This window comes from Oncorhynchus nerka, unplaced genomic scaffold (genome assembly GCF_034236695.1).
Source record: "Oncorhynchus nerka isolate Pitt River unplaced genomic scaffold, Oner_Uvic_2.0 unplaced_scaffold_30___fragment_2___debris, whole genome shotgun sequence".
NCBI classification, from domain to species: Eukaryota; Metazoa; Chordata; class Actinopteri; order Salmoniformes; family Salmonidae; genus Oncorhynchus; species Oncorhynchus nerka.
This window is the reverse complement of record NW_027040333.1, coordinates 105,324-176,500: the sequence shown is the minus strand read 5'-3', so window position 1 is coordinate 176,500 and position 71,177 is coordinate 105,324. Positions and strand designations below refer to the sequence as shown.

The following is a 71,177-nucleotide window of genomic DNA, read 5'->3' as shown; positions in this document are numbered from 1 at the left end:
ACCTCTATACAGTTGAAGTAGGAAGATACATACCCCTTAGCCAAATGCATTTAAACTCAGTTTTTCACAATTCCTGACGTTTAATCCTAGGAAAAATGCCCAAATGTCAGTTAGGATCACCACTTTATTTTAAGAATGAAATTCAGAATAATAGTTGAGTGATTTATTTCAGCTTTGATTTCTTTCATATTCCCAGTGGGTCAGAAGGTTACATACACTAAATTAGTATTTGGTAGCATTGCCTTTAAATTGTTTAACTTGGGTCAAATGTTTCGGGTAGCCTTCCACAAGCTTCCCACAATAAGTTGGGTGAATTTTGGCCCATTCCTCCTGACAGAGCTGGTGAAACTGAGTCAGGTTTGTAGGCCTCCTTGCTCGCACAAGCTTTTTCAGTTCTGCCCACAAATGTTCTATAGGATTGAGGTCAGGGCTAAGTGATGGCCACTCCAATACCTTGACTTTGATGTCCTTAAGCCATTTTGCCACAACTTTGGAAGTATGCTTGGGGTCATTGTCCATTTGGAAGACCCATTTGCGACCAAGCTTTTAACTTCCTGACTGATGTCTTGAGATGGTGCTTCAATATATCCACAGAATTGTCTTTCCGCGTGATGACGTCTATTTTGTGAAGAACACCAGTCCCTCCTGCAGCAAAGCACCCCCACAACATTATGCTGCCACCCCTGTCCTTCACGGTTGGGATGGTGTTCTTCGGCTTGCAAGCATCCACCTTTTTCCTCCAAACATAATGATGGTCATTATGGCCAAACAGTTCTATTTTTGTTTCATCAGACCAGAGGACATTTCTCCAAAAAGTATGATCTTTGTCCTCATGTGCAGTTGCAAACCGTGGTCTGGCTTTTTTATGGCGGTTTTGGAGCACTTCCTTTCAGGTTATGTCAATATAGGACTCCTTTAACTGTGGATACTTTTGTACCTGTTTCCTCCATCATCTTCACAAGGTCCTTTGCTGTTGTTCTGGGATTGATTTGCGCTTTTGGCACCAAATTACGCTCATCTCTAGGAGACAGAACGCATCTCCTTCCTGAGCGGTATGACGCCTGCGTGGTCCCATGGTGTTTAACTTGCGTACTATTGTTTGTACAGATGAACGTGGTACCTTCAGGCGTTTGGAAATTATTCCCAAGGATGAACCAGACTTGTGGAGGTCTACAAATTGTCCAAGCTGTTTAAAGGCACAGTCAACTTAGTGTATGTAAACTTCTGACCCACTGAAATTGTGATACAGTTAATAAGTGAAATAATCTCTGTAAACAATTGTTGGAAAAATTACTTGTGTCATGCACAAAGTAGATGTCCTAACCGACTTGCCAAAACTATAGTTTGTTAACAAGAAATGTGTGGACTGGTTGAAAAACGAGTTTTAATGACCCCAACATAAGTGTATGTAAACTACTGACTTCAACTGCAGATCCAGTATCCATGCACATTGTAAATATGGTACTAGAATTTACCCTGTATATATTATGCTTACATACTTTATCGTGTTCTACCTTGTTATTTTTAGTATTACATTGTTACTGATTATTACATTGTTGGGGTTAGAGCTGGCAAGAAAGGCATGTCACTGCATTTTACATTAAAACTTGAAAACCACAAGCTTCATCTTACTGTGTTGCTTGCTGTAATTCCTTCTGTATGCAGAAGAGGACAGTATTCTCAGAGTCTGTGGCCAGGATTGGTCTCTCTCAAAGCAGATGTCAAGCACCTGACCTTACAGAAAATGCTTACAAGATACCTTGAGGAATTTTTTCCTTTGTGAGATTTTTCCTGTGGGTTTTCCTTTAGGATTTTTCCTACCTTTTTAGTAAGATATGTAAGGCGGTGTCAGAGGAAGTCCCTAAAAATTGTAAAAGCCCCCAGTCACCCAAGTCATAGAATGTTCTCTCTGCTATCGTATGTCAATTTGCATTGACCCCCTTTTTATTTGCACTGACTCTCTTGCACCGGCTCACTGGACTCTACCCACACACTCACATATACTACACTGGACTCTACCCACACACTCACATATACTACACTGGACTCTACCCACACACTCACATATACTACACTGGACTCTACCCACACACTCACATATACTACACTGGACTCTACACACACACTCACATATACTACACTGGACTCTACCCACACACTCACATATACTACACTGGACTCTACCCACACACTCACATATACTACACTGGACTCTACCTACACACTCACATATACTACACTGGACTCTACCCACACACTCACATATACTACACTGGACTCTACCCACACACTCACATATACTACACTGGACTCTACCCACACACTCACATATACTACACTGGCACTCCAACACACACACTCACATATACTACACTGGTACTCCAACACACACACTCACATATACTACACTGGTACTCCAACACACACACTCACATATACTACACTGGACTCTACCCACACACACACATATACTACACTGGACTCTACCCACACACTCACATATACTACACTGGACTCTACCCACACACTCACATATACTACACTGGACTCTACCCACACACTCACATATACTACACTGGCACTCCAACACACACACTCACATATATTACACTGGACTCTACCCACACACTCACATATACTACACTGGCACTCCAACACACACACTCACATATACTGCACTGGTACTCCAACACTCACATATACTACACTGGTACTCCAACACACACACTCACATATACTACACTGGTACTCCAACACACACACTCACATATACTACACTGGTACTCCAACACACACACTCACATATACTACATATACTACACTGGCACTCCAACACACACACTCACATATACTACACTGGACTCTACCTACACACTCACATATACTACACTGGACTCTACCCACACACTCACATATACTGGACTCTACCCACACACTCACATATACTACACTGGACTCTACCCACACACTCACATATACTACACTGGCACTCCAACACACACACTCACATATACTACACTGGTACTCCAACACACACACTCACATATACTGCACTGGTACTCCAACACTCACATATACTACACTGGTACTCCAACACACACACTCACATATACTACACTGGTACTCCAACACACACACTCACATATACTACACTGGACTCTACCCACACACTCACATATACTGGACTCTACCCACACACTCACATATACTACACTGGACTCTACCCACACACTCACATATACTACACTGGACTCTACCCACACACCCACATATACTACACTGGACTCTACCTACACACTCACATATACTACACTGGCACTCACATATACTACACAGGTACTCCAACACACACACTCACATATACTACACTGGCACTCCAACACACACACTCACATATACTACACTGGACTCTACCCACACACTCACATATACTACACTGGACTCTACCCACACACTCACATATACTACACTGGACTCTACCCACACACTCACATATACTACACTGGACTCTACCTACACACTCACATATACTACACTGGACTCTACCCACACACTCACATATACTACACTGGACTCTACCTACACACTCACATATACTACACTGGACTCTACCCACACACTCACATATACTACACTGGACTCTACCCACACACTCACATATACTACACTGGACTCTACCTACACACTCACATATACTACACTGGCACTCCAACACACACACACACACACTACATATGCTCAAACACACAAAACGCACACATGCACATAGACACAGTTTCACACTCTTTCACGTTCTTCACATATGCTGCTGCTACTCTGTTTATTATCTATCCTGATTGTCTAGTCACTTTTACCCTTACCTACATGTACATATTACCTCAACTACCTCATAACCCTGCACATTGACTCGGTACTGGTACTCCTTACACTCTCATTATTTTTATTGTGTAAATATTAGCTTTTTACATTTTCGTACTTTTTAACTATGCATTGTTGGGAAAGGGCTTATAAATAAGCATTTCATGGTAAAGTCTATTCCTGTTGTATTTGGCGCATGTGGCAAATCCAATTTGATTGATTTGATTTGTTTCTATAGACAAACCACAGAGCTGATTGGATGGATGTGGCTTTCACTAACGACCCGTGATGGATGGGGAAGTGCGTGTGTGTTTCTGTCTGTGTGTGTCGGATTTGTGGGTGGGAGACCCTGTATGGTGGCATGAGGCTGTGGGGGCGGGACCACAGAGGGGTCCTGTGGCCTGTGGTCAAATCAAAGGGGGCGATGGCACGGATATGCTAATTACTGAACACAAACAAACACATCATAGGTAGAATGGCTGTTCAAGTGCTTTCCTCAGCAAGAACTCTCTATGTCCCCTATCCTCCAGGCCGGCTCGGTCCTCCCCTCCCGCTCCGTGGCTCGACGACTCATTGCGAGCTCACAGAACAGGGCTCCGGGCAGCCGAGCGGAAATGGAGGAAAACTCGCCTCCCTGCGGACCTGGCATCCTTTCACTCCCTCCTCTCTACATTTTCCTCCTCTGTCTCTGCTGCTAAAGCCACTTTCTACCACTCTAAATTCCAAGCATCTGCCTCTAACCCTAGGAAGCTCTTTGCCACCTTCTCCACCCTCTTGAATCCTCCTCCCCCTCCCCCCCCTCCTCCCTCTCTGCAGATGACTTCGTCAACCATTTTGAAAAGAAGGTCGACGACATCCGATCCTCGTTTGCTAAGTCAAACGACACCGCTGGTTCTGCTCACACTGCCCTACCCTGTGCTCTGACCTCTTTCTCCCTCTCTCTCCAGATGACATCTCGCGTCTTGTGACGGCCGGCCGCCCAACAACCTGCCCGCTTGACCCTATCCCCTCCTCTCTTCTCCAGACCATCTCCGGTGACCTTCTCCCTTACCTCACCTCGCTCATCAACTCATCCCTGACCGCTGGCTACGTCCCTCCCGTCTTCAAGAGAGCGAGAGTTGCACCCCCTTCTGAAAAAACCTACACTCGATCCCTCCGATGTCAACAACTACAGACCAGTATCCCTTCTTTCTTTTCTCTCCAAAACTCTTGAACGTGCCGTCCTTGGCCAGCTCTCCCGCTATCTCTCTCAGAATGACCTTCTTGATCCAAATCAGTCAGGTTTCAAGACTAGTCATTCAACTGAGACTGCTCTTCTCTGTATCACGGAGGCACTCCGCACTGCTAAAGCTAACTCTCTCTCCTCTGCTCTCATCCTTCTAGACCTATCGGCTGCCTTCGATACTGTGAACCATCAGATCCTCCTCTCCACCCTCTCCGAGTTGGGCATCTCCGGCGCGGCCCACGCTTGGATTGCGTCCTACCTGACAGGTCGCTCCTACCAGGTGGCGTGGCGAGAATCCGTCTCCTCACCACGTGCTCTCACCACTGGTGTCCCCAGGGCTCTGTTCTAGGCCCTCTCCTATTCTCGCTATACACCAAGTCACTTGGCTCTGTCATAACCTCACATGGTCTCTCCTATCATTGCTATGCAGACGACACACAATTAATCTTCTCCTTTCCCCTTCTGATGACCAGGTGGCGAATCGCATCTCTGCATGTCTGGCAGACATATCAGTGTGGATGACGGATCATCACCTCAAGCTGAACCTCGGCAAGACGGAGCTGCTCTTCCTCCCGGGAAGGACTGCCCGTTCCATGATCTCGCCATCACGGTTGACAACTCCATTGTGTCCTCCTCCCAGAGCGCTAAGAACCTTGGCGTGATCCTGGACAACACCCTGTCGTTCTCAAATAACATCAAGGCGGTGGCCCGTTCCTGTAGGTTCATGCTCTACAACATCCGCAGAGTACGACCCTGCCTCACACAGGAAGCGGCGCAGGTCCTAATCCAGGCACTTGTCATCTCCGTCTGGATTACTGCAACTCGCTGTTGGCTGGGCTCCCTGCCTGTGCCATTAAACCCCTACAACTCATCCAGAACGCCGCAGCCCGTCTGGTGTTCAACCTTCCCAAGTTCTCTCACGTCACCCCGCTCCTCCGCTCTCTCCACTGGCTTCCAGTTGAAGCTCGCATCCGCTACAAGACCATGGTGCTTGCCTACGGAGCTGTGAGGGGAACGGCACCTCAGTACCTCCAGGCTCTGATCAGGCCCTACACCCAAACAAGGGCACTGCGTTCATCCACCTCTGGCCTGCTCGCCTCCCTACCACTGAGGAAGTACAGTTCCCGCTCAGCCCAGTCAAAACTGTTCGCTGCTCTGGCCCCCAATGGTGGAACAAACTCCCTCACGACGCCAGGACAGCGGAGTCAATCACCACCTTCCGGAGACACCTGAAACCCCACCTCTTTAAGGAATACCTAGGATAGGATAAAGTAATCCTTCTCCCCCCTCCCCCCCTTAAAAGACCTAGATGCACTATTGTAAAGTGGCTGTTCCACTGGATGTCATAAGGTGAAAGCACCAATTTGTAAGTCGCTCTGGATAAGAGCGTCTGCTAAATGACTTAAATGTAAATGTAAATGTAAGAACTCTCATTATATAACTGAGCTTCAATTCTTCCTATTTGTATTCTTCCTATCTTTTAGTAGAATTGAAAATGACATACCAAAACAACTAGCTATTTTTGGAGAGGCAGAGACACAAAGTCTATCTCTCTCTCTCTTCCTCTCTCTCTCTCTCTCTCTCTGTAGATCATGAATGTGTGCTGTGAAACTGTTATTTAGGTGAGATTCAAACTGTCACAAGTCAGTGAACTCCACAATAATAATAGAGTCTTGATACTGGGCTAGATTAAGTGTGTAAAATGCATGGTAATGCATTGTATTTACAGTGTATCCTTGAGTGTGGTGGAGAAGCTTTAATTCCGATGACATCACAGATGGTCCTGCTCTCTGTGTGTGTGTGTGTGTGTGTGTGTGTGTGTGTGTGTGTGTGTGTGTGTGTGTGTGCGTGCATGTATGTGCCCCTTCCCTCCCAACCAAGCAGTACTGAAGGTCAGCGACGCCATTCACAGAGGGATAGCTAGATAACCCCTGGTTGGTGTGCATTGTGTGTGTGTGTGTGTGTGTGTGTGTGTGTGTGTGTGTGTGTGTGTGTGAGAGAGAGAGAGGGTGTGCCTTTTGTGGTGTGGACTAGAATCCTTAGATTTGGGGTTAAAGGGCGGGACACGTTCCATTCCTAAACCCCTCAGGCCTCCTCCCTTCCTTCCTCAATACCTTGTCTGCTTGAACACTCTCCTGCAGCATGAGCTCATGGGAGGAAAACACACACACTTATGGTGCAGGCAGGCAAGCATGTGCAAGGTCTTGATTGATCTTTGGAAACAATTTTTTTGTGATTTATTTTATTTCTAAAGCATACTGATTTAACACGTTCAAACGGTATAGATGTAGTCTTGCCTCAGTCCTTCTCTCTGAGAGAGACCACAAGCTCGGGAATGTGGAGTTTACACAGCCAAGCAGTTTTATTTGGAGGACAGAGAATGTCCCTTCAGTCAGGCCAGAACCCACTTCCTTTATAAATACACTCTCCTCTCTGGAAGGTCCTGTGTTTAGTTGAGCTGGGTGCATGTTTTAGTTCATGCTAGGTGATACTGTGTGTATGCTAGTGAGAGTGAAGAAGTGGCGAAGCAGAGAGGCAGGCATGGTCATCATTCATGCTCATCCCTGCCTGGGGAGGGAATCCAGCATAACTGGAGAGGTGGTTATATGGACCCAGTCTTTCTCTCCCATCTACACACAGGTGTGATCACATGTTTCTACTGTTTTAACAAGGCTTGTTCCAGGATGTTCCTACAGGTTTCCAGAAATTTTGAATAATTTAAATGATGTTTTAGGATGTTATTTTCCTTATATTAGAACTGTTGTTTAAAGGGTTTGGTAGTCTCACCCATCCTTCTTCCATTCCATCTCCACTCTCCTCTCTTTGATTCTACCCCTGCTCTTTTCTCTCCATCTTCCTCTCTCTCTCAGCCTCTCTTGGCAGCCATTTTGGTTCCTCATGTCACCCTCTGTGGTCCGACATCGTCTTGGGTAACGCCTTATAAAACAGCTTCATATAAAGCCACATTCAACACACAGACACACACACACTCACATTTCGCTGCTCTACCAAGGTCAGCCTGACCATACAGGGCTGAACCAGAAGACTGAACTCACACACACACACAGCTCGGCTGGCCTGGTTAAAGTGTTTAATTAGCAGTAGTGGTCATGATTTGATGTCATCGTATGCTTGTTTGTGCATATGCTTGTGCGAAATATGTGTATGAGGAGTGTGTGTGTGTGTGTCTGGGTTACAGTGACAGCTGTGATCAGTGACATGGTAAAGGCTGAGATCACAGAGGCTGAAGTCACGGGTCTCACAGTCTACTGTGGTGTGAGAGGGCTGTTGTGCGCTGGTAAGGTTTGGGGCCGGGGAGAGGCCCGGGCTGAGGCTGGGGAGAGGGCTATGGCTGGGTGATAGGGCCGAGGCTGGGGAGAGGGCTATGGCTGGGTGATAGGGCTGAGGCTGAGGCTGGGGAGAGGCCCGGGCTGAGGAGAGGGCTATGGCTGGGTGATAGGGCCGAGGCTGGGGAGAGGGCTATGGCTGGGTGATAGGGCTGAGGCTGGGGAGAGGGCTATGGCTGGGTGATAGGGCTGAGGCTGGGGAGAGGGCTATGGCTGGGTGATAGGGCCGAGGCTGGGGAGAGGGCTATGGCTGGGTGATAGGGCTGAGGCTGGGGAGAGGGCTATGGCTGGGTGATAGGGCTGAGGCTGGGTGATAGGGCTGAGGCTGGGGCTGGGGAGAGGGCTATGGCTGGGTGATAGGGCTGAGGCTGGGGCTGGGGAGAGGGCTATGGCTGGGTGATAGGGCTGAGGCTGGGGCTGGGGAGAGGGCTATGGCTGGGTGATAGGGCTGAGGCTGGGGCTGGGGAGAGGGCTATGGCTGGGTGATAGGGCTGAGGCTGGGGAGAGGGCTGAGGCTGGGGCTGGGGAGAGGGCTATGGCTGGGTGATAGGGCTGAGGCTGGGGCTGGGGAGAGGGCTATGGCTGGGTGATAGGGCTGAGGCTGGGGCTGGGGAGAGGGCTATGGCTGGGTGATAGGGCTGAGGCTGGGGCTGGGGAGAGGGCTATGGCTGGGTGATGGGCTGAGGCTGGGGCTGGGGCGAGGCTGGCTGGGTGACAGGGCTGAGGCTGGGGAGAGGGCTGGCTGGTGATAGGGCTGAGGCTGGGGCTGGGGAGAGGGCTATGGCTGGGTGATAGGGCTGAGGCTGGGGAGAGGGCTATGGCTGGGTGATAGGGCTGAGGCTGGGGCTGGGGAGAGGGCTATGGCTGGGTGATGGGGCTGGGGCTGGGGAGAGGGCTATGGCTGGGTGATAGGGCTGAGGCTGGGGCTGGGGAGAGGGCTATGGCTGGGTGATAGGGCTGGGGCTGGGGAGAGGGCTATGACTGGGTGTTAGGGCTGAGGCTGGGGCTGAGGCTAGGGAGAGGGCTATGGCTGGGTGATAGGGCTGGGGCTGGGGAGAGGGCTATGACTGGGTGTTAGGGCTGGGGCTGGGGAGAGGGCTATGGCTGAGTGATAGGGCTGAGGCTGGGGAGAGGCCTGGGCTGAGGCTAGGGAGAGGGCTATGGCTGGGTGATAGGCTGAGGCTAGAGCTGGGGAGAGGCCCGGGCTGAGGCTAGGGCTGGGGAGAGGCCCCGGGCTGAGGCTGATGATGGGGCTGGGCAGAGGGCTATGGCTGAGTGATGAGGCTGGGGCTGGGGAGAGGACCTGGGCTGAGGCTGTTTGTGTGGTTTTGGCCTTTAGCTCAGAAGGGATCTGTGTGTTTCTGTATTTAGTTGTCCTCTCTTTTCCCCTGTTCTGTGGCTACAGCGGGTATCCTCTCTAACTGTCTGCTGTGTTCTAAACACACACATATCTTCTTATTTCCTCTCCTGTGTTCAGCTAGACTGGAGTGGACTGAGCCTGCAACAGCTGGTAACATCTGGTGTGTGTGCATGCATTTGTATGTGCATCAGTATGCTTGTGTCTGGGGCAGATCTATGGGCACCTTATAATGATAGTAGATGTGTGTTTGGGGCTCTGCAATTCTGAGGCATTCAGAACTGCATTCTCTAGAGGGTAAACACACACAGTGTTAGAGTTTCCTTAAAACGGCAATCAGCTGTTGAATCAATAAAGCTTACTCCCACCCCTGTTTCGGTAAAAAGTAAGCACTCTCATAAACAGAGCTGTGGATGCAAGGACTGACCATCAATGATATCAAATAATAATTTTAACCATGTTTTGAGGCTGTATAGCATTTGTTTACATTTACTTTGTTACAAACGTAGTAAAATGAGCTTATATTTTTGTTTCTGATGGGTTACGACAGTTGAGCTAAGAACATGAGGCATTTGAAGTTATATTCTTCAAGAATCAATAGGTACATAAGTGGATGCTGGTGGTAGGATTTATAGGGGGATGGTCTCATTACAATGAGCCGTTCTTCAATAGCTTCTCCCACCAGCTTCCTCTGGTACATATCATGAGTTAAAAGTTTTAAAAGTATGTAGCAACTGCTGATTGCCCCTTTAATGGTGTGTAAAGCTGATTGTCTGGGGCTGGAGACAGGGCTGGCTGGGTCGGAACGAGAAACAATTGTTTGCTTTATTCCATTCTTAGAAATAAACCACTGGTTTAGGACCTTCTGTCCCCCTCCTCTCCTCTCTCCTCATCTCCCCCTCCTCTGCTATACTCGCCAATGTGGCGTCAGCAGCAACCAGCTCCAGATGTGCCACCCCCCCCCCACCCCCCCACACACACAACCCCACACACACACACCCTCTGCACATGTGATGTGGTCTGGACGATATGCTCCCTGCCCACCCTGCCTATCCTCTACCCCGCCCTACACAGAAACGCACACACCCATATGGACACTTGCTTGTGTGCACACAGCCACCAGAGGAGAAGAGAAGCACTGGGTTTATGACGTGTTTTTTTTTTTTAGAAAAGTCAGTTTAAGACTCCCATAGGGCGGACCAGGCCGTGTGTGTGTGTGTGTGTGTGTGTGTGTGTGTGTGTGTGTGTGTGTGTGTGTGTGTTTTTTAATGTCAATATCAAATCATTTCTTGGTAACTGGGATAGTTTTAAATTAAAATGGTGTGTGTGTGTGTTATTGGCAGAGAGGTTTGGAACTCTCTTTCTTATCTTTCTATTAAAGGTGAAATATACAGAAATCACTTTGCCACTTCCTGGTTGCTAAAAGTCTAATAGTTCGCAGAATTTCAGTTTATGTGATAAAACAAGCAATGTGTAGTGTAGAGAATCATTGTACTATCTAAACCACTGTGAAATATATTTTCAATAACCAGAAATATTGTATTTTCAGCTGTTTATGCTGGTGTACAAAACTGAAATGAAAAAGAAGAATTAAACTTAAGAATGGGAAGCATAGAAATAGTGCACATAGAACAGATCTACCACTTCTAACACTTGCTTTCTAATGAGAACGACAGATCTATAACTCACATTTCTATATGAATTTGGTTGGGTTGCCCAAAATGTTACATATTGCATCTGAAGGTAATTTACTGCCTGGTGATGTCCCCAGGCAGGCCAAAACTCCCACCAAAACAGTCTGACATTTCTGGCGGTCTTTTCAAATAGCTCTTACACTAAGAGGGCACTAATCCTCATTTTCACAATTTCACAGTACTAAATATATTTTTAAAAACAGAGGCAAATCACGTTTTTGACTGCACTGACTGCACTTACTTGTTGACATTTTTTGTGCCTTATATGAAGCATTTTTATACAGCCCATATTCCTTTTGAGGCTGTAATGCAGCATTTAGCTAACCTGTCGTCAGTGGAGTTTGCACACCATCGAACAGACTGATAGACAGTCAGATATATGAGGTACCCAATAAATAAATGTTATTGGGTTATTTTCCAATTTGGGATCCCTAATGCATGCTGGGAAAGTAGTTGACCTTCGGCCATTATTGACTATACCAGGAAGTACAGCTTGTAACACCATTCCCAGTTAATCCATCACAGCCAATAGCATTACTGCTTCTTATAAAACAGCCATTCCTACTGTAGTCTAGCCAGCCCCCTGTATCCCATGCCAAGGTTTCCTGGACATGCAGACACATTTCACACAGCATCAGTCAATGGACGCAGACAGAACATACAAGTGTTTTTGTGTGTTTCTCTCTCTGCATCACCTACCTCTGATTTTTAATCAACTGTTTACTCAGACCAGGCCCAGTTACATCACTGCCCAACCAGTTAGCCGCACACACACACACACACACACACACACAAACACACACACAGCAGGGCTCTCCAAGATATGAAAGCCATTTCCCTCTGTCAGAATTTTAGTTAAAAGGGCAGTAGACACAAATGCTGAGTAGCCCAGTATTTAACGTCTTGTGAGAATGTTGCCAAAACACAAATAAACAGGTTGTCTATTTCCAAAATATGCTGTGTTAAGATCAGTCAAGCCAGTAGCCAACTTTTTTATTTATTTGTGACAGACCTACAAGTCTACAGTGTAGGCTAAATCATTTTGAGTTCCTGCAAGTGAGAGGGAGAGGGGAGTGAGAAGGGGGAGGAAAGGAGAAAAGGGGGAGGAAAGGGGGAGGAAAGGAGAGAAGGGGGAGGTGTCCTTCAGAATCTCTCCTTCAGAATCTCTCAACACACGGTGAGAAGTGGTTGGGGGAGTTCAGAGAGCTGGAATTCGCCGCTCGGAAATACATTCAATGACCTAACGTTATAATGTTGCCAGACAATTCGCATCGCAAATAGATTTATGCGGGTTGCAGTATTCTGCAAATGTTTTTCCCGACAGTTGCAAGACAATACAGAAGATGGTCGGAGTTTCCACATGTTTTCTCCAAGAATAGGAACGTATTGAGTAAAGTCAAATGCCTTGAGATATGCTGCTGTTAGAGACATCTTTACTGAAACCGGTCGAAAACTTTAGGCTACGTGTGAGGTATTTGTGCTGAACGTGTTTTTATACCTCTTCTCTCGGAAGATAGAGAGACCGCTCCATTGCTACTCCGAAATCAATGGCCATTAAGGTTACTCGAAGCTTCACCGCGCCACTGCTTTTGAACTCTGGAAAAATACCGCATTGTTTACGAGAGTTGTGACTTTAAGGTTTAAAAGACATCGATCGAATCGGAAATGTAATTACTTTCTTTTAGACGTCTAACTTACCTTCTCGAGGGGAGCTGCACAAGGATCAGAAATTCAGGTGAGACACTACCTTCAATGCGACCAATAGCCTAGATGTCCACACTGTCAAGGATACAATGTTGCAGCTTGCTTTGGCCTACGTGATCTGTAAACATTTGAGAAAACAATTATACTTAAAAAAAAGTAGGTATAGACCGATCTGGCCATTCATGATCATATTGAAATTATCCTACATAGGCTATAAGATTGTTATGCAATTTAGGGGGCCCTGCCAGTGTTAGCCCTAACAAAGTAAAAAAGAAAATCATCCTGATGTAGATGCCGTCGTAAACTATAACTATTTGTAACCATTTCATAAATTCCAACCTTTATAATGCCTTATTATGAAGGCTTCATTAATCATGTATAATGTATACACAAAGATGACCACATAATTACAAACCACAGTCCAGCTAGTAAGATTTGACCCATGTCTCTCTCTGACTGAGGAACACACCGTAAAGCAGTCAGTCGAGTCACATGCCACCGCAATGGGCAGACTGGGCACACCGACCGCCGTGGGTGTACATGTATCAGTTTAATCTGTTTACGGTAAATGAGGCTTGTGCGTGTGACATTTCAACTCTGATGAGATCCGGCTGTTCATTCAGCAGCACGCGCCATATCTGCTGTTCGTTGACTCATCACAGCGCTACTGCTTGACGGGTGAGTCACGCGCAGAACCAACTGTTGATTTTTTTATTTTACCTTTATTTAACTAGGCAGGTTAGTTATGAACAAAATCTTATTTCCAATGAAGGCATAGGAACAGTGGGCTAACTGCCCTGTTCAGGGGCAGAAAGACACAAGACATTTTTTTTTTACCTTGTCAGCTGGGGATTCGACCTTGCAACCTTTCGGTTACTAGTCCAACACTAACCACTAGGCTACCGAACTGTCACCTACTCCTTAGTAGAATGGGAATAACAGTAGTACTGTTGCCACATGATCCGTGGGCCATGCATGACATTGAAGTTATTGGGCTGGTTTCCTAGACCGAGATTAAACCTGGTGCTCAACTAAAAAAAAAAACTTTAAATCCAGATTCTCCTTTGAGTATGTTTTTTTAAAATCTGTCCAGAAATGGCGCATTATGATCAGAAGACCATTTTGGATGTTTATGTCAGCACATACACACAATGATGATAATAATGGTGTGATGTGAGAGTTCAGTTTCAAGTGTATTTGTGTAATGAATACATTGGAAATCTAAATCTTACTCGCCAGGGTAACAGTGAGAGAGAGATACTGAATGTGAGTGTGAGAACTGACTCACTCTGCCATTTGGGAATGGAGAGAATGTGTGATGGCTGCTAATCTGTATCAGATACCACATTATGGGAGGAGAAACAGATGAGTAGAGAGAGATAATAGAACCGATAGAGACTGAGAGAGTGATAAAGAGATGAGTGGGGAGGTAGATAGAGGTGTATGGTAAGGCACTGAGCTGTTATCCAGGCCTATAGAAGACTCCAGGGTCACTGACCAGGAGTGTGAGTGAGTTAGGAGGATTATAGTCCTACAGCAGACCTGTGTGCGTTCTGTTCTGTTCTAGCCTCTGTAAGTAACAGTACTACAGCTGGGTTGTATAGGTGCACAGTCAATGCCTTCATGGATGCTTCATGGTAGCATATCTCAGCCATGGCTCCCCTTGACACACAGGTACACACCATTAGCTGTTTTCCAGTTTACAGGAAAATGATGTGTTACCATGACAGCGTTACTATGACGGGTGGACCAGGCCAGGGCTGAGGCAGAATGTGGTGTGTAGGTAAAGGCTTTTGGAATGGAACACCTGGAGAGGTCACATCTGCCAGAAAGAGAGGGAGGGGGAAATTACAAATATAATTTTAGGAGAACTAGAAGTTGTTTGGCTGAAGGGATTAGATGGAGGGGGGTAATCTTAGGAGAACTAGAAGTTGTCTTATTGAAGGGATTAGATGGAGGGGGGTAATTTTAGAACTAGAAGTTGTCTGATTGAAGGGATTAGATGGAGGGGGTAATTTTAGGAGAACTAGAAGTTGTCTGATTGAAGGGATTAGATGGAGGGGGTAATCTTAGGAGAACTAGAAGTTGTCTGATTGAAGGGATTAGATGGAGGGGGTAATCTTAGGAGAACTAGAAGTTGTCTTATTGAAGGGATTAGATGGAGGGGGGTAATTTTAGGAGAACTAGAAGTTGTCTGATTGAAGGGATTAGATGGAGGGGGTAATCTTAGGAGAACTAGAAGTTGTCTGATTGAAGGGATTAGATGGAGGGGGGTAATCTTAGGAGAACTAGAAGTTGTCTTATTGAAGGGATTAGATGGAGGGGGTAATTTTAGGAGAACTAGAAGTTGTCTGATTGAAGGGATTAGATGGAGGGGGTAATCTTAGGAGAACTAGAAGTTGTCTTATTGAAGGGATTAGATGGAGGGGGTAATTTTAGGAGAACTAGAAGTTGTCTGATTGAAGGGATTAGATGGAGGGGGGTAATCTTAGGAGAACTAGAAGTTGTCTGATTGAAGGGATTAGATGGAGGGGGTAGTCTAAAATAACTAGATCTTAGGAGAACTAGAAGTTGTCTGACTGAAGGGATTAGATGGAGTGGGGGGTAATCTTAAAATAACTAGAAGTTGTCTGATTGAAGGGATTAGATGGAGGGAGGGGTAATCTTAAAATAACTAGAAGTTGTCTGATTGAAGGGATTAGATGGAGGGGGTAATCTTAAAATAACTAGAAGTTGTCTGATTGAAGGGATTAGATGGAGGGGGGTAATCTTAAAATAACTAGAAGTTGTCTGATTGAAGGGATTAGATGGAGGGGGGTAATTTTAGGAGAACTAGAAGTTGTCTGATTGAAGGGATTAGATGGAGGGGGTAATTTTAGGAGAACTAGAAGTTGTCTGATTGAAGGGATTAGATGGAGGGGGTAATCTTAAAATAACTAGAAGTTGTCTGATTGAAGGGATTAGATGGAGGGGGGTAATTTTAGGAGAACTAGAAGTTGTCTGATTGAAGGGATTAGATGGAGGGGGTAATCTTAGGAGAACTAGAAGTTGTCTGATTGAAGGGATTAGATGGGGGGTAATCTTAAAATAACTAGAAGTTGTCTGATTGAAGGGATTAGATGGAGGGGGATGGGGGTAGTCTTAAAATAACTAGAAGTTGTCTGACTGAAGGGATTAGATGGAGGGGGTAATCTTAAAAGAACTAGAAGTTGTCTGACTGAAGGGATTAGATGGAGGGGGTAATCTTAAAAGAACTAGAAGTTGTCTGACTGAAGGGATTAGATGGAGGGGGTAATCTTAAAAGAACTAGAAGTTGTCTGACTGAAGTGATTAGATGGAGGGGGTAATCTTAAAAGAACTAGAAGTTGTCTGATTGAAGGGATTAGATGGAGTGGGGGGTAATCTTAAAATAACTAGAAGTTGTTTGACTGAAGGGATTAGATGGAGGGGGTAATCTTAAAATAACTAGAAGTTGTCTGATTGAAGGGATTAGATGGAGGGGGGTAATCTTAAAATAACTAGAAGTTGTCTGATTGAAGGGATTAGATGGAGGGGGGTAATCTTAAAATAACTAGAAGTTGTCTGACTGAAGGGATTAGATGGAGGGGGGGGATAATCTTAAAAGAACTAGAAGTTGTCTGACTGAAGGGATTAGATGGGGGGGATAATTTTAGGAGAACTAGAAGTTGTCTGATTGAAGGGATTAGGGGGGTAATTTTAAGAGAACTAGAAGTTGTCTGATTGAAGGGTTTGGAGGGGGATAATCTTAGGAGAACTAGAAGTTGTCTGACTGAAGGGATTAGGGGGGGGGATGTATGGGGAGGAAGGCATGGGAGAAAGATGGAGTAGGGAGATGTTTCTGGTATGTTGAAGCCCTCTCCTCAATAGAGAGCTGGTGTGATGCTCTATTCTTGGCCTAGCGACTATATGCCACCCTCTGTGTGTGTGTGTGTGTGTGTGTGTGTGTGTGTGTGTAGTTACCATCAGTGTTTTATCATATCAACCTCCCTGAGTCATTCTAAGCTATACACAGAACCAGCAAGCTGACCGGGTGGCTTCTAGTTTAAACCAACAGCATCTGCAGAATAACAGCTCAGAAAACAACTAGCACTGGACTTGAAGCTATTTTGGAAGGTTTTACTTGCAATGATCATCATTTGTAGGGGTTTTCTACCCTGCTCTGGTTCAAAGCAACTCTCTTTGTATAAGACCGTCTGTTAAATAGCTGAAATAGATGTCAAAGTTACTGTTATCTGCTGTTTCCTCTCTCTGAAGTTCATTTTAGAAGTTAAAGAAGCCACACAGCAAGGCTAGAGCCGGGAGAAAGTGGTCTTATTTCTGTTCTAATTGTGTCTGTGGTGATTTGGGGGAGGGGGTAGAGCTGGAGCAAAAGCCTACATACTCTGTCTCTCTCTTACTCTCCCTCATTCTCTCTCTCACCTACAGTATGTAATAAGAAGACTGTCTGCCTAGCTGTTTCTGTGCTGGGCTCTGCTGTCAGCCAGCCAGCAGTACGATAGAGACTCTCCACCATAAAACTCATAAATCTGCAAACAAACTCATCAATTTAAGAGACTCTTTACGTTAGTGTGGGGTTGAGTTACGGGCGGTGTCAACGAGGGTAAATTCTCTGGGTGTGGTGTAAATCAAGGGCATTAATGACATCTTCATAAACCTGCCACTCTACTCTTTACTGTTACATATCTCCCACTCTGGGTCATCACCCTGACACGCATAACCACACGCACAACCACACGCACACTGGCTGCCAGTTCTGAAGGACAGAGTAACCCTCAGTAATGCCCACACCATCCCTAGCTGCCAGCTACAGTAGTGTCCAAGTTTCAGTAATGTTAATGTACCGTCAAGCTGTTCAACATGTTTCTGACTCTACAACAGTATATAATGAGAAGGGAGATTATGTATTATAGAATATGTTTACAGCTCTCCTGGGTGTTAGTCTCTCTACGTCAGTGTTTGTTTGTGGTCTGAAGCAATCGCATAACACCTAAACACCAGATCCATCTTCTCAATGAGACTTTAACACTGTGGCACTGGCAGGCGGACTGGGGGGCATATGGTGTTTGGGCTGGGGGTGCGGGTTAAGGTGTCCCCAATCTCCGCATGCTTCCCATCAAATAGTTTGTGCATATATTAATCATGACGTTCTTGTTCGTTTTGGTATTCGGTAAGGTTTTTGTGGCTGATCTTGTACACAAACATTTTTCTCGAGAAAAGCCGAAGTCGGTGGCCGAAGTCTACGCCCCTTTGTCAGTGATTGGTCAACAGTAGGGATTCTTGAATTAAGTGTTTGTCATTCAACCAGAGATTAATAATTTTCATGCTAATTTAGAAATACTTCTAAATGAATGACAGAATTCTTGAGTTACCTTTGATGAAGTCTGATTATTTTGAGGAAGTGTATACTGGCTGCGGCGTCTCAAGATGGACAAACAGTACTATTGCTGCTTAATGACTTTTAAGGGAGTATGCGAGCACACTCATTCAGCACTCGGCTAGGCGCCAGCCAAACCAAAGCATGCTGATGCCTTTAGGGGGAGGCATAACAAAACTGTGATAAAACACAGCTTTGCTTTGGAACGTTTGATGGGCATTAATATGTGACAGGTGAGCTTATTGGACAAGCAACGAAAGATGTTATAGTGTGAGGAGTGTTGGAAGCGGAGTTCTCATCTGAGATCTGTGAAAAGAGACACCAGAGCATGTGTCACAGTCTCTACCAATGTCCTCCTGCGAGCATGGGCTGACCCGTTAGAGCCTGACCCATATGTTTTTCGGACCGATTCCGATTTTGGGGGGGGACAAACTTACCGATACTGATATACATTTTCCACACTAAGTTCTCATAAATTGCCATCCAAAAGAGCAATTGTCCAATAATTGTGTTTCAAACATTGATTTCATACATTGTGACAATAATGACAAGGTGTTCATATAAGCATGATATTCCCTTTTTCCATCCTATTTATTAAATATTGGTTATCGGCTGATAGTATTGGTGACCTGATATATCGGACGGGCTCTAGACAGGGTAGCAGTGTCACATCCTTTTCTTGCCATTTATTTTCATGAAATGCCTTGTCTTGTCTTTAACATGTTCATGAATGTCCCTCTCTTTTTTCCTCTTACAGTTCCCCACCTGAAGAGTTGATGGTTGTAGGCTGATACATTTAAGCACCCTCTTCAGCCTGCCCTGTACCAGTAGCCCCTACCATTCCAGTACTGCACCAGTTAACCTGTGCCAGTATGTTGTTGTCCCGCTCATGTCTGCTGCTCCTTTGGTCACTGCTGGTTCTACTGATTTACTCTCCCCTGACCCAGTCCAGACCAGCTGCTGCCCACGTCAGCGACACAGGTAAGAGACATGGGCCACATAAAGATCTTAAATTCTCTTTCTTTCTTGCTTGTGCTCTCTCGGTTGTAGTTGACAGGCAGGGCTACGTCTCATTAGCTGTGTGTGTGTGTGTGTGTGTGTGTGTGTGTGTGTGTGTGTGTGTGTGTGTGTGTATACTCGCTGGTGAGCCTTCTTTTCCTCTTTGTTATTTAATCTCTTTTAATCCCTCAGGCTATTCTAGGTTCAGGCTAGGGTTCTAGGTTCAGGCTAGGGGTTCTAGGTTCAGGCTGAGTGTTCTGGGTTCAGGCTGAGGGTTCAGGCTGAGGGTTCTGTGTTCAGGCTGAGGGTTCTGTGTTCAGGCTGAGGGTTCTGTGTTCAGGCTGAGGGTTCTGTGTTCAGGCTGGGGGTTCTAGGTTCAGGCTAGGGGTTCTAGGTTCAGGCTGAGGGTTCAGGCTGAGGGTTCTGGGTTCAGGCTGAGGGTTCTGGGTTCAGGCTGAGGGTTCTGGTTTCAGGCTAGGGGATCTGGGTTCAGGCTAGGGGTTCTGGGTTCAGGCTGAGGGTTCTGGTTTCAGGCTAGGGGATCTGGGTTCAGGCTAGGGGTTTTAGGTTCAGGCTAGGGGTTCTAGGTTCAGGCTGAGGGTTCTGGGTTCAGGCTAGGGGTTCTGGGTTCAGGCTGAGTGTTCTGGGTTCAGGCTGAGGGTTCTGGGTTCAGGCTGAGGGTTCTGGGTTCAGGCTGAGGGTTCTGGGTTCAGGCTGAGGGTTCTGGGTTCAGGCTGAGGGTTCTGGGTTCAGGCTAGGGGTTCTAGGTTCAGGCTGAGGGTTCTGGGTTCAGGCTAGGGGTTCTAGGTTCAGGCTAGGGGTTCTGGGTTCAGGCTGAGGGTTCTGGGTTCAGGCTGAGGGTTCTGGGTTCAGGCTGAGGGTTCTGGGTTCAGGCTGAGGGTTCTGGGTTCAGGCTGAGGGTTCTGGGTTCAGGCTAGGGTTTCTAGGTTCAGGCCGAGTGTTCTGGGTTCAGGCTGAGGGTTCTGGGTTCAGGCTAGGGGTTCTGGGTTCAGGCTGAGGGTTCTAGGTTCAGGCTGAGGGTTCTGGGTTCAGGCTAGGGGTTCTAGGTTCAGGCTGAGGGTTCTGGGTTCAGGCTGCTACCATGGTGGTTCAATCGCACTGACTCTGTTCTGCTATCTGGAACTGTTCCGTTAGTAGTGGGTCTCTATTCTGAGCTCGAGAAAACAGAACATACACTTACATTTATGGATGTGTGTATGGGGTGGGGAGATTCTATATTGAGCTAGAAAGAAGCTCTTCAAGGTTTGTCCATTTAGTTTAAAGCTGAGGATGTTTACAGTGATTTTTCATGGTGCAATGGTTTACATATCCTGTCCACACACGCACGCATACATACATGAGCACACACACACAGCTGGTTGGAGGTGGAACAGAAATGCTGTTTTTGGTAGGAAAGGATGAATGCCGTCTGAAAGGAGATGGTTTTATTTGTATTGGCGAGTACTGTAATCACAACCATCCTGACCAACCCTAACACCCTGTGTTGTGTGCGTGTGTTTGTACGCGCATGCGTGTCTATGTGTGTGTTTCGCTTCCAGCCATCTGGTATCCAGCTGAGAGTGTGTGTGTGTGTGTGTGTAATACTGTTGTTTTGTAACCCATAAATTCTTGTTTTTCTCTCTTAGTCAAAAACACCTAAATGTAACTTTTGTGCCGCAAACTCTTTTTCCATAAACAAAGTCTGCTCCCAATTTCCCATATCCTTCTCTCCTTCTCTCCTTCTCTCCTTCTCTCCTTCTCTCCTTCTATCCTTCTCGTTGCTTCCTTCAAATAAAGGTTTATGTTTTTGGACTTCAACCAACTCCCCCTGCTTTTCTATCTTTTAGTGGATTCCTTTCTTTTTTTGTCATTTTTTTTCTCTTTTTGTCTTTATCCCCTCTCTCTGTCGCTCTCTTGCTTCCCCGCTCTCTCTTTCTCTCTCACGCTCTCTCTGTCTATTTTTGACAACCTCTCATTGAGAATGTTCCCCCTGCTATGAGCAGGCATTATTCAAGACCTCGCATAATGCAGTCTCTGTAGACCTCTCCCTCTAGATGACAGACATGCTGTATTCAAGACCTCCCATAATGCAGTTTCTGTAGACCTCTCCCTCTAGATGACAGACATGCTGTATTCAAGACCTCCCATAATGCAGTTTCTGTAGACCTCTCCCTGTAGATGACAGACATGCTGTATTCAAGACCTCCCATAATGCAGTCTCTGTAGACCTCTCCCTGTAGATTACATACATAATGTAGTGAGGTTGGGAGCTTGAATTCAGGGATGGTCTGTGTCAGTCTGTGGTGATGCTGATTATGGACCTAATATCTGTAGATTAGAGGAGAAATGCTGCTTTTCTGGTGTAGGTCCTGCTGAGAGGTTGGGAGGTATTGAATCTGTGGCAGAACATGTCCTGAGTTACCAATATATTGTATAGTAATCAGTAATCCTGATGAGAGGTGAAAAGGGATATGTGGTAGTAAATATCCCTGCTTATAGTAATCACTGATCTGATGTGGCCGGATCTGTGAATGCTGTGGAATGGAACCTGAGCCGACTGTGTCTAATGGTAGAAGGAAGTAGGCTTTTTCTCATTCAATGTATTCAAACAGGACCCATTAAAGATCTGAAACCTGCTGCTTTTCCCTCCTCTCTCCCAACTCACCCTCACATCCCTCCTCACCCTTTGTTCACAACCATTTGTCAGGATGAAGGTGGTGATTATTAGTGTGTTTGTTTATCTCTGAGCTGGGGGTTAGGGAGCAACAGGGGAACTGTGTGTGTGTGTGTGTGTGTGTGTGTGTGTGTGTGTGTGTGTGTGTGTGGCAGCTTAAAGGGGTAAAAATGTGAAAGGTTAATCTTTAAGCCGTTTCCCTTTTCACTCAGCAGGAGCATCCCAGACCCCCACAGAGTAACCCTGCCTCAGCTCTTCCTGTTTAAACACACACACACTGGTTTCTATTTTTGGTTTATGTTTTCTTCTCTCTCCATAGCTGACATGCTGGCATCTTCTGAGGACGAAGATGATGCTGATGAGTCTTCTTCAGAGGAAAATAAACTATCCAACAATCAGAAGCTCCAATGTAAGCTCCTTCTTCTGACCTCTTTCCCCTGCCACTTTCCTTTCTCTCCCCTTTTATTGGTCTGAAAAAGTAGTTACTAGCCAAACCAACTGAAGAAAGATTGATATTGAATCAAAAATGTGAAATATAAATACCCTCTCTCTAGTGATGGCTCCTCAGTGGGCGACTCCAGACAAGATGGAGAAGAGGCTCCATGCCGTTCCTGCCAGTAAGACTGTTAAATTTCGTTGCCAGGCGACTGGTAATCCCACACCAACTTTGCGGTGGTACAGGAATGGGAAAGAGTTCAGGAAAGACCAGCGCATTGGAGGCTTCAAGGTATGTGTTTTTATACAGCCCTCTGCTTCATACTGGGTTGTCTGAGTTGTGTATCATCTGTCAAAGACCCAGTACAGCCAGAAACGTGATTGTCCTGTGTTTTATACACGGAGTGTACAAAACATTACGGACATCTCCTCTTTCCATGACAAAGACTGACCAAGTGATTCCAGGTGAAAGCTATGATTGCTTATTGATGTCACTTGTTAAATCCACTTCAATCAATGTAGATGAGACAACAATTGCAACCCAATATTAGGAAGGTGTTCTTAATGTGTTATACACTGTGTATATACAGTTGAAGTCAGAAGTTTACAGACACCTTAGCCAAATACATTTAAACTCAGTTTTTCACAATTCCTGATATTTAATCCCAGTAGAAAATTCCCTGTCTTAGGTCAGTTAGGATCAGCACTTTATTTTAAGAATGTGAAATGTCAAAATAATAGTTGAGAGAATTATTTCTTTCAGCTTTTATTTCTTTCATCAGAAGTTTACATGCACTCAATTAGTTTTAGGTAGCATTGCCTTTAAATTGTTGAATTTGGGTAAAACGTTTCGGGTAGCCTTCCACAAGCTTCCGACAATAATTTGAGTGAATTTTGGCCCATTCCTCCTGACAGAGCTGGTGTAACTGAGTCAGGTTAGTAGGCCTCCCTGCTACGCTTTTTCAGTTCTGCCCACAAATGTTCTATGGGATTGAGGTCAGGGCTTTGCGATGGCCACTCCAATACCTTGACTTTGTTGTCCTTAAGCCATTTTGCAACAACTTTGGAAGTATGCTTGGGGTCAGTGTCCATTTGGAAGACCCATTGGCGACCAAGCTTTAACTTCCTGACTGATGTCTTGAGATGTTGCTTCAATACAGCCACATAATTTTCCATCCTCAGAATGCCATCTATTTTGTGAAGTGCACCAGTCCCTCCTGCAGCAAAGCACCCCCACGACATGATGCTGCCACCCCCGTGCTTCATGGTTGGGATGGTGTTCTTCGGCTTGCAAGCCTCCCCCTTTTCCCTCCTAACATAACGATGGTCATTCTGGCCAAACAGTTCTATTTTTGTTTCATCAGACCAGAGGACATTTCTCCAACAAGTACGATCTTTGTCCCCATGTGCAGTTGCAAACCATAGTCTGGCTTTTTTTTGGCAGTTTTGGAGCAGTGACTTCTTCCTTGCTGAGCAGCCTTTCAGGTTATGTTGATATAGGACTCGTTTTACTGTGGATGTAGATACTTTTGTACCGGTTTCCTCCAGCATCTTCACAAGGTCCTTTATTGTTGTTATGGGATTGATTTGCACATTTCGTACTAAAGTACAATCCCATGTGTTTATACTTGCATACTATTGTTTGTACAGATGAACGTGGTACCTTCAGGCGTTTGGAAATTGCTCCCAAGGATGAACCAGACTGTGAAGGTCTACATTTTTTTTTCTGAGGTCTTTGCTGATTTCTTTTGATTTTCCCATGATGTCAAGCAAAGAGGCACTGAGTTTGAAGGTAGGCCTTGAAATACATCCCCAGGTACACCTCCAATTGACTCAAATGATGTCAATTAGCCTATCAGAAGCCTCTAAAGCCATGACGTAATTTTCTGGAATTTTCCAACCTGTTTAAAGGTACAGTGAACATAGTGTATGTAAACTTCTGACCCACGGGAATTGTGATACAGTGAAATAATCTGTCTGTGAACAATTGTTGGAAAAATTACTTGTGTCATGCACAAAGTAATGTCCTAACCGACTTGCCAAAACTATAGTTTGTTAAACAAGAAATTTGTGGACTGGTTGAAAAACTAGTTTTAATGATGCCATCCTAAGTGTATGTAAACTTCTGACCTCAACTGTATTTCCACACTATGAGGTTGGAATAATATTGTGAAAATTATATGAATGCCCTTTTAGTGTAAGAACTTTGTGAAAAGACCGCCTGAAATTTCAGCCTGTTTTGGTGGGATGGAGTTGTGTCCTGCCTGGTGACATCACCAGGTGATAAATTAGTTAGTTCCAAACCTCTCTGCCAATAACAGCTAGTTTTCAGTGTTCCCCTCCCCACTCAAACCAATCCTAGACAGTCTTAGCAAAATTCTTGCTTCAGAAATGGCTCTTGTTATAAAAAAACTTTAAAAAACAATCACAGTAAGGTGCGTTACACAATATTTCTTTATTTGATATTGAGATAAAAATGGATGCATTGAGCCTGTAAGTCAGAGAGTAAATAGCATACCTTAAAAACTAATATTACAGTACCAAGGGATACCGTGTAAAAAGACAACAGCAGGGGTCCAAGCACTGAACCTTGGAGAACACATGTTATTTCTACTTTGCCAAAATGTAATTACTAACACAACACAAAATGTGTATTTTTCATGGCTCTTCTCACGTTTTCACTCCTTTGCCTCTTTCTCTCGCGCTCTTCCTCTCTCGCTGTCTCCCTCTTTCAGCTCCGGGACCACATGTGGACAATAATAATGGAGTCAGTGGTTCCGTCTGATAAAGGCAACTACACCTGTCTGGTGGAGAACAAGCACGGCAGCCTCACACACACCTACCAGCTGGACGTAGTGGGTCAGTCAGTATGTGTGCATATAAATACAGTACCAGTCAAAAGTTTGGACACACCTAGTCATTCCAGGGTTTTTCTTTATTTTGACTATTTTCTACATTGTAGAATAATAGTTAAGACATCAAAATTATGAAATAGTACACATGGAATCATGTAGTAACCATAAGTGTTAAACCTATCAAAATATATTTGCGTTTCTTCAAAGTAGCCACCCCTTGCCTTGATTTGCACACTCTTTGCATTCTCTCAACCAGCTTCATGAAGTAGTCACCTGGAATGCATTTCAATTAACAGGTGTGCCTTGTTAAAAGATCATTTGTGAAATGTCTTTCCTTCTTAATGCGTGACAAGGTAGGGTTGGTATACAGAAGATGGCCCTGTTTGGTAAAGACCAAGTCCGTATTATAGAGTTCAAGTAACAGACACATCTCAACATCAACTGTTCAGAGGAGACTGCATGAGTCAGGCCATGGTCAAATTGCTGCAAAGAACCACAGCTAAAGGACACCAATAATAATAAGAGACTTGCTTGGGCCAAGAAACACGAGCAATGGACGTTAGACCGGTGGAAATCTGTCTTTTGGTTTGATGAGTCCAAATTAGAGATTTTTGGTTCCAACCTCCATGTCTTTGTGAGACGCAGAGTAGGTGATCTCCGCATGTGTAGTTCCCACCGTGAAGCATGGAGTAGGAGGTGTGATGGTGTAGGTGGTGCTTTGCTGGTTAAACTGTCTGTGATTGATTTCTTTGGAATTCAAGGCACACTTAACCAGCATGGCTACCACAGCATTCTGCAGTGGTGGTGTGTCCAAACTTTTGACTGGTACTGTATATATATTGTGTGTGTTTACTTTTGTTATGTGTGCTTTGAGTGGTGGGAGTGTGTATGTTAGTGTTTTTGTATCACTCACATTGCATTGATGTTTTCTGTGTATTCTAGAACGTTCCCCTCACAGGCCCATCCTCCAGGCAGGCCTGCCAGCTAATCGTACGGCCATGGTTGGTAGCGACGTGGAGTTTGTCTGTCGAGTGTTCAGCGACCCTCAGCCCCACATCCAGTGGCTCAAACGCATCACCATTAATGGCAGCAGAGTGGGACCAGACGGACTGCCTTACGTACGCGTACTGAAGGTACACACATATATATGTACGCGTTCTGAAGGTTAACGCACACTGTATTGACGAGGGTTATGTCACAAAATCTCTCTTTCTCTCTCAGACTGCAGGGTTTAACACCACAGACAGGGAGATGGAGGTGTTTACTCTGAGGAACGTGTCTGTGGAGGATGAAGGAGAGTACACCTGTCTGGCAGGAAACTCTATAGGACTCTCTCACCACTCTGCCTGGCTCAGTGTGATCAAAGGTACACTTGTGTACAAACCTTTGCAGCCCAATGTGCTTTGTATATTTGCACTTAAAATGGAAGAAGGAAAAAAACAATGTAAAAAATGTTATGAATTTATCCCACTTCACTCCCTCTCCTCCAGATATGCCCCCCTCCCCTGTACCATCTCAGGCCTACCTGGAGATCTTCATCTACTGTGTCGGCTTCTTCATCATCATGTTCATGGTCGCCGTAGTGACCGCCTGCCGACTACGCTGCTCCCCGAAGAAGAGCGACTTCAGCAGCCAGCTGGCCGTTCACAAACTGGCCAAGAGCATTCCCCTACACAGACAGGTAACACACACACTCACTAGTGCCCCATGATCGTGTGATGGGTAACCTTTGCCTGAGATGTGAATACTTTTTTTCCTGAGCTAATCCATAGGCTTTAGTTCAGCGGGCTAACTCTTATTACAGTATATCCTCTCTCACTACCTCCCCTTTCTCAAGGTGTCAGTAGACTCCTCCTCCTCTCTACAGTCGGGGGTGTGTCTGGTCAGGCCGTACCGCCTTTCCAGTGGAGCCACGCCCACCCTGGTTGGCGTGTCAGTGTATGAGCTGCCCGCAGACCCACTCTGGGAGCTGTCACGAGACCGGTACTAGAGGACTTATATCCCTGCATAGAGAATACCCAATCTATAATATCGGCATACATAACCCTACATATTGCTTACATCATCTGCACACGGTACTCATAACGTAACCAAGGAGATTCATAACCTCCATGCACAGGACATTCATAGCCTTGCGTGTCTGTGTTCTAGGCTGTCTCTGGGGAAGCCACTGGGTGAAGGTTGTTTTGGTCAGGTTGTGCTAGCAGAGGCTGCAGGTCTGGACAGAGAAAAACCCTCTCGTCTCACCAAGGTTGCCGTCAAGATGCTCAAAGGTACATAAAACTACTTCCTGAAATATAGAATTCAAAATAAACTGAAAAACAGTGTTTGTATTGGTTGATATTGATTTGATGTCACATCCTGTTTCCTGTGTAGCGGACGCCACAGAGAAGGACCTGAGTGATCTGATCGCTGAAATGGAGATGATGAAGATGATCGGGAAACACAAAAACATCATCAACCTGCTGGGAGCCTGCACACAGGATGGTAATACTGGTGCTGTGTGTGCTTGTGTATGTGTGCTTGTGTGTGTGCGCGTGCGTGTGAGCGAAATAGCATTTTATTTGCACAGATGAGTACAATGGCCACAGTACCAAGGGGTGAAAATAACAGCAGGGGTCCAAGCGCTGAACCTTGGGGAACACCACATTGTTTATTATAACCCTTCCCTCTCTCTCCAGGCCCTCTCTACGTGGTGGTAGAGTATGCATCTCAGGGCAACCTGAGGGAGTACCTGCGTTGTCGGAGGCCTGTGGATCTGGAGTACTGGTCTGGGCCAACCCAGGCCCCCCTGGACAGCGTAGAGGTCAGGGAGCTGGTGTCTGCTGCCTACCAGGTGGCCAGGGGCATGGCATACCTCGCCTTACAGAAGGTCAGAGAAGAGACCAGTGTTATTGTCTGTCTTTTTGTCTGTCTTTTTCTGTCTTTTTGTCTGTCTGTCTGTCTCTCTCGCGCTCTTCTTTTCATCTTTCGGTGTTTCATTCTCTTCGTCTGAATCTATTATTTTATCTTACTCTACCTCTCCTTTACTGGACATTAGTGTAAATCAGTCAACCAATAAATTAATCAATCACATTTTTTTCTGTAGTGTATCCACAGAGACCTAGCAGCCAGGAACGTGTTGGTGACAGAGGACAATGTGATGAAGATAGCAGACTTTGGTTTGGCCAGAGACATCCACCACATAGACTACTACAAGAAGACCACCAATGTAAGTAACATGATCACAGTGGAGCGAGTAGACGACTGAAATTCAGACACAGACGGACATATAGATGTTTTAACCCAGGGGTGGCAAACTCATTCCACGGAGGGAATGAGTTTTTCAATTAAAACCTAGACAAAAGCATTAGACAACCAGGTGAGGGGAGTTTCTTACTAATTAGTCAGCTTAATTAATCAATCAAGTACAAGGGTGGAGCGAAAACCTGCAGACATTTAGCCCTCTGTGGAATGAGTTTAACACGTGGTTTAACCCCTTGTTTTCCTCCCAGGGTCGTCTGCCAGTGAAGTGGATGGCTCCAGAGGCTCTGTTCGACCGCATCTACACACACCAGAGTGACGTGTAAGTCACACTCCTAACTCCTAATATACATTCTGTGGTGTTGTGCTATCCATCCTGTTGTTATGTGCCTGTAGGTTTACTTTCAAGCCCAGCAATAACTGTCCCTGAGAAAGTGATGTTGATTGTATTGAATTCTGTTGTAGGTGGTCGTTTGGGGTGTTGCTGTGGGAGATCTTTACTCTAGGAGGATCTCCCTACCCAGGGGTCCCTGTAGAGGAGCTGTTCAAACTGCTGAAGGAGGGACATCGTATGGACAGGCCAGCCGCCTGCACAGAGGAGCTGTGAGTACACACGCACACAAAAAAAACACAAGTATACTGTAAGAATGTCCTCGCAAGGAGAGTAATACAAACACACGCTCTGTTGTAACACTGTGGTGTGTGCTCTCAGGTATATCATGATGAGAGACTGCTGGCACGCTGTTCCATCTCGCAGACCAACCTTCCAACAGCTGGTAGAGGATCTGGACCGCACACTCTCACTCATGACCAACCAGGTAAACAAACACATTCACGTGCGCACACACACAAACAGTGTCATTTTCGTTTCATTTGAATTATTCCCCTGAATGTGTCCTCCCTCCCTCCCTCAACTCTCTCTAGGAATATTTGAATCTGTCCATCCCTGTGGTCCAGTATTCTCCATTGGGTCCAGACACCAGCAGCTCCTCTGACTCTGTCTTCTCCAGGGAGACGACTCACGGAGCAGAGTACTCTCCCCTGAGCCCATCCTGGACCTCCACCCAGCACACCCCCTCTCATACCTCCACCCTGGCCTACGCACACCACAAACCTTCCAGAACCCTGTCTTGAACCTCCATCCTAGCCTACGATCACCACAGCATCTACCCTGACGTACACCCGCGGACACAGCCTACGCTGAGCTAAAGACACTGCCCTGCCCGTACACCTTAACCTACCACCTCCCTCTTTATCCACAGATAAAGACAATGGAAAAGACAGACACATGGAGGGTTATAACAGAGTCATAAGACATGAAATAGAGTTTGCACAAATATGGACTCTTCTCTCCTCCTCCCCAGGACTATACTGAACTATTAAAGGGATAGTTCACCCAAATGACACATTGGGAAAGGGGGATACCTAGGCAGTTGTCCAACTGAATGCCTTCAACTGAAATGTGTCTTCCGCATTTAACCCAACCCCTCTGAATCAGAGAGGTGCGGGGGATGACTTAATCGACATCCACGGCAGCCAGAGAACAGGAACCAACTGCCTTGCTCAGGGGCAGAACAACAGATTTGTACCTTGTCAGCTCGGGGATTCAATCTAGCAACCTTCTGGTTACTGGCCCAACGCTCTAACCACTAGGCTACCTGGAGGTTTTCTTAAACTGTAAGCAAGGTATGAGACAATGTATGAGAGCAATCCATGCTTTGGTTTATTTTCCCTGGCACTATTTTCACATGCTAACATTTTAGTATTTGTGACACATATCCCATTCAAGTCATGGGACTGATATTAGCATTTGTCACCCATGGACAAAACATCTAAGTGACTTTGTTGAGCTTCACAATCAATTTAAAATACTTTTTGATAATTTGGACATAATGTGCAAAAAAGTATAATATCGGTTCCATGACTTGAATTGGATCTGTGCCACAAATGCTAAAACAGTGCAAGGGAAACTAAACCAATGCATGGATTGCTGTCATACATTGTCCATAGACTGCTTACAGGGTCATAGACTGCATACAGGGTCATAGACTGCATACAGGGTCATAGACTGCATACAGGGTCATAGACTGCATACAGGGTCATAGACTGCATACAGGGTCACAGACTGCATACAGGGTCACAGACTGCTTACAGGGTCATAGACTGCTTACAGGGTCATAGACTGCTTACAGGGTCATAGACTGCTTACAGGGTCATAGACTGCTTACAGGGTCATAGACTGCATACAGGGTCATAGACTGCATACAGGGTCATAGACTGCTTACAGGGTCATAGACTGCTTACAGGGTCATAGACTGGTCATAGACTGCTTACAGGGTCACAGACTGCTTACAGGGCAAGGAAACCAATGTGTATTTTTTTATTTGGGTGAACTATCCCTTTAATGTAGGGAGACTCTCCCGGGAGCAAGAGGAGGAGGAAGAGAAGGCTGCTACACATTATTGGTCTTCATCGCCATATTATGAAACAAGCTGCTGCTTTGCTGAGCAAACCATACAGGATATAAAAAGGAAATTGATACCAAGGAAAAATAATGTTGTTCTTTTGTAAATACAGTATATTACGAATTGTTAATATGAATACATATTTCCAGTATTTTTATTTTGTACATGGTAGCTTGTTTTTATCCCTGTCATTGAAATGACATCTAAGAAAGGTGTGGATATGATGCAATGTGTTAGCATCATAGCCACTTCTTTCCTCTGATTCTATGTGTTTTAATAAGCTAATATAGCAGCAGTGTTAGTCAGTCAGGGCTTGCCTTCAGTATCACTCTCTTGTCTGGACTCTATGGACACTACAGTGTTATGTTGAGGTTAATGATAATGTAAATGTAAATGATAATGCCATGGTTTTAAAACAGTGGCAAATTCACTTATCTCCAATGGAAGTCTACCTGCCTTTACAGAGAATGCCTTTATGAAAGGTATTGTAATAAAGAAAATGGCATTACAAAACTTCAATGGCGTGTTTTTGAATGAGAAAGAAAAGAGGGAGAGAGAAGAGAGCACATGCTGAACTGATCAGCCAGGACTTCAGGGCTGAATGAAGGAGAGGTGAAAGACTGTGTGATGGGAGAGAAACAGAGCGAGGATAGGTTCAGCTGTTGACTGCAGAGGAAGCATTCACTCCACCAGATGTGTATGTGTGTCTGTATGATTAATGGTGGGAAGAGAGGATTGGTCAGTACGGTCGCTCTATCAATCACAGCAGCAGAGAGCAGCTTCCTCCCTGGCACAGACACCCACATACACATGGCTTAGGTCCAGAGTCTAGAGAGCATGTCTGTCCCTTGGAGAGGAAACATGTTACACTTCTGGCTGCATTCTCTCCAGTGAGATTTTAGATGGTTCTGTGTCCTGTATTCTATTCCACAGCTCATGACTATGTGTTATAACAAAACCACTTCATACAGATCTTGTCCTTATTACAGTTTCAGATCATAAAATTCTCAGGATCCCTCCAATTCTCTGTCTTGATTTGTTGATATACCTGCTTTCCCTGAAAGGGTTAAGCTTCCATGAACTCTACCTGAGTGACTGTGTAAATCTAGGCTTGTGTAAACGTGTTTTCTCAAGGCTCCTCGTATTCCTGTTAACCCAGCCATCTGCCCTATTTCCCAGCTGATGACCACTGTAACACACACACACACACTGAAAAGGCAATAAATGCACACACACACACATGCGTGTGTGAGAGAGACAGACAGACACAGAAAAAAAGAGTTACAGTTGTACTCAGGTCAGCAGCATGTAGCCTACCTCATACCAGTGTTTCCTAAACTGTTTTACACTGTGACCCATCTAAAGCCTTCCAGAATTCTCTGCTGCGACCACAATAACAATCCAGAAGGAATGGATCTGCTGTGATCCAAACCACCATTTTAGAAACATAACTTTTTACTACAGCCATTTGTTTCTGAGGCAGTTGAGACAGGTATGTTTTACCACATGTATTCCTGACATGTTGAAAGGAGAGAATTTTATTTAACTAGGCAAGTCGGTTAAGAACAAATTCTTATTTACAATGACGGCCTACCCTATCAAACCCAGATGACACTGGGCCAATTGTGCACCACCCTGTGGGACTCCCAATCACAGCCGGATGTGATTCAGCATGGATTTGAACCAGAGACTGCAGTGACACCTCTTGCACTAAGATGCAGTGCCATAGAACGCTGCACCACTCGGGAGTAGGAGAGAGAGAAAAATCATGTTTTCTATGTCATTACTGAACACTTAGGGACTCATTACCCCCCCCATCATAACTGATCAGACTGATTGATAAAGGACCCATTATCATTAGTTATATTGTCAGTGGTATTATCTCCACACTTGATCACAATAAACAGGACATTTTGAACCACTGCTGTACACTGGTTTCCTGGACACAGACTTGTTTGGAAAACTGGCCCTAAGTACTTGAACAGATGAGTATGTGAAAGCATAGAAACTGACTGAGAAAGTGGTGAGAAGACAGGTTTTACAGGCCTGTAATTTAGACTGCTGGCTATATGTACAGAAGTCTGGTAAAGACATAGGCCTGGGGAGTTTGGTTGGGACTGGAGAGACATACCACAACTAGTCTTGCTGTACCAACGCCTGGGCTGTACCAAGGTAGCACTGCCCCTGACCAGGGATTAGCCAACGTAGCGATGCCCCTGACCAGGGATTAGCCAACGTAGCAACGCCCCTGACCAAAGATCAGCCAACGTAGCGATGCCCCTGACCAGGGATCAGTCAACGTAGCACTGCCCCTGACCAGGGATCAGCCAACGTAGCGATGCCCCTGACCAGGGATCAGCTAACGTAGCTCTGCCCCTGACCAGTGATCAGCCAACATAGCACTGCCCCTGATCAGGGATCAGCCAACGTAGCACTGCCCCTGATCAGGGATCAGCCAACATAGCACTGCCCCTGATCAGGGATCAGCCAACGTAGCACTGCCCCTGATCAGGGATCAGCCAACATAGCACTGCCCCTGATCAGGGATCAGCCAACGTAGCACTGCCCCTGATCAGGGATCAGCCAACGTAGCACTGCCCCTGATCAGGGATCAGCCAACATAGCACTGCCCCTGATCAGGGATCAGCCAACGTAGCATTGCCCCTGACCAGGCATCAAACACAGGACTATATTGCCACCCATTGGATTGAAATGGGAATGACAGCAAACTTAGAAAATACCTTAACCTCACACTACACCAATGCAAATGATTAAAGATCACCAATGTTTGAAACTGTGATCGTTTAATCACCAGTGAGTCTCGACACAAATCACCTCAGACAAAATGATGAAGATCACAACATTTATTCATAGCAGAGAGAATGACCCCAAGCCCCACGGTGTATAGTACCAGACTAGCACACATTCTCACACAGGATCTCAAAACATACACCACATAACCACATCTGAGGAACACAGCACAGGATCACTCTATAATGTCTTTACACACTACAGGATCTTACATTAACACAGATGAAGACAGAGGGACGCGGTGAGTCCCACGACCAGCATGGTGACATCACACTGTCCCTCTGAGGTGGTGACATCCTCATAGAGCAACACATCAGCCAGTGACGTCATATCAGGATGTCAAACCCCACCCACCGGGGGAAACTCAAACCGAGTTACAACTAGATACAACACAACATCAACATCATTAATAAACATTCTGTAAGAAAATAAATATCAATAATATTATTATAATAATATACCCATCGGCCTTTAATAAGTGGTCAAAACGGGGATGTTATGGCCACGTTGAAATCCAATGGAACTACAGTGATGGTTCGTTTTCTTAGGTGGCATTTGAAATGTTTCACTTGTTAATATTAAATGTTCAGACTTTTCAACAGCTCTCATGTTTAGTCGAGTCTATTCTGAGCAGATATAATCCTCCACATTCAAGCTCTAGGTAACAGGTTTCATCCATCCTTCATCAAGTATCAACCCACAAAGAAATACCTTCAAAAGCATTTAAATAGAGATGCTTCCCCAAATCAAATACTACATTACAACAGCCCCAAACTTCCATTAATAATTTAGCCTTAATCATTTGAGGGTAAAGCTATGTGTGTGTGTGTGTGCATGTGTGTGAAAATGTGTGTGTATCAGTGTGCGTGTGAGTCAGTGTGTGTGTGAGCAAAGCTATCATGAGTGTGTTTTGTGTTTAAGGTAGCTGTGGTGTGTGTGTATGTGTGTGTGTGTGTGTACACGTGAATGTATTCTTAAGGTATAAGTGGTGTGTATGTCTGCCTCCTCTTCTCCAATCTACTCCATCTCTCTCTCCAATGCCTCCACAGAGCGTTTCCTAGCGAATAGGTGGGTGGGGTCTCTTCCTCTCATGCTGGGCTGGATCTTGAAGGAAGGAGGCGACCCCATTGGCCAGCGCCAGCCAGCGGGGGCTGAGTTAGGACCCTGTTTAGAACCCTGGGGGCAGTGTTTGTTCTGCAGCAGCTGGAAGAGAGTTTCCATGTCTGGCCCCAGCCTAGCAACAAGCCCTGCCCTGACCACAGCCACTGTCTCCTCATCACAGGCTAGCAGGGACTGGAGCAGAGTGCTGTAGTACCTGGAACACACACACACACCGTGTTATGACATACACACAGTACGAACAAATATAAAAATGTATGCACTCACTACTTTTAAGTTACTCTGGATAAGAGCATCTGCTAAATGATAAAAATGTAAAAGGTTAGACACACATACACCGCGACACACACACACACACTCACCTGTTGGGGAAGTGTGCAGGGACCTGCACCACCTCTCCAATGGCCTCAGGGTTAGAGCGAGCCACACCACAGATGTCCAGTCTACTGTAACACTCCTCCTGGACCTAAACACACACACACACACAATAGGTTAAACTCAGAAACTAGCACTTCATGTTGACACACAGTAAAGGACGACAAGTGGCCAAGTGGTGAAGAGTGTTGGGCCAATAACTGAAAGGTTGCTGGGTTGAATCCCAGAGCCAACTAAGTGAAATCTCTGTCAATGTGCCCTTGAGCAAGGCACTTAACTCTAATTGCTCTGGATATGACAAAAATGTAGAGCTCATTTCGGCACAGATAGGATGATATGAAGGCTGACATGGTGTGCATCTCTAATAAAGCAGAGGGACTGACCTCAGAAATCATTCTCTGGAAGACTCCACAGCGCCTGATGGTCTGAAAGACTTTAGACGTGACGCCGTTGGCAATACATCTCAGACTCTCCTTTACAAATGTCTTACCCTGCACACACACACACACACACACACACACACACACACACACACACACACACACACACACACACACACACACACAGGGTTAGAGACACTGAAGTGGGTCGTCAAAAAGTGTGTGTGTGTGTGTGTAGGCTTACCTGTGTGTTAAAGGTAGCTGCGGTGTGAAAGAACAGTTGACAGATATCGTGCATGCCATCAGTGTCACAGGTAGAATTCTCCAGGCAGGCAAACGTACCACATCCCACGGCTAGAGCGCCATTCAAACACCTAGCCACATCCGCTAGAGAGAGAGAGAGAGAGAGAGAGATACAACTTTAGCAATGGTCCAGTCCTCTTGACAGAGGATGTAATGGAATTAACTAACATACATTAAGGAATTTGCCTATATCTCCAGCCATGGCAGTGTACATATTTTTAGAAGAAAGGCAACTTTCATAACCAACTCTTGTGCATGGACCTAATACATCCTGTCTCTGCAGACTTTTCGAATAAGAACTGCCGTTTGAATATTTTTCACAGTTGGCTAACCAGATGTAGGCTACTCACAGGGGCTGTTGGATGAGAAGCGTGCACGGCGAGGAGAAGCTTCCTCCGGGTCGGTGTCGAAGGTGGCGGCAGTTCCCAGGACGAGGAAGACCGCGCACAGGCCGAATTTTGCGAGCATCTTGTCAGATGGTGATGTTCTTCGATGGGATAGGTTGGACAGGTCGGCTTGAATTGTCGGTGGAGAACAGTTGGGCTGTTGATATCTTGTTCGTTCACTGACCGGTGTTAGTTACGGGCTGTTTTTATAGCCGTTTTTACATACATCACTAGATAACCCATGGGTTTGTCCAATCAGCGCCCGGCATCTCCAGTGGGGGTCAGCGGCGCGCGCCATAGAATGTTTCCACTGAGCTTGCGCTTTGGAACTTTTAAACTTTCCGTGCGTGGGCTTATATTTATTCATGATATAACTTTCATTGTGAACACTGAAACTTTTGTGATGATTTTATTCCCAAGTGCACTGTGTTGTGAATTACTTAAGTAAAATACTGTATTGAAACAGGCAGGGAGGGAGCAGGCCTCGAATCCTAGCCCGAAGTCCAACGCGCTATCGACTGTGCCCCAAAAGCATGCTCAAGCAGCAGAGTCGTTATCCGCGTTTATAAACCCAGGGTCGTTATAATACTTTAAAAGTACTACTTAATTATTTTTTGGGGGGTATCTGTACTTGACTTTACTGTTTATATTTTGGACACTTTTACTTTTACTTCACTACATTCCTAAAGAATGTACTCCATACATTTCCCTGACACACAGAAGTGCAAGCTAGATTTTGAATGCTTAGCAGGACAGGAAATTGATCCAATCCACACACAAGAGAACATCCTTGGTCATCTTCTGCCTCTGATCTGGCGGACTCACTAAACACAAATGCTTCGCTTGTAAATTACAGTTGAAGTCAGAAGTTTACACACACCTTAGCCAAATACATTTAAACTCCGTTTTTCACAATTCCTGACATTTAATCCCAAAATTTCCTGTTTTAGGTCAGTTAGGATCACCACTTCATTTTAAGAATGTGAAATGTCAGAATAATAGTTGAGAGAATGAATTATTTCAGCTTTTATTTCTTTCATCACATTCCCAGTGGGTCAGAAGTGTACATACACTCAATTAGTATTTGATAGCATTGCCTTTACATTCTTTAACTTGGGTCAAACATTTCAGGTAGCCTTCCACAAGCTTCCCACCATAAATTGGGTGAATTTTGGCCCATTCCTCCTGACAGAGCTGGTGTAACTGAGTCAGGATTTTTAGGCCTCCTTGCTCGCACACGCTTTTTCAGTTCTGCCCACAAATTTTCTGTAGGATTGAGGTCAGGGCTTTGTGATGGCCACTCCAATACCTTGACTTTGTTGTCCTTAAGCCATTTTGCCACAACTTTGGAAGTATGCTTGGGGTCATTGTCCATTTGGAAGACCCATTTGCGACCAAGCTTTAACTTCCTGACTGATGTCTTGAGATGTTGCTTCAATATATCCACATACTTTTCCATCCTTCTGATGCCATCTATTTTGTGAAGTGCACCAGTCCCTCCTGCAGGAAAGCACCCCCACAACATGATGCTGAAACCCCCTGTGCTTCGTGGTTGGGATGGTGTTCTTTGGCTTGCAATCCTTCCCGTTTTCCCTCCAAACATAACGATGGTCATTATGGACAAACAGTTATATTTTTGTTTCATCAGGCCAGAGGACATTTCTCCAAAAAGTATGATCTTTGTCCCCATGTGCAGTTGCAAACCGTAGTCTGGCTTTTTTTTGGTGGTTTTGGAGTAGTGGCTTCTTCCTTTTTGAGCAGTCTTTCAGGTTATGTCGATATAGGACTCCTTTAACTGTGGATACTTTTGTACCTGTTTCCTCCAGCATCTTCACAAGGTCCTTTGCTGTTGTTCTGGGATTGACTTGCACTTTTCGCACCAAAGTACATTCATTTCTAGGAGACAGAAAGCGTCTCCTTCCTGAGTGGTAATGATGGCTGTGTGGTCCCATGGTGTTTATACTTGCGTACTATTGTTTGTACAGATGAACGTGCTACCTTCAGCCGTTTGGAAATTGATCCCAAGGATGAACCAGACTTGTGGAGGTCTAACATGGAGGTCCTGTGGAGTGTGGAGTGTGCCCCTGGCTAACTTTAAATACAAAACAAACAAAAACATTTTTTTGCAATTACATTTACTTTTGATACTTAAGTATATGTAAAACCCAATAATTTGAGACTTTTACTCAAGTTAACTGGGTGACTTTCACTTTTAGTTGAGTCATTTATTAAGGTATCTTTACTTTTACTCAAGTATGACAATTGGGTACTTTTTCCACCACTGCAAGTGCATAGGGCGAGGTTACACGAGTCTGCTGTGGTGAGAGAGACAAATGTTCAGGTGAGTTCGGGGGGGAAACAATATTTGTCTACAAAACAAGGAACATTTCAGTATTGTGAAAAGACTAGCCTACAATTAGCTCAAGTTTAATTTAGAATGCTTCAGCTTTTTTTAGCTTTATTTTTTAAGCAGTAGAACCCCATATCCTGGTTAAATTAGACCTAGGAAATAAAAATGTGTTGCTTTTAACAATTTCAGTCACGTTTCATTTGAAAGGTTCAATCGTGTAGGCTTCCTCGGCATACACATCACAGACAAACTGAAATGGTCCACCCACATAGACAGTGGGGCGGCAGGGTAGTGGTTAGAGCGTTGGACTAGTAACCGGAAGGTTGCAAGTTCAAATCCCCGAGCTGACAAGGTACAAATCTGTCGTTCTGCCCCTGAACAGGCAGTTAACCCACTGTTCCTAGGCCGTCATTGAAAATAAGAATTTGTTCTTAACTGACTTGCCTAGTTAAATAAAGGTACAATTAAAAGTGTGGTGAAGAAGGTGCCTCTTCAACCTCAGGAGGCTGAAGAAATTTGGCTTGTCACCAAAACCCTCACAGATGCACAATTGAGAGCATCCTGCCGGGCTGTATCACCACCTGGTACAGCTCTCCAGAGGGTGGTGCGGACTGCCACCTAGCTTCTTCACGCATCGCACCGACAGAAACAAACATCTCTCTGGTAAGAAGAATGGGGGTGTATGCCTTATGATTAACGAGACGTGGTGTGATCATAACAACATACAGGAACTCAAGTCCTTTTGTTTACCTGACCTAGAATTCCTTACAATCAAATGCCGACCGCATTATCTACCAAGAGAATTCTCTTCGATCATAATCACAGTCGTGTATATCCCGCCCCAAACAGACACATTTACGGCCCTGAATGAACTTCATTTGACTCTATGTAAACTGGAAACCACATATCCTGAGGCTGCATTAATAGTAGCTGGGGATTTTTTAACGTGGCTAATCTGAAAACAAGGCTCCCTAAATTTGATCAGCATATTAAATGCGCGACCCGGCCTGGCAAAACCCTAGATCATTGTTACTCTAATTTCCGTGACATAATATAAATCCCTCCCCCGCCCTCCTTTCGGAAAATCTGACCATGACTCTATTTTGTTGCTCCCAGCCTATAGACAGAAACTAAAACAGGAAGCGCCCGTTCTCAGGTCTGTTCAATGCTAGTCTGACCAATCGGATTCCACGCTTCAAGATTGCTTCGATCACGTGGACTGGGATATGTTCCGCATACCGTCGGACAATAACATTGATGAATACGCTGATTCGGTGAACGAGTTTATTAGCAAGTGCATCGGTGATGTTGTACCCACAGCGTCTATTAAAACAATCCCCAACCAGAAACCGTGGATTGATGGCAGCATTCGGGCAAAACTGAAAGCGCGAACCACTGCTTTTAATCAAGGCAAGGTGACCGGAAACATGACCGAATACAAACAGTGTAGCTATTCCCTCCGCAAGGCAATCAAACAAGCTAAGCGTCAGTATAGAGACAAAGTAGAGTCGCAATTCAATGGCTCAGACATGAGAGGTATGTGGCAGGGTCTACAGTCAATCACAGACTACAAAAGGAAAACCTGCCCCGTCGCGGACCACGATGTCTTGCTCTCAGACAAACTAAACAACTTCTTTGCTCGCTTTGAGGACAACACAGTGCCACTGACACGGCCCGCTACCAAAACCTGCGGACTCACTTTCACTGCAGCTAACGCAAAGAAAACATTTAAACGAGTTAACCCTCTCAAGGCTGCCGGCCCAGACGGCATCCCCAGCCGTATCCTCAGAGCATTTCGCAGACCAGCTGGCTGGTGTGTTTACAGACATATTCAATCAATCCTTATCTCAGTCTGCTGTTCCCACATGCTTCAAGAGGGCCACCATTGTTCCTGTTCCCAAGAAAGTGAAGGTAACTGAGCTAAATGACTATCGCACCGTAGCACTCACTTCAGTCATCATGAAGTGCTTAGAGAGACTAGTCAAGGACCATATCACCTCCACCCTACCTGACACCCTAGACCCACTCCAATTTGCTTACCGCCATAATAGGTCCACAGACAACGCAATCGCAATCACACTGCACACTGCCCTAACCAATCTGGACAAGAGGAATACCTATGTAAGAATGCTGTTCATCGACTACAGCTCAGCATTTAACACCATAGTACCCTCAAAACTCGTCAATAAGCTCGAGACCCTGGGTCTCGACCCCGCCCTGTGCAACTGGGTCCTGGACCTCCTGAAGGGCCGCCCTCAGGTGGTGAGGGTAGGTAACAACATCTCCACCTCGCTGATCCTCAACACTGGGGCCCCACAAGGGTGTGTTCTCAGCCCTCTCCTGTACTCCCTGTTCATCCATGACTGCGTGGCCATGGTCGCCTCCAACTCAATCATCAAGGTTGCAGACAACACTACAGTGGTAGGCTTGATTACCAACAACAATGAGACAGCCTACAGGGAGGAGGTGAAGGCCCTGGAAATGTGGTGTCAGGAAAATAACTTCACACTCAATGTCAACAAAACAAAGGAGATGATTGTGGACTTCACGAAACAGCAAAAGGAGCACCGCTGTATCCACATCGATGGGACAGTAGTGGAGAAGGTGGAAAGTTTTAAGTTCCTTGGCGTACACATCACGGACAAACTGAAATGGTTCACCCACATAGACAGTGGGGTGAAAGAGGCACAACAGCGCCTCTTCAACCTCAGGAGGCTGAAGAATTTCGGCTTTTCACCAAAAACACTCACAAACCTTTACAGATGAACAATCGAGAGCATCCTGTCGGGCTGTATCACCGCCTCGTGCGGCAACTGCTCTGCCCACAACCGTAAGGCTCTCCAGAGGGTAGTGAGGTCTGCACAACGCATCACCGGGGGCAATCTACCTGCCCTCCAGGACACCTACACCACCCGATGTCACAGGAAGAGCAAAAAGATCAAGGACAACAACCACCCAAGCCACTGCCTGTTCACCCCGCTATCATCCAGAAGGCGAGGTCAGTACAGGGACCAAGAGATTGAAAAACAGCTTCTACCTCAATGCCATCAGACTGTTAAACAGCCATCAGTAACATTTAGTGGCTGCTGCCAACATACTGACTCATCTCTAGCCACTTTAATAATGAAAATATTGAAGTAATAAATGTATCTCTAGCCACTTTAAACAATGCCACTTTTAATAATGTTTACATACCCTACATTACTCATCTCATATGTATATACTGTACTTTATACCATCTACTGCATCTTGCCTATGCCGTTCGGCCATTGCTCATTTATATATTTTTATGTACATATACTTTTTCATTCCTTTACACTTGTGTGTATAATGTAGTTGTTGTGAAATTGTTACATTAGATTACTTGTTAGACATTACTGCATGGTCGGAACTAGTAGCACAAGCATTTCGCTACACTCGCATTAACATCTGCTAACAATGTTTATGTGACAAATAACATTTGATTTGATTTGATCACCGGGGGCAAACTATCTGCCCTCCAGGACACCTACAGCAGCCGATGTCCCAGGAAGGCCAAAAAGTGAATGAAGGACAACAGCCACCCGAGCCCCTGCCTGTTGACCCCTCTACCATCCAGAAGGCGAGGTCAGTACAGGTGCATCAAAGCTGGGGCCGAGAGACTGAAAAACAGCTTCTATCTCAAGGCAATCAGACTGTTAAACAGCCATCAGTAACACAGAGAGGCTGCTGCCTACATACAGACTCAAATCATTGGCCACTTTAGTAAATGGATCACTAGTCACTTTAAATAATGCCACTTTAATAATGTTTACATGTCTTACATTACTCATCTCATATGTATATACTGTACTTTATACCATCTATTACATCTTGCCTACGCTGATCGGCCATCGCTCATCCATATATTTATTTGTACATATTATTATATTATTATTATATTATTGTATTATATTCCATCACTTTACATTTGTGTGTATAAGGTAGTTGTTGTGGAATTGCTAGAGTACTTGTTAGATATTACTGCACTGTCGGAACTAGAAGCACAAGCATTTCGCTACACTCACATTTACATATGCTAACCATGTGTATATGTGACCAATACAATTTGATTTGATTTTAAAATCAGATCAATCATTGTGAACAGCAGCAGCAGCACAATATACTGTTATCACTACTAACTGGCGGCATGTAGACTGGTTTAGCTGCACTCACCCCAAACCACAAGTACTTTTCATGAGAACATTCATATCTGTGATTTGGTGCATTGTGTAGGCTTATTGTTCCTGAAAAGAGCCCTAAACTGTGAATATGGTTTTATGAATATTTCTGGTTTTGTGTGATCTTTGTGTCCCACCAGTCCTCCATCTTTCAAATAAACAAACAGTGTTCAGTGACGCCTGGGCTTCTGAGCACCTCTCCTCCTCAGAACAATCACTTCTTATTAGTGTCTCTCTCTCTCTCTCTCTCTCTCTCAATAGATAATTATTGTTTTGTTACCCATCAGTTTATCTGAGCTCATAATAAGTTGCATGGACTCACTTTTTGTGCAATAATAGCATTCAACATGATTTTTGAATGACTACTTCATCTCTGTACCCCACACATACAATTATCAGTTAAGTAATTAATTTCAAACACAAATTCAACCACAAAGACCAGGGAGGTTTTCCAATGCCTCGCAAAGAAGGTCACCTATTGGTAGATGAGTAAAAAGCAGACATTGAATAACCCTTTCAGCATGGTGTACTTATTAGTTATACTTTGGATTGTGTAGCAATTACAACCAGTCACTGCAAAGATACATGCTTCCTTCCTAACTCAGTTGCCGGAGAGGAAGGAAACCACTCAGGTATTTCACCATGAGGCCAATGGTAACTTTAAAACAGTTAGTTTAAACTGTAACTGTGATAGGAGAAAACTGAGGATGGATCAACAACATTGTAGTTACTCCACAATACTAACCTAATTGACAGATTGAAAGCAAGGAAGCCTGTACAGAATACAAATATTCCAAAGCATGCATCCTTTTTGCAACAAGGCACTAAAGTAATACTGCAAGAAATGTGGCAAAGAAATTCACTTTTTGACCTGAATACAAAGTGTTATGTTTAGGGTAAATCCAATACAACACATTACTGAGTACCATATTTTCAAGCATAGTGGTGGCTGCATCATGTTATGGGTATGCTTGTAATTGTTAAGGACTGGGGAGTTTTTCAGGATAAAACATACATGGAATGGAGCTACTGTAAGCACATCTACACTTGAGTACTTACGAAGGAGACAGTAAATGTTCCTGAGAGGCCGAGCTACAGTTTAGTCTAAAATTTACTTGAAAATCTATGGCAAGACCTGAAATGGTTGTCTAGTATTGATCAAGCAATTTGACAGAGCTTGAATATTTTTTTAAAGAATAATGGGCAAATGTTGCACAATCCAGGTGTGGAAAGCTCTTAGAGACTTACCCAGAAGTACTCACAGCTGTAACTGCTGCCAAAAGTGCTTCTACAAAGTATTGACTTATGTAAATGAGATGTTTCTGTATTTCATTTTCAATAAATTAGCAATTTCTTTGAAAAACATGTTTTCACCTGGTCATTATGGGGCATTGTGTGCAAAAAATAATATATTCCATCCATTTTGAAGGCACTGTATGTGTGTGTGTGTTATCAGGGGGAAAAAAGTAATTTGTGAAGGTGGCGGAGTTTCCAAGATGACCTGTGTTTACCGGGGCAACTTCTTTGGATCTGACACACACACACACACACACACACACACACACACACACACACACACACACACACACACACACACACACACCTCTTCAGCCTATAATGAGTTAAATGATCTGATAAGGACCTCAGTGCTGTGACGTCTGAGAACGGAAATGATCCTGTTTTACCTTTCATTAACTTTCCCCTCATTCACTCTCACACTCATTCTCACACTCTTCCTCTCATTATTTCTCAAATTCTTCCTTTCACACACACTGTCACCTCTCCCTCCTTCTGGGTGTTTCTGCATGACACTGTGTTCTGTTAAGGTATTCAGAAATTTCATACAGGGTTTCAGGTTTTTATTTTGCTTATATGTTATGACTAAATGTTGTGAAACTGTACACTATTCCCCTACCCATTCAGAACATATAAACACAAACAAATCTCTAGAATATACTTTGGTTTGTAGAAAACTGTCATGAAGAGCATGTGAAAGCAACAGCTGATTGTCTAATTACCTGGAGATTCTATAATCCTCAGCTCACCCTGGCAGAGACAGCCTGTGTATCTGATAAACCCACCTGGTACACTTGGTAAACCTAGTACACCTGGTAAAAGCACCTACACCTAGGCAAGTTCGCATTCAAATGATTTTTAAAGCCTTGAGACAATTAATACATGGATTGTCAGTGGTGGAAAAAGCACCCAGTTGTCATACTTGAGTAAAAGTAAAGGAACCTTAATATAAAATGACTCAAGTAAAAGTGAAAGTCACCCAGTAAAATACTACTTGAGTAAAAGTCTTAAAGTATTTGGTTTGAAATATACTTAAGTTTCAAAAGTAAATATAATTGCGTAAATATACTTAAGTATCTAAATTAATTCCTTATATTAAGTAAACCAGAAGTCCCCATTTCTTTCACGGATAGAAAGGGGCACACTCCAACACTCAGACATCATTTACAAACTAAGCATGTGTTTAGTGAGTCCAGAGGATCAGATGCAGTAGGGATGACCGGGAATGTTCTCTTGATACGTGTGAATTAGACAATTTTGCTGTTCTGCTCAGCATTCAAAATGTAACGAGTACTTTTGGGTGTCAGGGAAAATGTATGAAGCAAAAAGTACATTATTTGCTTTAGTAATGTAGTGAAGTAAAAGTAAAAGTAAAAATAGTAAAGTACAAATACCCCATAAAACTACTTAAGTAGTACATTCAATTATTTTGACTTAAGTACTTTACACCACTGTGGATTGCGTATGTGTGCCATTCAGAGGGTGAATGGACAAGACAAAAGATTTAAGTGCCTTTGAACGGGGTATGGTAGTAGGTGCCAGGCGCACCGGTTTGTGTCAAGAACTGCAATGCTGCTGGGTTTTTCATGTTCAACAGTTTCCTGTGTCTATCAAGAATGGTCCACCACCATTCTAATGTTCCTAATGTTTGATATACTCAGTGTGTGTGTTTTTAAGTCAGAACTCTAGATCCCAGCCAGACTCCTCATCTGGGGGCGGGTCCTCGTTGTCATCAGGGAAACAGTCAAAGTTGCCAGTGTCCAGTGGACCCTTCACCTGGGAGAGAGGAGATAGTGCTGAGTGTGTGTGTGTGTGTGTGTGTGTGTGTGTGTGTGTGTGTGTGTGTGTGTGTGTACTCACAGTAGGAGTGAAGGGAGGGGCCAGAGTTGCCTGTCGGAGTCCCTCCCAGTTAAAACCTTCAAACCACCTGGAGACAAACAGGAAGCAGTCACACCCAGAACCAAACAATCACAACCTCTCCTTGTAGTATCAAGACGACCTGGGCTGTGTCCGAAATGGCACCCAATTCCCTATAAACTGCACTGCCTTTATCCAGAGCCCTATGTGGCCAATAGGATTCCATTTCAAGTGAAGGCCTGAAAAGTAAATTACTGACTCTTAGGCATAGAACTGAGGCGAAATCAGACCTGTTGCTTCAACTGCTCTAGTGAGAATCATGCCTAGATGGTAGCTAAAGAATTCAACTTTATATCAGAAAATATAGCTATTTCTAGTCCATGCAGTCCTATTGGTAGTCTCTATGCTCGTGTGTATGTGTTTGATGAGGTTGGCAGCACTCTTGGAGATCTTCTTGGGGAACTCCACCATGTCGATTCCTCTCAGGATGATGTTATAGGTCTTCATAGTATCAGAACCGGAGAACGGAGGACTGGAGAAAGAGAGGGAGAGAGAGGGGCGGGGGGATGCCAGAGAAACATCAGCTTAACATTTAGACTAATGAAAAGACTAATATGATCTCATCTCTGACACACACAGGTGGGTGTACCTGCCGCTGAGCAGTTCGTAGATGAGTATCCCCAGGGACCAGCAGTCAACCGAAACATCATGTCCCTTGTTCAGAATGATTTCTGGGGCCACGTACTCTGGAGTGCCACAGAATGTCCACGTCTTTTGACCAAGACCCACTTTCTTAGCAAAGCCAAAGTCGACCTGATACACACGCATACGTAAACACGCACACGCACACTACATTGGGAGCATTTCCTGTTTCTGTGTGTCTGCAAATTAAGAAAAAGCACACTGCTGGTTTATTCAGAAACTGTATGTTGTGTCGGAGATGTTAACCGCAGGAAAAGGTGTGTGTGCGTGTACCAGTTTAGCATATCCTCTGTGGTCCAGTAGGATGTTTTCAGGTTTGAGGTCTCTGTAGATGATCCCTCTAACATGGAGGAAGGACAAGGCCTCTACAATACAGCCTGTATAAAATCTTGTTGTGCCATCATCAAATAAACCCCTGGAAGAGTCCAGATGAATTTATTTGAATAGTCCCCTATTATAGATGATCTATGGATGATCAAACTATCAACAAACTATAAAATGCATGTCTAGTGATATGCAACAAGTTACTAGGATTATGGCTAAGTTTAGAGCTAGGGTTAGATTTCACGCTAGGGTTATGCTTAGAGCTAGGGTTAGGGTTAGAGCTAGGGTTAGGGTTAGAGCTAGGGTTAGGGTTAGAGCTAGGGTTAGGGTTAGAGCTAGGGTTAGGGTTAGAGCTAGGGTTATGCTTAGAGCTAGGGTTAGGGTTAGAGCTAGGGTTAGGGTTAGAGCTAGGGTTAGAGCTAGGGTTATGCTTAGAGCTAGGGTTAGGGTTAGAGCTAGGGTTAGGGTTAGAGCTAGGGTTATGCTTAGAGCTAGGGTTAGGGTTAGAGCTAGGGTTAGGGTTAGAGCTAGGGTTAGGTTTCACGCTAGGGTTATGCTTAGAGCTAGGGTTAGGGTTAGAGCTAGGGTTAGGGTTAGAGCTAGGGTTAGGTTTCACGCTAGGGTTATGCTTAGAGCTAGGGTTAGAGCTAGGGGTAGGTTTCACGCTAGGGTTATGCTTAGAGCTAGGGTTATGCTTAGAGCTAGGGTTAGGGTTAGAGCTAGGGTTAGGGTTAGAGCTAGGGGTAGGTTTCACGCTAGGGTTATGCTTAGAGCTAGGGTTAGGGTTAGAGAGAGACATCCTTGAGATGTTTATACAATTTGATTGGAGTGCACCTGTGGTAATATCAATTGATTGGACATGATTTGAAAAGGCACACACCTGTATGTATAACATCCCACAGTTGACAGAGCATGTCAGAACAAAAACCAAGCAACGAGGTCAAAGGAATTGTCCGTAGCGCTCTGAGACAGGATTGTGTCGAGGCAAAGATCTGGGGAAGGGTACCAAAAAATGTCTGCAGCATTGAAGGTCCCCAAGAACACAGTGGCCTCCATCTTTATTAAATGGAAGAAGTTTGGAACCACCAAGACTCTTCCTAGAGCTGGCCGCCCGGCCAAACTGAGTAATTGGGGGAGAAGGGCCTTGCTCAGGGAGATGACTCCACAAAACTCCCCAGATACAGGTGTGCCAAGCTTGTAGCGTCATAGCCAGGAAGACTCGAGGCTGTAATCGCTGCCAAAGGTGCTTCAACAAAATACTGAGTAAAGGGTCTGAATACTTATGTAAATGTGATATCAGTTTTTTAAAGTTTTTTAAAATGTCCACAAAAATTCTAAAAACCTGTTTTTGCTTTGTCATTGTGGGGTATTTTGTGTAGATTGATGAGGGGGGAAACAATTTAACAAAATGTGGAAAAAGTCAAGGGGTCTGAATACTTTCCAAATGCACTTCATGACTAGTTTGGTACGGATATCTCTTACCTGTGTTCTCAGTGCTCCCAGTGGTCCCTGGGTATTGTGGAGCTTTATGGTGTTGGTCCAATTCAGTCTGCAGCTGTCTGATGAGGTCATCTTTAGTGTCCAGCTCCAACTCCAGCTCATCTGGAGTGTCTCTCTGACGGAGCTCCTCGATCTTCAGCTGCAGCGCAAACTGTAAAGTTCATGCAGTTATTAGAAAAATACATTTAAAGGTATAAAAAATGACCTACCTTTGTCCAAGCGTTGGGTGTGTGTGAACAAGAAGCGCGTGCCGACTTCTCCTGTTAGCGCTCCATTCACAGTTGTGTGCGGATCTCTCATCTCATCATGTGTCAATTGATTTATAGCTGATGTGAAAATCGAGCAGAATATGATAATCAAACAGAGACCGCGACGAATGTGAATTAAAAGGGTAATTTTAAAGGATTGGAAACTTCAGATGATGGAGAGAGATACCAGACACATTCGCCCCATCTGCCGGTTGCGCTCTAGTGAAGATTTATAACAGAGCACAAAATGGACAATTTCTACAGTTGGCAATATTGCCGTGCACTTATGCATAAAAGTTTGGATATTTTTCCCCATAAATGTATGGGCGATTAGTGTACATTAATTAAATAATAGCCTTGACACCATGCACATGATCACAGGGTTTGCTTGTGATGTTTCAAGCTGAATATGTTGAATAAATAGTTATATGTTTAATAAGATTGATGACACCAGTTAATACACGTATTTTTTGTGTTGGCAAATCCACTTTCTTATGTATCTGAAAACACAGCAGTGTCGTCATCAATCGTGACGAATCTCCACATCAAGTTTTAAATATATATTTGTTATATTCATTCACGGGGAATCTGCAATGCGGACGCAAAAACTAGATTTACCTACTAGAATAATCACCATGGCTGCACCCTGCACTGAAAACAATCACAAACATGGCACACTGGAATTGTATCCTTTTTACCCAATATAAAACATCAGTATAATGTTTGTTGACATTAAATCTTGATTTTATTTATATTTTGGTAATTTAAAATGAAAGTTAGAGTGAAAACTTCCGTGACAGTTCGCAGTGCTCTGGACTTCCCGTTCCCATCAACTCGCGAAGCGTCCATCGCGCTCCAGTCCCTCTCCCCAGACCGCGAGCCCCGGAAAGGAGGAATCAGCAAGGAGCTCACGGTTTCCGGTAGCACGCTGTCTGTGTGAGTATCTGCTGTATGTGTACTATCACCTACTGTAATCAATGGTGTAAGAGTATGGAGGTACTACTGTAGGTCATGTGAATCCCTCCCTCATCTCTTCTTTCATCATCTCTTCTCTTCCATACCCCATAAGGAGGTGGAGGGCAGATGAGGCCCGTATCCTGCGTGTCACTGTAGGGTCGTTTATGAACCACCTCTCCCTGGTGATGGAAACCATGGAGTTGTTCGGACCACCTGTCCCTGGTGATGGAAACCATGGAGTTGTTCGGACCACCTGTCCCTGGTGATTGAAACCATGGAGTTGTTCGGACCACCTGTCCCTGGTGATGGAAACCATGGAGTTGTTCGGACCACCTCTCCCTGGTGATTGAAACCATGGAGTTGTTCGGACCACCTCTCCCTGGTGATGGAAACCATGGAGTTGTTCGGACCACCTGTCCCTCAGTGACCACTTACACACTCAGCAGTCTCTGTTCTGCAATGACCTGCAGAGAACCAAGAGGAGCAGTGTTATGCTGAACAGAGGGGTCTCTCTGGCCGACAGACCCAGCAGAAGCATGCTGTGCACCTCGGTACAGAGCGACATGTCCCACTTTCAATCCTCTGCTATTCAAATTGAAGGAACTGGATTCTCTTACACCAATGCAACATTTCTGTAGTTATTGAATTAGAATGTGATTTAGAGCAGTGGGCCTGCAGGTCTAAGACTAAAAAAAAAGAAAAGACAACTGACATTTCCATAAAGTAAACATTTATGTTTTACAGTGAAGAGATTTGCAACAAAAGATGACAGTTGAAGGAGTTGTGCAAAAATGTTCACGTAGATAGATGACTAAGGATTTTTGCTCATTGGTTGTTGGCATGAATGAGTCAATTCATTTCTGTTACTAGAACACACAGCAACACTAGTGAATGGTGTAGAATAGAAAGGCAGATTTAAGACAATGGAATAGAAAAAAACTAGGAGAGGTGATCAGTAGGACCAAAGAGGGGCACGGCACACTGTTAGGGCAGAGGACATGGGTCCAGTCCCAAACCCTCCCCTCTTTCCCTAGACACTTCTAGATAGCCTCCTGTTAGACCTGAGAAGTAGTGTAAGCAATATGACCAACTACCATTTCACTAGAACCACACTGCTTACACAAATCAGATCATTTTTTATCTATTAGGGGCCTTGAGGGGGCTAGGGTTTAAACTTGAGACAGGCCCATAGTGACTGCTCATCTCATGTCTTCATTCCATAAAATGTATGACCAGCCTCTACAGGGATACAGTTGTGTAGTATGGATAACAAGATAAGAAATGTACTGAACTAACCAGTATAAAAGAACAGAACCGATGTTGCTGTTTGGTCGAGAGAATGCACACCGTCGTATTCTGACTGCACACAGTTACCTTCACTGCATCTGGTTAGTTTAGCACCCTCTACACAACTGTTTAAAACAGAAACTTATCAAATACAACAGATTCAAATGGACATTTTTCCAAGGGTCTAGGGGTTGACAGTTTGGCAACATAAGGACTGCTGAAAGGCAGGAAAAACACCACATATACTGTATATATAGATTAATATGACAGATCTGCTGCAGTAATACTTGTCATGAGATGAAAGGCACAGAGCGAGAAGAGTAAGTAAGAGTTGCTCCTAACCAATCCCTCTAATGGTTTGGCCAAGAGTAATCTGATCCTAGATCAGTAGTTAATGACAACTTCTACTTTGACCACAAACAAACAGACAAATAGTCTATACCTCAGTATAAAAGGATGAAACAATTAAAACAACAAGAACTAAAAGACATGACAACATTATTAGAAATTATTATAATAGGAGCATCATGATTGTATTTTCCATAGTATCACCGGTTCTTCTATCTTATTAAAAAGTGATGCTGTGCAAATGGGGGATTCTCCTCTCCTTCCTGTCAGGTCACCACGGGAGACAGTGAGTTAAGAACACACATTTTTCTTTCTTTTCATCTGGAATCTTCTGTAGCTGACTGAGGAAGGGAGGGCAGAGACGGGGGGCGCCTCTCTTCATGGGGTGCATCTCAATAGTCTAAAGTGGCTTCCTCCCCTTCATCTGCACCGATGTGAGAACACAGGAAGGATGTGGGGAGATGGCTTCACCTGTCCCAATCTTTCACACCAGTGCAGAGGACGAAAAGGAGACAAGGAGCACTATTGCGATGCACCCATGTCCTCTCCTCCATCCAACGTCCGTCCATCGTTGGTCTCAGCAGGAGCAGCCGTCGCTGGAGGAGGAGGATCGGTCGTCTCTCAGTTTGATCTGGTCTGGAAAGTCATACGTCTCCACCTCAGACTCCTACAGACAGATAGTGTGCAAAAACAACAAGTAGAAGAATTTAAGAAAAACAAATCTTCATTTTCGCGAGACCGATACGATCTGCTGTACTTAGATATAGTCACATTGGATGGGTTGATTAGGATTCAAACCTCTAAAAACAGTCTAATACATACTCTTAAAGTAGGTACATTTGCAAACTTTGACTATGATAGAAGTTCCAGAGAGCATCCTCAGTGAACGGGTGGAGGTGCTCTGCCTACCAGTGTGTAAGGAGGGCATGTTTGGACAGGTGTTCCCTGTGGCAATATTGTGTGTGTATGTGTGTACCTGTTTGAGGGCGTTGCGGGCGATGGTCTGGAATGCTTGGTCTACGTTGATGGCCTCCTTGGCACTGGTCTCAAAGTAAGGGATGTTGTTCTTACTGGCACACCAGGCCTGGGCACGCTTTGTTGTCACCTAGACAACATAACAGTAACACACCATGATATCATTAACATCACTGTCATACACACTTCCTCATACGTCATTAACACCACTGTCATACACACTTCCTCATACATGGAACCATCTCTAGCCACAAAAAAACATTTGACAAGGTCTGACTGTACTGCCTACTCTCCACCACCTGTCTGTTCCAGCTCTCCAATGTACACACACCTACCTGTCTGTTCTCGAGGTCAATCTTGTTGCCTAGCACCACAAAGGGGAAGTTATCTGGGTCTCTGGGGCTGGCCTGGATCAGGAACTCATCCCTCCAACTGTCCAGAGTCTTAAAGGTGTTGGGCGCCGTGACATCATAGACCAGCACACAGCAGTCAGCCCCACGGTAGAACGCCACACCCAGAGATTGAAACCGCTCCTGCCCAGCCGTGTCCCAGATCTGTCAGGAGAGAGATGTTAATCACTATGTTTTTGGTATTTTAGTACTTTATTGTATTGTTTTCAATATGTGATTACACTAAGAGGAAGAGAGGGAGCAAGAGGGTCGGAATGAGAAGGGAAAGAGCGAGGGTGTGAGTGGGGAATGAGAGGGTAAGATAGAATTTCATTGTCTGTTTTCACAGAAATGTGCCTTGCAACATAAGGGGGTGGGGGGAGAGATGTGTAAAGGTCAAAAAGAAAGAAGGATAAAACTATGATTCATTAATCACAGGATGAAATTTGACCAATCTCTGATTCAAATACACTATGACATATCTGGCAGAGGTAAGCACCCATGACTAGGCTAATATAGAAGAACATACACAACCACACGAGACTGACCTGCATGGTGACCAGCCTGTCATCCACCATCACCTCCTTGGTGAGGAAGTCAGCTCCTATAGTGGCCTTGTATTGGTTACTGAACCTCTTATTTACATACTGGTTCATCAGAGATGTCTTCCCTACCCTGGGGACACACCAACACAAACACATTTAGAACGGTAGCTATTTAGTTGAACAGCCAGAGAAGGACTTGAACCCCCCCTGCACAATTACCTGTGCCATAAAGGTCCTGACTTCTTTACAGAGGCTGATGTACATGTACATGTAAGAGTGCTACGGAACAAACACACACTTGCGCAGTAACGTTCAAAATAAGTGACATCTAGTTGTGTAAACACCATGTTCTTCTGGGCCCAGATTTTCAAGTTATCGGATACGACTAAATGCATAGAAACAATGAATAGAATGAGAGTCCCCATTCAAGTCAATTATTAGTCTGTTCTATTCATTTTATTTCTATGCATTTAATACTTTAGGATAGGTGAGGTCCATATAACTTAAAAACTGGGCCCAGGTCACTCACCCAGAGTCTCCGAGGATGATCACCTTCAGCAGCACTTTCTTACGGGAGGCCATCCTTCCCTGGGACTAACGTAAGTATGCTGAGAAAACACGGGGGGGGAACAGTCAACAGGCTGGACTTGTAGCTGGCATTATCTATTCTAGGTCATTTACAAGACAGTAGACTGTTGGGTTAATTGTGATGACACATTGCTAAAGGGAACTTATTTACACATCGTGTGATACAGACTTGCTAGCTAAGAACCTTTAGCAAATTAGCATACCAGCTAGCTAAATATGTAGCAAGCTAACTTGTTGAAACATGACAGTGGACCTAGCGAGAAAACTTTGGGCACAGTAGAAATTGAATTAAGTAGGACTTATTAAAATTGTAATCTTACCAACTGCCATGACTAGGTTACCACAAAATGTGACATTATCGTTAGCAGGCAGCAGGTGCAGCGAATGCTAACCTTTGCTACCGACTGGTCACACTATAGTGTCGTCTACAGACTGTCGAAGAGCTGTCAAACAGCTAACGTTAACAATATGTAGTTAACTATATAGGCAAGCGGCTCATGCTGTTTGAGACCAACCAAGCACGCCGATAATATGCAACAGGATGTGTAAAACAGATGCATCTAGCTAGCTAAACGAATTAATCGTCGAAATACTAATTAGCTAACTATATGGCCTGTCACAGAAAATACAAATGTTGTAGCAAGCTAGCTAAAAGTGCCTAGTAAGCACGCTAACATTAACCAGCTAGCTACAGATTGTGTAAAGACAAAATGTCGACCAGTTTTAACATTACCTGTTCGGCGATAATACGGCGCAGGGACAAAATCAAAAATGTTGTCCTTATGTCAGTTTGCCGGGATCTATGTCTATTTTTTTGAAACGTGAAAATCCTGACCACCTAGCTATCGTTAACCAGCTTCATTAAACCTTGTCCCAGGTCAGCTAGCTTGCTAAGAACATCCGCCTTTTGTTACGCTATTGCTGGAAGAGTCACGAGGGACTGACGTGTCTCCAGGTCAACACCAATGAACGCCCTTCACACTTTGTGTCAAATAGCTACAGTATGTATAATGTATGACATTCCATGTTAGGAAGACGATGTCAGTCTGACAATGAACATTACATGGCATTAAGAAGATACTATATCTGGTAGGTTTATATCACAGTTATATCAATTTTGCATTTTTTTCTTTATTTAACTAGGCGAGTCAGTTAATTAAGAACAACTTCTTATTTACAATGATGGCCTACCCCGGCCAGACCCGAACGACGCTGGGCCAATTGTGCGCCACCCTATGTGTCGCCCTTATTACTCTGGCTTTCTTGTAATGCCAACATTTAATTCTGCATGTTATATTAATTCCAAAACAATACATGAATTGACTGTTTTTGACTTGATTATCAGTTGGAAAAACAAAATACCGTAACACTTTTTTGTTGTTGCTTACCCTAGTATGAAATAAAATGCCATTCCATACACGATTTTCATGCACTCTTGCCTGGAGCTATTGGAGGTGCCAAATACCAATTATTATCAGGTGGTCAAGAAGCCAACTGCTTCAAAGACTCAAACAATGATGGACTGGCATACCTGTGTCACACCTGTTTTGACACCACATTTTTGGGGGGGGGGGGGGGGGTTGCCTGTTTTACATGTTACTTTGGCATTAATACTGTCACATATCGGTTTACCGCATACAAACATGGTCTCTTTTTTGCTTTCTTGAGTAAGGCAGCTCCAAAATGCAGGTGTTTCAGCCTTGCTCAGTGCTTTCTGTGGTGGGGCAGCCAACGGAAAATACAGAGCGTAAGGGTTGGTAATGTTCTCTAGTTGTGCTGTGATTGGCTCAGTGTTCTGTCACTCATTGGGACACTGCGTCACCGCCAAATCTAAGCGTAGAGATCAAAAACTCAAGCCCATTGGGTGCTGCCATATAGTTATATTAGAAGGGCCCATCCAACAAGGCTCAAGGTCATTGGCCAGAGATAAAATATAGACAAATCACATTATATCTGCAGTAGCTTTGATTGAATGATGGCTCCGAAGAACATGGCTGACGTTTTACATTCTCCCAACCACTGGTGCTATTTAAATTTTTTTAAAGCATTTTGTGTAACTTATATTTTTACTTATTGTGTACATAATGTTGCTGCTACCGTCTCTAATGACTGAAAATAACTTATGAACATCAGAACAGTGATTACTCTCCGTGGACTGGAACAAACTTTTTCCTTTAACGAGTCTCATGAGAAGGATATCCTGCTCTCACTGGAACAGGCCCAGATCCTCGCCTTTTGCGTGAAGAAAAGACGGAGGAAAAGTGGCCGCAGATCGGGCAGCCTTCTGAGGATCCGTAGGCGAGCGAGTAAACTCCCACTGCTGTCTGTTCTTCTTGCTAACGTGCAATCATTGGAAAAAAATTGATGACCTACGATTTAAGATTATCCTACCAACGGGACATTAAAAACTGTAACATCTTATGTTTCACCGAGACGTGGCTATAATGATGATATGGGCAATATAGAGCTAGTGGGATTTTCCATGCACCGGCAGAACAGAGACGCTACCTCTGGTAAGACGAGGCTCACATCAACAGCATCCTCCCGGACACTCTAGACCCACTCCAATTCGCAAAACTTCCTGATGGGCCGACCCTAGGTGGTAAGAGTAGGCAACAACACATCTGCCACACTGATCCTTTACACTGGGGCCCCTCAGGGGTGTGTACTTAGTCCCCTCCTGTATTCCCTGTTCATCCACGACTGCATGGCCAAACACGACTCCAACACCATCATTAAGTTTGCTGACGACACAACAGTGGTAGGCCTTATCACCGACAATGATGAGACGGCCTACAGGGAGGAGGTTAGAGAACTGGCAGTGTGGTGCCAGGACAACAACATCTCCCTCAATGTGAGCAAGACAAAGGAGCTTATCACGGACTACAGGAAAAGGCAGGCCAAACAGGCCCCCATTAACATCGACAGGGCTGTAGTGGAGTGGGTCGAGAGTTTCAAATTCCTTGTTGTCCGCATCACCAACAAACTATCATGGTCCAAACATACCGTGAAGAGGGCACAACAAAACCTTTTACCCCTCAGGAGAAAGAAAATATTTGGCATGGGTCCCCAGATCCTCAAAAGGTTCTACAGCTGCACCATCAAGAGCATCCTGACCGGTTGCATCACCACCAAGTATGGCAACTGCTCGGCATCTGACCGTAAGGAACTACAGAGGGTAGTGCGAACGGCCCAGTACATCACTGGGGCCAAGCTTCCTGCCATCCAGGACCTATATAATAGGTGGTGTCAGAGGAATGCCCATAAAATTGTCAGAGACTCCAGTCACGCAAGTTATAGACCGTTTCCTCTGCTACCGCACGGCAAGCGGTACCGGAGCACCAAGTCTAGGACCAAAAGGCTCCTCAACAGCTTCTACCCCCAAGCCATAAGACTGCTGAACAATTAATAAAATCGCCACCGGACAATTTACATTGACACCCCCCTCCCTCCCTTTTGTACACTGCTGCAACTTGCTGTTTATTATCAATGCATAGTCACTTCACCCCCACCTACATGTACAGGTTGCCTCAACTAGCCTGTACCCCCGCACACTGACTCGGTACTGGTGCCCCCTGTATATAGCCTTGTTATTGTTATTCTTATTGTGTTACTTTTTATTATTCATTTTATTTTAGTCTACTTGGTAAATATTATCTTAACTCTTCTTGAACTGCTCTGTTGGTTAAGCATTTCACGGTAAAGTCTGCACTGGTTGTATTTGGCGCATGTGACAAAGTTTTATTTGATTGGACAGATCATACTTCAAAATCTTAGCTAGCAGTCATCATCATGAATCAAGTCGACAATCTACTGGCAAATCCTTGTCTTATGAAGAGAAATAATGAAGATAAATTATAGATCAAATTTATCGGTTCTCATCGGACATTGGACATAAACATTACACAACAAGCAGGAAATTGAAAATTCAACATTGAGTGGTTTGGAAGAAATCAGTGGCTAACTGAAAGCATTGCAAAGCAATCACTAGCCTGATATTCAGTGGAGTGGGTGTGTGGTCCAAAGTCTGAGTTTAAGGGTCTCTTTTCCAACCTTAAAATTATAAGCATTCAACATTGGCCATGCTGTCAATCCAGCATGATTTCTGCCGCGGTCAAAACAACTTAACTGGGAAATATGACGTCAGTGAGTTCAAGACAATTGGGAACTCGGGGAAAAAACGAGCTCCAAATGGGAAAATAAGTTTTGAACGGTCAATCTCGGAATTGTAAATCGGGAACTCAGGCCTCTTTCTAGAGCTCCAACCTGTAGATCACTGACATCATCATGATGATGACAACATTTGTTCAAGTGAGCACACCACAACAAGGTGAGTCCAAAAATGTATTGTATGCTGCTGTATAAATGATGTAATATGCCAGGGAGATATGTATACTGTAGCTAAGAAAGTAATACTAAGTGTATGTTGTGTAGTAAACTGTTAGTAGCCCATGTGCCTCACCCTAATAATTTGGTATATTTTCCTCCTCTTACTTTCGCCTACTGTTCTGACTTGTTAGCCTATAACCTGTTTTAGATAAATGTAATCATCAAATATTGTAAGAGCTTTCACTGTCTACTTATATACCCACTCTTTTATCCTACTGTTCTGACTTGGTTTACAGGGAGAACACTGTAAGAACGGCCCATGTTCTAAATTCTGTCGCTGTACATTATAAAAGTGCTGATCAAAGAGTTATATTGACTAAGTTTCTCCTAGCTCGCTCATAAATACAATTTTGAAATTGCCTCTTATCCGCTTGTCGTCCCCTTATGTCGTAGTTTGTACATCTCAATTGTCAGTAGAAACTAAATTTATTTAAGCAAGTCTGCCATATCAGCTATGTTTTTTTTAAAGGCAGTAAATGAGGCTGAATGAACTGTTTTGCTGCCAGACAAGGCTCCACTGACAGCCAGTTGTAGCAGTGGTAAAGTTTTGTGACTGCTGTTGGGACTCTGCTGTTGGGACAGCTTTATGTAGGCCCTAACAGTTTGTGGGCACCGTTTGTCACTGTAATAGTGCAATTAATGTATTGTTTACAGTGGTGTAAAGTAGTTAAGTAAAAATACTTTAAAGTACTACTTAATTTGTTTTTTGGAGTATCTGTACTTTACTTTACTATTTATATTTTTGACAACTTTTTACTTTTACTTCACTACATTCCTGAAGAAAATAATGTACTTTTTACTCCGTACATTTCTCCTGACACCCAAAAGTACTAGCAGGACAGGAAAATTGTTAAATTCATACACTTATCAAGAGAACATCGCTGGTCATCTCTATTGCCTCTGATCTGGCAAACTCAATGTTGGTGATTTTGTTGGTGACTTTCATATTTACTTGAGTAATTTTCTATGAGGGTATCTTAACTTTTACTCAAGTATGACATTTGGGTACTTTTTCCACCACTGCTCCCCACCCTGCTTTAACATCGGCACAAATCTTTTTTTCTTAATTAGCCCATATGTAATGCATATACAGTGATTTGCATTGTGGCCAATGGAATGGGTGGAGTAAAAGACCAACAACACTCCATATTATTCAGAGCCCCATGAAAGGACACCATATATATACAGTGGGGCAAAAAATTATTTAGTCAGCCACCAATTGTGCAAGTTCTCCCACTTAAAAAGATGAGAGAGGCCTGTAATTTTCATCATAGGTACACTTCAACTATGACAGACGAAATGAGAATAAAAATCCAGAAAATCACATTGTAGGATTTTTTATGAATTTATTTGCAAATTATGGTGGAAAATAAGTATTTGGTCACCTACACACAAGCAAGATTTCTGGCTCTCACAAACCTGTAACTTCTTCTTTAAGAGGCTCCTCTGTCCTCCACTCATTACCTGTATTAACGGCACCTGTTTGAACTTGTTATCAGTATAAAAGACACCTGTCCACAACCTCAAACAGTCACACTCCAAACTCCACTATGGCCAAGACCAAAGAGCTGTCAAAGGACACCAGAAACAAAATTGTAGACCTGCACCAGGCTGGGAAGACTGAATCTGCAATAGGTAAGCAGCTTGATTTGAAGAAATCAACTGTGGGAGTAATTATTAGGAAATTGAAGACATACAAGACCACTGATAATCTCCCTCGATCTGGGGCTCCACGCAAGATCTCACCCCGCCTCAGGAGCGAGAGAGAGAGAAAATAAGGGGAGAGCAGGTGTTTATTATGCTCATTATATCAGCAATATAAAACACATTTAGGTGTCATTACTGTTGTTCTGGAGCTGTCTGGGACTCCATACCTAGTTAATACCGAGCCGGAAATCTTTGTGTGTTTGTGTGTGTTCTCTGTGTGTGTGTGTGTGTGTGTCTGCATGCGTGTGTGTGTTTTGCTATAGTTAAACAGTAGAGGGCGCTGTAGACTCATGTGGTGAGCTGCACAGAAGGGACAGAGTCCTGTAGGAGACAGGGAGATCACAACACAGCATAACATAGTGGATCATATTATTTTATGAGATATCAGACACACACACATTTTGTAACGGAGATAGAGAGGGAGAGAAAGCAAGAAAGGAAGATGGCAATAGGAGAAAGAGAGACGGACACTGACAAAGATACATTTAAAGTTGTATTTGTCACATTAACAAGTACAGTGAAATGCTTAACTTGCAAGCCATTCTTAACAATGCAGTATTAAAAATCACGATAGTACAACTAAAAAACATGAGAGGTGAGAAATAAGAGACAAAGAAGAAAAAAACAGGAGAACGTAAGCTATACACAGGGTTGGTGTCAGTAGCACATTTACAGTGTGCAGGGATACTGGAGTAGTTGAGGTAGATATGTACCTGTAGGCAGGAGATTAGGAGAAATGGAAACCTTGTGTTTGATGTATTTGACACCATTACTCCGATTCCGCTCCAGCCATTACCATGAGCCCGTCCTCCCCAATCAAGGTGCCACCAACCTCCTGTGGTGTGTGTGTTTGAGTGTATGTGTGTGGGTGTTCGTGTGAGTGTGCAAGAACGTCAGTGTAGGCGTGATAGGCAGATATGCATGTAAATGGCTGAAAAGTCACTGGAATATATAAAGAACAAAAATATAAACGCAACATGTAAAGTGTTGGTCCCATGTTTCATGAGCTGAAAGAAAAGATCTTAGGAATGTTCCATACGCACAAAATTATTGTGCACAAATTTGTTTACATGACTGTTAGAGAGCATTTCTTCTTTGCCAAGATGATCCATCCACCTGACAGGTGTGGCATATCAAGAAAGTGATTATACAGCATCATCATTACACACTGCACCTTGTGCTGGGGAACAATAAAAGGCCACAAAAAGGTGCAGTTTTGTCACACAACACAATGCCACAGATGTCTCGAGTTATAGGGAACGTTCAATTGGCATGCTGACTGCAGGAATGTCCACCAGAGCTGTTGCCAGATAATTTAATGTTCATTCATAAGCTTCCATTTTAGAACATTTGGAAGTACGTCCAACTGGCCTCACAATCGCAGACCACATGTATGGCGTCGTGTTGGCGAGTGGTTTGCTGATGTCAAAGTTGTGAACAGAGTGCCTCATGGTGGTAGTGGGATTATGGTATGGGCAGGCATAAACTACAGACAATTAACAAAATTGCATTTTATCGATGGCAATGTTAATGTATAGAGATACCGTGCCGAGATGCTGAGGCCCATGGTCGTGCCATTCATCAGCCGCCATCACCTCATGCTTCAGCATGATAATGCACGGCCCCATGCTGCAAGGATCTGTACACAAATTCTAGAAGCTGAAAATGTTCCAGTTCTTCCATGGCCTGCATACTCACCAAACATTTCACCCATTGAGCATGTTTGGGATGCTCTGGATCGACGTGTGCGACAGTGTGTTCCACTTCTCGCCAATATCCAGCAATTTTGCACAGCCATTGAAGAGAGTCAGGCAACATTCCACAGGCCACAAACAACAGCCTGATCAACTCTATACGAAGGAGATATGGCACGCTGCATGAGGCAAGTGGTGGTCACACCAGGTACTGACTGGTTTTCTGATCCACGCCCCTACTTTTTTTTAAAGGTATCTGTGACCAACAGATGCACATCTGTATTCACAGTAATGGGAAATCCATAGATTAAGCCCAATTGATTTATTTCAATTGATTTATTTCAATCCTTATATGAATTGTAACTCAGTAAAAAAAAAATGAAATTGTTGCATGTTGCATTTATATTTTTGTTCAGTAATATAAATGTTTATGCTAATATACTAATACAGTACATTCGGAAAGAATTCAGACCCCTTGACTTTTTCCACATTTTGTACATTACATCCTTATTCTAAAATGTATTAAATAGTTTTTTTCCCTCATCAATCTACTCACAATACCCCATAATGACAAAGCAAAAACTGAAATATCACATTTACACAAGTATTCAGACCCAGCCAAACTGAGCAATCGAGGGAGAAGGGCCTTGGTCAGGGAGGTGACCAAGAACCCGATGGTCTCTGACAGAGCTCCAGAGTTCCTCTGTGGAGATGGGAGAACCTTCCAGAAGACAACCATCTCTGCATCACTCCACCAATCAGGCCTTTTAGGGTAGAGTGGCCAGACGGATGCCACTCCTCAGTAAATGCACATGCCAGCCGGGTTGGAGTGCCTAAAAGACTCTCCGACCATGAGGAACAAGATTTAATGGTCTGATGAAACCGAGATTGAACTCTTTGGCCTGAATGCCAAGCATCACTGATGGTGGCAGTGAAGCATGGTGGTGGCAGCATCATGCTGTGATTATGTTTTTCAGCGGCAGGGACTGGGAGACTAGTCAGGATCGAGGGAAAGATGAAAGGTGCCAAGCACAGAGTGATCCTTGATGAAAACCTGCTCCAACGCACTCAGGACCTCAGACCGGGGCGAAGATTCACGTTCCAACAGGACAACCACCCTAAACACACAGCCAAGACAACGCAGGAGTGGCTTCTGGACAAGTGTCTGAATGTCCTTGAGTGGCCCAGCCCAGCCATCGAACATCTCTGGATAGACCTGAAAATTGCTGTGCAGCGACGCTCCCCATCCAACCTGACAGAGCTTGAGAGGATCTGCAGAGAAGAATAGGAGAAACTCCCCAAATACAGGTGTGCCAAGCTTGTAGTGTCATACCCAAGAAGACTAGAGGCTGTAAGCACTGCCAAAGGTGCTTCAACAAACTACTAAGTAAAGGGTCCGAATACTTATGGAAATGTCTTCTTTTTTTTTTTGCAACAATTTCTAAAAAACGTTTTTTTCTTTGTCATTATGGGGTATTGTGTGGAGACCGACACTTATCGAATGCACTATACATGTAAATAGGATTAATAGCTACCAGTAGCAGGATAAATATATACTTTTGATCATGTAGTGTATGTGGACACCTGCTCGTTGACCATCTCATTCCAAAATCATGTGCATTAATATGGAGTTGGTGCCACCCTTTGCTGCTCTAACAGCCTCCACTCTTCTGGGAAGGCTTTCCACTAGATGTTGGAAAATTACTGCGGGGACTTGCTTCCATTCAGCCACAAGAGCATTAGTGAGGTTGGGACTGATGTTGGGCGAATAGGCCTAGCTCGCAGTCGGCATTCCAATTCATCCCTAAGGTGTTTGAAGAGGTTGAGGTCAGGGCTCTATGCCCCCTCCACCAAACTTTACAGTTGGCACTATGCATTGGGGCAGGTAGCATTCTCCTGGCATCCTCCAAACCCAGACCCATCTGTCCGACTGCCAGATGGTGAAGCATGATTCATCACTCCAGAAAACGCATTTCCACTTCTCCAGAGTCCAATGCCAGCGAGCTTTACACCACTCCAGCTGACACTTGGCATTACACATGGTGATCTTAGGCTTATGTGCGACTGCTTGGCCATGGAAACCCATTTCATGAAGCCCACGGCAAAAATGTATTGTGCTGACGTTGCTTCCAGAGGCAGTTTGGAACTAGGTAGTGAGTGTTGCAACTGAGGACAAACCATTTTTACGTGCTTCAGCACTCTGCGGTCCTGTTCTTTGAGCTTGTGCGGGCTACCACTTCGCGGATGAGCCGTTGTTGCAGTTGACCGGGGCAGCTCTAGCAGGGAATACATTTGATGAACTGTCTTGTTGGAAAGGTGGCATCCTATGACGGTGCCACGTTGAAAGTAACTGAGCTCTTCAGTAAGGACATTGTACTGTCAATGTTTGTCTACGGCAATTGTATGGCTGTGTGCAATGGGTGTGGCTGAAATAGCCAAATCCACTAATTTGAAGGGGTGTCCACATACTTTGTATATAGTGTAGATACTAATGGTAATGGAAATCAATAGTCAATGAATAGCAGCGTAGTGTTAGTAATTCATTTAATCAATAATCATTTTTTTAGCAGTGTAGGTGTGAGGGGGTATGTGTGTGTGGCGTCAGTAATAAGTGTGTGAGTTACACGGAACCCAAACCGGCTGCGCGCGTGCGCTATCGTGCATACATTTATTTTGTCCCCCTACACCAAACACGATCACAACACGCAGGTTAAAATATCAAAACAAACTCTGAACCAATGACATTAATTTTGGGACAGGTCGAAAAGCATTAAACATGTATGGCAATTTAGCTAGTTAGCTTGCACTTGCTAGCTAATTTGTCCTATTTAGTTAGCTTGCTGTTGCTAGCTAATTTGTCCTGGGATATAAACATTGAGTTGTTATTTGACCTGAAATGCACAAGGTCCTCTACTCCGACAAGTAATCCACACATAAAACGGCCAACCGAATCGTTTCTAGTCATCTCTCCTCCTTCCAGGCTTTTTCATCTTTGAACTTATATGGTGATCGGCATCTAAACTTTCATAGTATTGCCACGACGACCAGCAAAACAGTTCGTCTTTCAATCAGCCACGTGGGTATAACCAATGAGGAGATGGCACGTGGGTACCTGCTTCTATAAACCAATGAGGAGATGGGAGAGGCAGGACTTTCAGTGCGATCTGCGTCAGAAATAGAAAGGAGTTTAATTTTATCCCTTGGCATCGCAGACGTTCGTTGGCATTTATTCTGCGACGCTCGCACACGCGACGTGTCCGGGCTGGTCAGCATGTAAGGGTGTATGTGAGTGCGTGTATGTGAGTATGTGTGTGCATCACAGTAGGTTGGTGCCACCTTCATTGGGGAGGATGGGCTCGTGGTAATGGTTGGAGTGGAATTAGTAGAATGGCATCAATGGAAACCAGGTGTTTGATGCCATTCCATTTGCTCCGTTCCAGCCATTATTATGAGCCGTCCTCCCCTCAGCAGCCTCCACTGGTGTGCGTGGGAGTAAGACTAACAGTGAGGGTTTGTGTCTGAGTGGGTAGATCCCTGTGGATGGGCTTTGAGTCAATAGTCTCTGCGAGAGCATTAGTTGTTAGCCATTTAACAGTCTTACTGTATGTCTAGGGGATAGAAGCTGTTACGAGGACAAAGACACAGAGAGACAGAGAAAACAACACCACAAGTAAGAGAACATCAGACAGGGTTCAGACTGATTGGTCTGTGTGTAGCCAGCTAGCCTCAGCCCGCACATTTACATACGCCAAACCTCTTCACATCTCTCCACATAACAACCACTCCGTATCCCTCATTATCCATCTCTAACACTACCGTTCTATCTCTCTAAAACAACACACAAATGCAATCTGTCTCTGTGACACTTAAATGATCAAATCTATTTCCATCATGCCTCCAATCTCTCTTCCCTTCCTTTCCTTCCCCCATGGGTTACAGATGTGTGTGTGTGTGTGTGTGTGTGTGTGCGCTACACAGCAGCCCAGGGTTTTTAGAAGCAGAATTATATTTCTCTCTGCATTAAATTGCTTCCCCTACTAAACTAGTTCACAACCTCAATGGATAATACAGTAATGATAAAACTTGATCTATAGAGTAGAATTAATACTTGACAATAAGCTGGGATACACTAACTTACTCACTCAGTGTTGAACACACATAGGCACACGACACACACACATGCATGAACACACACACACAACACACACACATATGCACAAACACATTCACACAGTTGATGTGCTCGTCTTTAGCCATCTAGTGATTAGCCAGTGCTAATGGCTTATTGGCCCACTGCCTCTAGCAAGCTGATGGTGCACTGGGTCTGGGACTGCTAATGACATTATCATACCAATGATACTGCCTCTCTCTTTATCTCTCTTTCTGTCTCTCTCTCTTTTTCTGTCTCTCTCTCTTTTTATCTCTCTCTTTCTGTCTCACTCTCTCGTTCTGTCTCTCTCTCTCTTTCTGTCTCACTCTCTCGTTCTGTCTCTCTCTCTCTCTTTCTGTCTCACTCTCTTTCTCTCGATCTCTCTCTTCCCCTCCCTCTATTTTTTTAATCACTCCCCACTGGGCACAAACTGGTTGAATCAATGTTGTTTCACTTGAAGAAAGTAATATGTTGTGTTGAGGGTGAAATTTCAACCATAGGATTATATCATCATGGTAACCAATGTTCAACATAGACAAACTATATTTGTTGAATTTGTACTTTGTAAACAATGTCAGATCTTTAAAGTTATATCCACTATCAGAAAAAAAACAATAGGCTGACCAGCACCTCCTATTGAATAATAGATTTATATACAGCTATCCATTTGGTCTCCCATCCAGGGTTGTAACCAAACCAAACCCAGCCCTGCTTAGCTTTGATATGTCGCCGACTACTAATGTGCTATAGTGACAATGATTATTGAGAAATCTCTTAATAACTAAATGGATTTCCTGTTTCTATCAAAGTCATTCCAAAGGGTAGGTTTAACAGTGCAAATGAAATGTAACCATACTTTACAGGTCATATATCATCAATATTTATGCCTATATCGCATTTGTCATCAACAGCTATTGTTTCAATTCAACTAAAAATAGACCATTTTATTTTTCCAGGTAAGTTGACTGAGAACACGTTCTCATTTACAGCAATGACCTGGGGAATAGTTACAGGGGAGAAATGAGCCAATTGTAAACTGGGGATTATTAGGTGACCGTGATGGTTTGAGGGCTAGATTGGGAATTTAACCAGGACACCGGGGTTAACACCCCTACTCTTACGATAAGTGCCATGGGATCTTTAATGACCTCAGAGAGTCAGGACACCCGTTTAACGTCCCATCCAAAAGACAGCACCCTACACAGGGCAGTGTGTAGGGGCATTGGGATATTTTTTTTAGACCAGAGGAACGAGTCACTCCTACTGGCCCTCCAACACCACTTCCAGCAGCATCTGGTGTCCCATCCAGGATCAACCCTGCTGAGCTTCAGAAGCAAGCCAGCAGTGGTATGCAGGGTGGTATGCAGAGTGGTATGCAGGGTGGTATGCAGGGTGGTATGCAGGGTGGTATGCAGGGTGGTACAATACAATAGGCCTAGGGTTTCAAGCTTTGGTTGATTTCAAATGTAATCTTCAAGTTGTTAATTAATATGTTGGACTCACTTCTCCATCTCAACCAAAAATCTAAGTTAAAGAGTAGGACTAAATGAAATCAAACTTTATTTAAAGTGCATTTAATGTTTGATTTGATTTAGTCCTATTCTTAAACTTATTTTTTCTAAATTGTTTGGGGGTTGAGATGAATCCAACATATCAAGTATTCATTTGTAGACAAACTGGAATTAAAGCCAGACTAAGTTTGTGGCACAAAAGATACATCGCCTTCAAATGTTGATATTTTGTTGCGTTGACAACCAAACACAATTCAATATCACTTTTGAAATACATGAAACAGCCTACAGTTAAGACTATCTTACAAACTAATGTAACAGTATTTATTCAACCTTAGAATGAGTAACACATCCACGGCCACATTTTGAGGTTACTGTAACTATAAATGTCTTGTTATGTAAAAAAGTGCTCATGTTCAAGATATCATGCTGAGGTCCCGGGTGTGTGGAGATCTTAACAATATGGCTGTAATAATCAGAGCAGGACCAGGTACTTTTAATGTCATCTCAACAGCAATCCAGGTGATTTGGTTGTGCTATTAGATGAAGCACAGTGATAACACGTTACGTTGTTGTATAAATACTAAACATCTGACATTGTATTTCCCATTTGAACTTTGTTGTGCTATTAAATGGTTGAATGGGGAATTCAACAAACTTCTGGCTGTCTTGTTGAGTGTGTGAATAAAGGTTGAAATCGCAGTGATAACACAGAGGGGAATTCAACAAACTTCTGGCTGTCTTGTTGAGTGTGTGAATAAAGGTTGAAATAATAACACAGAGGGGAATTCAACAAACTTCTGGCTGTCTTGTTGAAATAAAGGTTGAAATCGCAGTGATAACACAGAGGGAATTCAACAAACTTCTGGCTGTCTTGTTGAGTGTGTGAATAAAGGTTGAAATCGCAGTGATAACACAGAGGGAATTCAACAAACTTCTGGCTGTCTTGTTGAGTGTGTGAATAAAGGTTGAAATCGTGATAACACAGATAACAAGCTTCTGGCTGTCTTGTTGAGTGTGTGAATAAAGGTTGAAATCAGATAACACAGGGGAATTCAACAAACTTCTGGCTGTCTTGTTGAGTGTGTGAATAAAGGTTGAAATCGCAGTGATAACACAGAGGGGAATTCAACAAACTTCTGGCTGTCTTGTTGAGTGTGTGAATAAAGGTTGAAATCGCAGTGATAACACAGAGGGGAATTCAACAAGCTTCTGGCTGTCTTGTTGAGTGTGTGAATAAAGGTTGAAATCGCAGTGATAACACATGGGGAATTCAACAAACTTCTGGCTGTCTTGTTGAGTGTGTGAATAAAGGTTGAAATCGCAGTGATAACACATGGGGAATTCAACAAACTTCTGGCTGTCTTGTTGAGTGTGTGAATAAAGGTTGAAATCGCAGTGATAACACAGAGGGGAATTCAACAAGCTTCTGGCTGTCTTGTTGAGTGTGTGAATAAAGGATAACACAGAAATTGATAACAAGAGGGAATTCAACAAGCTTCTGGCTGTCTTGTTGAGTGTGTGAATAAAGGTTGAAATCGCAGTGATAACACAGAGGGGAATTCAACAAACTTCTGGCTGTCTTGTTGAGTGTGTGAATAAAGGTTGAAATCGCAGTGATAACACAGAGGGGAATTCAACAAACTTCTGGCTGTCTTGTTGAGTGTGTGAATAAAGGTTGAAATCGCAGTGATAACACAGAGGGGAATTCAACAAACTTCTGGCTGTCTTGTTGAGTGTGTGAATAAAGGTTGAAATCGCAGTGATAACACAGAGGGGAATTCAACAAACTTCTGGCTGTCTTGTTGAGTGTGTGAATAAAGGTTGAAATCGCAGTGATAACACATGGGGAATTCAACAAACTTCTGGCTGTCTTGTTGAGTGTGTGAATAAAGGTTGAAATCGCAGTGATAACACATGGGGAATTCAACAAACTTCTGGCTGTCTTGTTGAGTGTGTGAATAAAGGTTGAAATCGCAGTGATAACACAGAGGGGAATTCAACAAGCTTCTGGCTGTCTTGTTGAGTGTGTGAATAAAGGTTGAAATCGCAGTGATAACACAGAGGGGAATTCAACAAGCTTCTGGCTGTCTTGTTGAGTGTGTGAATAAAGGTTGAAATCGCAGTGATAACACAGAGGGGAATTCAACAAACTTCTGGCTGTCTTGTTGAGTGTGTGAATAAAGGTTGAAATCGCAGTGATAACACAGAGGGGAATTCAACAAACTTCTGGCTGTCTTGTTGAGTGTGTGAATAAAGGTTGAAATCGCAGTGATAACACAGAGGGAATTCAACAAACTTCTGGCTGTCTTGTTGAGTGTGTGAATAAAGGTTGAAATCGCAATAACACAGAGGGGAATTCAACAAACTTCTGGCTGTCTTGTTGAGTGTGTGAATAAAGGTTGAAATCGCAGTGATAACACATGGGGAATTCAACAAACTTCTGGCTGTCTTGTTGAGTGTGTGAATAAAGGTTGAAATCGCAGTGATAACACAGAGGGGAATTCAACAAGCTTCTGGCTGTCTTGTTGAGTGTGTGAATAAAGGTTGAAATCGCAGTGATAACACATGGGGAATTCAACAAACTTCTGGCTGTCTTGTTGAGTGTGTGAATAAAGGTTGAAATCGCAGTGATAACACAGAGGGGAATTCAACAAACTTCTGGCTGTCTTGTTGAGTGTGTGAATAAAGGTTGAAATCGCAGTGATAACACAGAGGGGAATTCAACAAGCTTCTGGCTGTCTTGTTGAGTGTGTGAATAAAGGTTGAAATCGCAGTGATAACACAGAGGGGAATTCAACAAACTTCTGGCTGTCTTGTTGAGTGTGCGAATAAAGGTTGAAATCGCATTGATTAATGTCTCAACCAAATACTACCCACATTTCCCAGTTGAAATGACGTGGTGTGCCCAGTGGGTCTCTCTCTCTTTATCTCTCTCTCTCTAACAACATAACGAGGGAGAGTAGGGTTCACCAGGTGTTGTTCCTGGAAATAGATGTTCATCAGGTTTTGTTAAGGGTTCTTTGGTTGTCCTAGAAAGTTGCTTGGTTTTCTGAGAAAACTAAACACCTTCTAGGGGTTGCTGAGTGTGTTTTGTTTTACAGAGAGTGTCTTCTCCACTCTGTGTCTGTTTGTGGGTAATTCTAATGAACAGATACAATGTTGCCATGACAATCCTGCTAATCAACAGTGTCTACTGTAATTATACTTCATTAGAATAAGAATAGTTATTCAGATGGCAGATTGTTGCAGGAGCACTCATAGTATGTGCCCAAATGACACCCTACTTCCTGCATAGTGCACTTCTTTAGACAGGAGGCCTATGGGCCCTGGTTAAATGTAATGTACTATATAGGGAATAGGGTGCTATTTGGTAAGCGCCCATACACTCAGCATTTGTTTGCTGGGAAGAGAGACTGAGGTTGTCACATTCAGCAATCAGGTGCAGTCATCACACTCATCAAACACATTTAAAAGTCGGTGATTAAAACCTTTTCCTGGAATCTAATGGAATCTATGCACGCCTCCCATCCTCC

General features: G+C 44.1%; 4 protein-coding genes across 6 annotated transcripts; 1 reads left to right on the top strand and 3 right to left on the bottom strand.

Moving 5' to 3' along the window:
* The first annotated feature begins 12,652 nt into the window (after positions 1-12,652).
* LOC115120928 (fibroblast growth factor receptor 1-A-like) lies at positions 12,653-31,098 on the top strand. 2 transcript variants are annotated; one of them, XM_029649916.2, is made up of 17 exons: positions 12,653-13,216; positions 19,338-19,561; positions 22,573-22,662; positions 22,808-22,980; positions 25,424-25,547; positions 26,486-26,676; positions 26,765-26,909; positions 27,034-27,224; positions 27,381-27,526; positions 27,695-27,816; positions 27,920-28,030; positions 28,225-28,415; positions 28,632-28,754; positions 29,038-29,108; positions 29,252-29,389; positions 29,499-29,604; positions 29,711-31,098. In XM_029649916.2, the coding sequence occupies exons 2-17, from the start codon at positions 19,453-19,455 to the stop codon at positions 29,918-29,920; spliced, it is 2,241 nt and encodes a 746-aa protein (XP_029505776.2). In that variant the 5' UTR covers positions 12,653-13,216; positions 19,338-19,452; the 3' UTR covers positions 29,921-31,098. The 2 variants fall into 2 exon arrangements, with proteins under 2 accessions (XP_029505776.2, XP_064872602.1); XM_065016530.1 differs by lacking the exons at positions 12,653-13,216; positions 19,338-19,561; positions 22,573-22,662 and adding an exon at positions 24,339-24,480 and having other exon boundaries at positions 22,896-22,980.
* A 3,013-nt stretch (positions 31,099-34,111) lies between these two features.
* Positions 34,112-36,786, bottom strand: LOC115128866 (stanniocalcin). The gene is made up of 5 exons (XM_029658992.2): positions 36,590-36,786; positions 36,181-36,323; positions 35,940-36,047; positions 35,544-35,647; positions 34,112-35,377 (listed from the first exon to the last, which is right to left on the bottom strand). The coding sequence occupies exons 1-5, from the start codon at positions 36,705-36,707 to the stop codon at positions 35,080-35,082; spliced, it is 771 nt and encodes a 256-aa protein (XP_029514852.1). The 5' UTR covers positions 36,708-36,786; the 3' UTR covers positions 34,112-35,079.
* A 9,556-nt stretch (positions 36,787-46,342) lies between these two features.
* Positions 46,343-49,738, bottom strand: LOC135570487 (cGMP-dependent protein kinase 1-like). The gene is made up of 5 exons (XM_065016528.1): positions 49,724-49,738; positions 48,791-49,004; positions 47,303-47,460; positions 46,977-47,140; positions 46,343-46,859 (listed from the first exon to the last, which is right to left on the bottom strand). Exons 1-5 carry the CDS (start codon positions 49,736-49,738, stop codon positions 46,682-46,684), a joined length of 729 nt encoding a protein of 242 aa, XP_064872600.1. The 3' UTR covers positions 46,343-46,681.
* A 2,314-nt stretch (positions 49,739-52,052) lies between these two features.
* On the bottom strand, positions 52,053-55,116 carry LOC115120914 (ras-related protein rab7-like). 2 transcript variants are annotated; one of them, XM_029649909.2, is made up of 6 exons: positions 54,924-55,116; positions 54,132-54,210; positions 53,606-53,732; positions 53,004-53,222; positions 52,670-52,798; positions 52,053-52,360 (listed from the first exon to the last, which is right to left on the bottom strand). In XM_029649909.2, the coding sequence occupies exons 2-6, from the start codon at positions 54,182-54,184 to the stop codon at positions 52,271-52,273; spliced, it is 618 nt and encodes a 205-aa protein (XP_029505769.1). In that variant the 5' UTR covers positions 54,185-54,210; positions 54,924-55,116; the 3' UTR covers positions 52,053-52,270. The 2 variants fall into 2 exon arrangements, with proteins under 2 accessions (XP_029505769.1, XP_029505760.1); XM_029649900.2 differs by lacking the exons at positions 54,132-54,210; positions 54,924-55,116 and adding an exon at positions 53,822-54,120.
* Positions 55,117-71,177: the final 16,061 nt, after the last annotated feature.

What these genes read in the sequence shown, in the direction of transcription:
- LOC115120928 (XM_029649916.2), top strand. Translation starts at nt 19,453, where the DNA reads ATGTTGTTGTCCCGCTCATGTCTGCTGCTCCTTTGGTCACTGCTGGTT. An exon ending in ACTACAAGAAGACCACCAAT is followed by an intron (nt 28,755 to 29,037) that starts GTAAGTAACATG and finishes TTTTCCTCCCAG; the next exon opens with GGTCGTCTGCCAGTGAAGTG. An exon ending in GCCGCCTGCACAGAGGAGCT is followed by an intron (nt 29,390 to 29,498) that starts GTGAGTACACAC and finishes GTGTGCTCTCAG; the next exon opens with GTATATCATGATGAGAGACT.
- LOC115128866 (XM_029658992.2), bottom strand. Translation starts at nt 36,707, where the DNA reads ATGCTCGCAAAATTCGGCCTGTGCGCGGTCTTCCTCGTCCTGGGAACT. An exon ending in CTTCTCATCCAACAGCCCCT is followed by an intron (nt 36,324 to 36,589) that starts GTGAGTAGCCTA and finishes CTCTCTCTCTAG; the next exon opens with CGGATGTGGCTAGGTGTTTG. An exon ending in TCCAGAGAATGATTTCTGAG is followed by an intron (nt 35,648 to 35,939) that starts GTCAGTCCCTCT and finishes GTGTGTGTTTAG; the next exon opens with GTCCAGGAGGAGTGTTACAG.
- LOC115120914 (XM_029649900.2), bottom strand. Translation starts at nt 54,027, where the DNA reads ATGGGGACTCTCATTCTATTCATTGTTTCTATGCATTTAGTCGTATCC. An exon ending in TTGACCTCGAGAACAGACAG is followed by an intron (nt 52,799 to 53,003) that starts GTAGGTGTGTGT and finishes TATGTTGTCTAG; the next exon opens with GTGACAACAAAGCGTGCCCA. An exon ending in CCCGCAACGCCCTCAAACAG is followed by an intron (nt 52,361 to 52,669) that starts GTACACACATAC and finishes ATCTGTCTGTAG; the next exon opens with GAGTCTGAGGTGGAGACGTA.
- LOC135570487 (XM_065016528.1), bottom strand. An exon ending in TCATGAAGTGCATTTGGAAA is followed by an intron (nt 47,461 to 48,790) that starts GTATTCAGACCC and finishes TCAAATAAATTC; the next exon opens with ATCTGGACTCTTCCAGGGGT. An exon ending in ACAGAGGATATGCTAAACTG is followed by an intron (nt 47,141 to 47,302) that starts GTACACGCACAC and finishes CGTGTGTATCAG; the next exon opens with GTCGACTTTGGCTTTGCTAA.